The 60,751-nt window shown below is 33.6% G+C and overlaps 1 protein-coding gene and 1 pseudogene across 1 annotated transcript; one reads left to right on the top strand and one right to left on the bottom strand.

Moving 5' to 3' along the window:
• The first annotated feature begins 6,292 nt into the window (after positions 1-6,292).
• LOC149776623 (uncharacterized) lies at positions 6,293-39,751 on the top strand. Its single transcript, XM_089942475.1, has 7 exons — positions 6,293-6,695; positions 8,078-8,168; positions 12,125-12,258; positions 20,635-20,716; positions 31,592-31,716; positions 32,064-32,190; positions 37,659-39,751. Exons 1-7 carry the CDS (start codon positions 6,484-6,486, stop codon positions 37,713-37,715), a joined length of 828 nt encoding a protein of 275 aa, XP_089798601.1. The 5' UTR covers positions 6,293-6,483; the 3' UTR covers positions 37,716-39,751.
• On the bottom strand, positions 29,173-30,867 carry LOC149776624 (uncharacterized; annotated as a pseudogene).
• Positions 39,752-60,751: the final 21,000 nt, after the last annotated feature.

Genomic DNA, 60,751 nt, shown 5'->3' with positions numbered 1-60,751 from the left:
CAACGTGGCACCAGACTGTCGGATGGTTTACTGTTATGTAAATGCAACACCTGTTTCTAAATTTCGGTTGGAGAGATTCAATGTCAAAGTCGCTATTACCAAGAGAATGAAAATAATCATAGGTAGAACAGTGAACACGTGTTATCCAAGCCTGATGATGTAAATGCCTTCATTCAAAGTCTGATGATGCAAAGGCCTATCGACGTTTGGCAAATAATTTGTCAGTAGCACTGAATACAGATAATATTACTACAAATATAAAAACGCTTTAAACGGGCTCAATTAGCTCCAAAAAATTAACTAATATTGGCAGAAAGTATCAAGACACTATGTTGAATTTTACATTTTAACAAAAGTTGCGTATCAGTCGTTATAGACGGTCGCCGCTATTAAAAATTTAGAAACATATAAAATGTCTTCTGAAAAATGCTGAGTAGAGTATATCTGACTGTGCTCTGGCTGTACAGTTTACTCAGACCCAGGTATTACAGCAAATCCATCATTTTAATAAGACACAGTCTGGCATAAATCATCTACTCGTGTTTGTCCATGGCTGACTGTAACAAAATTTCCTTACTTTTCATGAATATGCATATCCGCAATACGTCAACAGCAACACGATTTCACAAAGTCTTACAAACAAAGAAAAGTATCCATTTTTTCCATTGATAAGTGAACCTGTTTTGAAAACTTTGTTTGGCTCGACACGATTGGATACGAAGATTATACAAATCGATGGAATTTAGCCATGTTCAGTGAGTTAAATATATTAATATATTGTTACGAGTCTAGGCTCTTACAAAACGTTAAAAAAATATCCAGTTTTGAATTTCTAATAAATTTCAATGAACGTCTTTGTCCAAGAATTCTGTATGAGCACATATATTTCCAGGGAAATATGAATCACTTGTATTCCATAAAACAAAACTTTCAACTCAAACTGGTCATAAGAAAACACCTTTAAGTGTCAATGGCTTAGAGCCCGAATGACCAAATTCTATCCAGAAAACAGTTATACACTAATTTAAGACGCAAAACAGATTCTAGTATGAGGGTCATATGGTCACCTTTCCAGAACAAAATAGAAGCTTTTTACATGCCTGACATCACGTACTCCCAGTATGGCCTTAACTGAAATTACTGGTTCTTTGTCTGGGAAAGAACGATATAAAAGATTTTTTTTTAAAAGTTGTTTACCAGTACCCTTACTGGTTCTGAATCAAAGTCAGCAACTAGATACAGTGTTTATATAGTATAACAGTTAGGTCAAACAGAACTGAACTGAATTTCTGAAACAAAATGTCAAATCCCATAGACAAAATTACCTTATAATAGCATGTAATGGAATACAAAGAAATTTAAAACAAACAAACAAATAATTAAATTACATATGCATAACAATGTATAAATATCCAACAGAAAGATCTAACGGAATTGACCTGAAGATGAGACTCATTACACGACATGTTTGTTTCCTTGACCTGAACAGCCTCATAACTTGTCATGTTGGTATCCTTGACCTGAAAAGACTCATTATATCTAATGTTGGTATCCTTGACCCGAACAACCCCATTACATGACATGTTGGTATCCTTGACCTGAACAGCCCCATTACATGACATGTCGGTATCCTTGACCTGAACAGCCTCTTAACTTGTCACGTTGGTATCCTTGACCTGAAAAGACTCATTACATCTAATGTTGGTATCCTTGACCTGAAAAGACTCATTACATGTCATGTTGGTATCCTTGACCTGAACAGCCTCATAACATATGATGTTGGTATTCTTGACCTGAAAAGACTCATTACATGACATGTCGGTATCCTTGACCTGGACAGCCTCGTTCCATGACCTGTTTGCTATCATTGACCTAAACAGACAAATTGGTCTAATGCTCCTGACATCAGTAATGTAACTATCTTACTATACTCAACATAAATGATGTAACTATGTCATGTGAGTGTAATAAAACTCCAGATTTAAGTGTAAGTGAGTGTAATCATGGAGAGACTCTAGATCTTGTGCATACTACATTACGTGATTGTGTCCTTAACCTGAACAAACTAACTGGTTTTTCTATCCTCAACATGAGTGATGTAACTATGTCCGGTGAGTGTAATAAACTCTACACCGAAGTGGCAGTGGTTGTAATTAAACTCTACACCGAAATGGTAGTGAGTGTAATAAAACTCTACACAGAAGTGGCAGTGAGTGTAATAAAACTCTACACAGAAGTGGCAGTGAGTGTACTCATATGCAGACTCGGGATCTGGCTTTTTGTTTCTTATTATGTGATGTTATCTCCAATCTGAGGAGACTGACAGGTCTAACTACTCAAGCAGGTAAAGCTGAACAAATGCATTGATTTCTGTATTTCTTGAAATCCCTCGTCTTGAAATAAAAGTGTAATATTAGTCGATGTGCGCAACTTGAAGTCCCAAGACAATAATATTATTCACGTACCCGTCTTGAAATCTCAATGGAATATTAGTAAATGTACTCATCTTGAAATCCCAATGTAATAATATTAGTTGATGTACGCACCTTGAAATCCCAATGTAATAATATTAGTTGATGTACGCACCTTGAAATCCCAATGTAATAATATTAGTTGATGTACGCACCTTGAAATCCCAATGTAATAATATTAGTTGATGTACGCACCTTAGTATTTTCATCTAAACATTCACTGACATTTACTTGTTTAGACATGAAATTTAACTTTATATTTTTGTAAATATGAATATTCATATAAATACATTTAGCTGATATTATGTTGCTTTTATCATATTTTGTGTTATGTTGTGTTTGTATGTGCTTGCATTTTAAAGTCAACGCAATGTTTATTCCTGATATATTTGTCTTTAACATCATAGGAACATTAAACATACCAAGTGATATAACCTAAGTAGTATTTCTTTATCGTTATTTGCGTCTTTGTAAGACATGGTCCGGTACTCTGAAACATTTTCCAACATGAAATTCAGTTTCATTATCAAGTCTACAGAATATGGACAACTCATCATCTCCACTAGGCATGTTTTATTTAAAGTCATCGACTTTTATACTCAGATGTCTTCAGAACACACATATTATAGTTAAGGACTTTGTGTCTTGAACTCAAAGGCCTCCAGAACACATATATTATAGCTAAGAACTTTGTGTCTTGAACTCAAAGGCCTCCAGAAGACATATATTATAGTTAAGGACTTTGTGTCTTGAACTCAAAGCCCACCAGAAGACTGGATATGGATATGTTATAGTTAAAGACTTTGAGTCCTGTACCCAGAGTACTCTAAGAGTTAGGAATTGTTATAATTAAGGATTGTGACTATGGGTCGAACCAGATTAAAGGGTATATATGTATTTCTATATAATGTGGGCACTGGAAAAAAAAGTACCATTGAATCCGCTTGATTCGACTACAGAAAGGAACAGTCTTGTATAGCCTGAATATATAACACGAGATGAACAGAGATACTACAGTAACGCTCTCCTGTATTATCTACATTGACTGAATTATACGAGGAGACTGTTTTGCTGCCTATATAAGTTGTTTTCATTGGAATTTAGGTAAGAGATACAATGCTATTTACACAACTTGTAAATTATAATATCGGGTATTGGTAATCAGCAATCCTAAGTAGAAAGTATTAACGATTTAATATAAAGTAACCGAAAACAAGCTTTGAAACTATATACTTAATATGTCAACATTTTGGATTATGGTGAAACGACTGTGTCGATCCATTCTTGTGATTCTTGTTAATAAAAGTTATGACATGCTGGTAGGTGTTGTTATATCATAATTGTAGTTGCGTCAGTTGCTATATGTGTGGAAGATTTCCAGTGTTCAGAATATAGCCATATGATCAAGCCTAGTTGCGTTTATTTCTGTATAAACAATAAGGAGAACTACTTTATACTAAATTCTTTAGAGTCACGTGCAAAGTAATGTAAACATTGAACTCGAAGGTATAAACACTGCATGCATTTTAAACGAAATAAAAACTGCGGTTTACATTTTCTTTAGAAATTTGAAGAAATTGATTTGAGACAATCAAATAACAAGTCTTTGCAATGTTTCTAAATATAAATAATTCTTTCTTTGAATAGATTTGAAAACAAAAGGTGGGAAACTCAAAATCTGCAAAGAAGAACGTTGGGTTTACATTACTTTCACTGTGGCTCGTTACAAATGAATTTAAAACTATAAGTAAATGGACATAGGGATTGAGAGGAGAGGGGGTTGTTCAAAGACTAACATTATAACAACTGTACTCGCAGTCCAACAATATAAGACGCCAACTCTGATAGGTACGATGAGGGGGAGATATATGCCGTGGGATTATGTAGGAGAATATTTTTGGTTATTTATTTAATGTTTTAACAACTTTTCATCCAATTTGTGTCTGGAATTGTATATAATCCCCTAGTTCCGTTATTATTATTTTTTCCTGTTTCTTTACAGAACAAGACTACTTTCTCTATGAGGCTATACACTGGGGACACATTTGCATATTTATTTTTCAAATTAAGCATTATCCAGTTTAAATCATATTTTGGAATATCACGTCATCATACTCGTACACGTCTCTATCGCCTTGTCACATTCCTGTTTTAGGGTTATCCCTTTAAAAGGAGTCGTTGCATCAACAAGTACGATGACCTTTTGATCATTTTTTTATTATCTCCACCTTACCTTTCAATTGTGTATATTCATTGTATACCCTATATTGCAGATATCATAGCATCAAGAAATTCCTTCAGTTAATGCGTCGTTTCTGTCCTTAACGTTATATCCCGTATTTAGGCCATAGCATAGTGATGTTGGTACAACCGTTGATTTCAGAAAACGGACAAACAAAGACAAAACGAAATTTTACAATGAAACGATACTGGATACGGCGAATGAAAACCTGTGGGGAATATGGCGTACATTAAAAGCATAACCTTCCCAATGCAATCTTACAAAATTCCAGCCCAACATCAGTTTATCACTGGTACGCAATACTTGCGACAACATTTACCCAAGAAAACATTACTTAACTCGTAATATTGATTAATAGTGTATGTAACATAAACTGTTCTAGATGGAAACAAAAATTTTGCGTGTTTATGTTGTGTGTATGTTTATTAGACTATCAACGTATCTGTTCCTTTATTCTTTTCATTTTTTTTAAATATGGGGATATATATTTTGGGTTATTGGTGTTAGCTAATAGAGTTTTACATCCTATTACAGAAATCTTAAATACACATCGACCTCATGAACTTCCATTTAATTAATAATAGCGTTACAATACTAAAATATGTAATGAGAATAAGTCTTAAGCTTTTTAACTGAAATCCAAAACGTTAATGAGTGATTTAGGATATTTTTTTTATTTATGTGAGAAGTCAACTGAATAAGTATGGTCTTGATTAGTAACAAGCGAATTTGAAATTATTTTTAAAAAATGTCAATTTTAAAAAAAAGAAGGATTAAAACACAATTCCTTGCTTTTACTAATCTGACGAATTATAGTTGAAATTTTTTGAGAATATCACATTGAAATTATCTTCGCAAATAATATAATAGCACTTTTAAAACCTGTAATGCGTGAACATGGTAGAAATTTTGAATTTGAGATATACAAATGTCTAAAGTCCTCTACATTTTAAATTTAAATACGTTTCTAAATCTTCTAATAACAAGTCATCTCAAAACGGAAATACTTTCTTATACAACCCAACATTCATACAGCATGTAAGTACTAATTGTCTTTCTCTAAATTAGACTTGATGTTGTTTGTTTGGTCAGAACTCCTCATTGAGCTATCACATAAAGGGATATCAATTGCGACAAGAAGTATGTAATGTTCCGTTCTGTCCTCTTCTGTTGTTCTCTGAACCGGACACACTTTTTGAAGGAATAAAACCATCACGAGTCCGACTCGATTGTTTCCATTGCTACAGAGACTCTGTGACGGGCCCTTAGTTAACAACTCAACTGAAACTCTGTGACGGGCACCTTAGTTAACTTTACTGAAACTCTGTGACGGGTAGCTTAGCTAATAGCTCTGCATCAGTTGTCATCTTGAGACATACACCAGTGTAACACTACAATCTATTTAAAGCGAGCATAAACTCGTCTCAAAGCTACCAGATTTGTAAACGTAAATGTACATCTTCGCTTAGGGTGTTACATGGTTTCTCAATTCAAGTACTGATTAAGCAGGGTAGATATAAATAAATGTCAACCGCTCATTGTGTCACATGAATAGTCTATAGTCAGCATATGACTGCAATAAATGTAATGTACACGTTATCATCGCACTCTTCCCAGTGTTGTAAATTATCATAACTTGAGGGTATCATTGCTTTACATGTGATTCATGTCACAACTACCACGGCTGTGCTCACTCAGTGGGAGGCACATATTAATAGAATTAGCTTCGAAGGTATATCAGTTGATCATTTTTAACAATTCTGGACAAGTATGTTAATGAAAGGTTTGCCAGACATGGAAAGCACAGGTAGAAAGCAAACGAAAATAGAGACTTCATTATTGCAAGTATGTATCGTGCTGGTGACGGTGTTGTCGCGCGCCAATAGCGACACGTGCACCAAGACGTCAGCCTGTTCATGTATCTATAGCGATGGAAGCACAGTTGATCTGAGCCCGTTAGACAGCAGTGGAGGGACGCCAAGGTGAGTAAATCTGAACACCGATATAGAGTTTGACAAAGCTTCAAGCAAAATAGTATTGATTCCATCTCCCCATGTGTCTCTTTATCTGCTTCTTTCTCCTGCTCCAACTTCTCTCAGTTTCCTCTTATTTACGACTTAAGACTGACTCTATGCATTTTAAGATAGAAGCTGTTACAATGGTTGCCATCGAACCAGACATACAGGTATATCAATTCTTCTTAAGTCGAAATCAGACATTCTTTGTGAATGAGAACTGATTTTAGTTCAACTTGAATCTGACAAAGTAGATATCTCAAAATTACCTGTAAGACTGAAAATCAGACATCGAGATAGACATATGCTGGGTGTTAAGTAAATTAACGTTATACCACCAGTACAAAAATACCACTTTCGGGACTGTGAAAATTAATCAATGGTTGTGATATCCTATGTAAAAATATGTCCATAGGATTAACATGGTTACATTCAGCTGGCAAGAAATGTAAATTGTCATGGGATGGAGTTATCTGGTCTCTAAAGCTAACTGTAACATTGTCAGGGATTGATTTATCTGGTATTTAAAGCTAACTGTAACGTTGTCAAGGATCGATTTATAGGGTCTCTAAAGCTAACTGTGACATTGTCAGGGGTGTATTTATCTGGTCTCTAACGCTAACTGTGACATTGTCAGGGGTGATTTTGTCTGGTCTTTAAAGCTAACTATAACATTGTTACAGGACGGATCTATATGGTCTCTAAAACTAACTGTAACATTGTCACGCGATGGATTTATCTGGTCTCTAAAGCTAACTGTAACATTGTCACGCGATGGATGTATCTGGTCTCTAAAGCTAACTGTGACATTGTCAGGGATGGATTTATATGTTGTCTAAAGCTAACTGTGACATTGCCAAGGATGGGTTTATATGGTCTCTAAAGTTAGCTGTAACATTGGCATATGATGGATTGATCTGGTCTCGAAAGCTAACTGTAACCATTTGTAAATATCGCCGGAACTAAGTGTAAAAATGAGTCAATATTAAGTATTCAATACAGCTGGGATGGATATATAAATGCCACCAAATGGTTCAAACTTCATGAGAGTTATTCAGCTAAAACACATACATACACACACGTGTATACTGTATTCTCTCTCTCTCTCTCTCTCTCTCTCTCTCTCGTATGTATGTGGCCGCGCCCATATTTATCAGAACGATTGTTTTGTTTCTTTCTTTCTTCTTTTTGCGGATCATGCGACTATACTGTTCCAGTAAATGTTAAAACCAAGAGACCGCCTTTTTGGGGGATATTCTTTCTAGATAAACATCTGAAGCCACGCGATCATTGCTACTTTAAAGGTAAATCAGTGTACAATGCTCTAGATTGTGTAATTTATTTCTTAGGTTTCTTGACGTACCGGATGAACATGGAAATGATATGTTCTCCTGGAATCCTTGCACCCCATTTTCTGAAGGGAGCTGCAATAACATGGCGGTAAGGTTGTTATGGTTACATGTGATAAGTGTCAGTGTTAACACATTCCTAATTTTTGTTAAAACCCGATTCAAATTTTAATTGAGTATTTTACGATTTTGAATCAATCTGTAATGTGATAAATTAATACAGTCAATTCTCTATAAAAAAAAAGAACATTGAATGACAACAGTATATGTTATATTTTGCAATAGTTTAGTGCAGAAAGGTTTTTGGTAGGGTAAGTAAATAAACTAAATGGGACATACATATATTGTTGGCTTCAAGAATTATTCGACGAAGCAAGTGCTTCGTCAGTTTCAAATGTGTCTGTGAAAACAATTAATCCTGTAGAACGTAATTAGCTAATTACAATAATTACAATAATTAATTACAATAAGTGACGCTTGTTAGGATGATTACATTCAACAGAACGTCGTACATTATCTTTATAAATTGTGTTACAACTCTATGTTTAAAAAAAAGTAACACGTGTAGAAAATTTCAGCAGTTTATTTGCAAAAAATACAAAGTGAAAATACAAAAGAAACTTGTGGTATTGGAAATTAAATTCCAAATAATGGAATTACTCTATCACAAGTTAAAAGTATAAAATGTCCGACTGAATTAAAATAGTCTTGAGGGTGCCGATATGTCAATGGTCTTGACAATGCCGATGTACCGATAGTCTTGGAGGTGCTGATGTGTCATAGTTTTGAAGTACCATAATGATATAATTCAGAATGTATTTGAATTAGTCCTTAATAATCCGCGTGTAGTGTTTTATTATACAAAGTCAATCAACACTTTGTAATTCCATTGAATAATTTAAAAAATATTTCCACTCAAATTATATCTGAATACGATAAAATATGATACAAGAATGAATATCTTTTTACCTAACTTTGATTTGTATATAAACTGTCAGCTGAACAAGGGGAATGCCCTTGAATTTCCTTGATGATGGTCATGTACAGCGGACATTTCCATCAAATTGATGATTTGCTCGTTTTTAAAGTTGTAAACATAGTTAGGCCTCAATCTCAGATTGAGTAAACATCCCAAAAAAGATAGCATATGTCAAGTATGAACAACCCGGAACATGACAAAAGCCAGGTACGCAATATAAATTAAATATGTATAACAAATGATTATAAGAAAGTCGTTGGGGAGGCATAAATTATTATTTTAACCAACAACCTTCTTGACGGTGAAAAGTCTGTATTGTAGTAATCTGACAAGAAGGTGATGTTTGCAAGGTAAAACTGATCCTCATATTCACGAAATACTTACATAAATATCCATCATTAATTGCCCCAAAATTGTTTTCAAAGATAGTTGTTTGCTTAAGTTTTGCAGCAAGCATGGTGTGCAATAGTTGATTCTTATAAAACAACGTAAAGTAATCACATTTCATGTTTTAAAAGATGTTATTAATGTTGACCGAATGAGACTAAATTACTAATCTGCGAATGTTCAGTTTGAACTGAATGCAAAAAGGTACTGAAAGACATGTATGTATGTATGTATGTATGTATGTATGTATGTATGTATGTATGTATGTATGTATGTATGTATGTATGTATGTGTAAGTAGTAAATAGGAATGTATGTATAAGGGCAAATCAGCACAGACGTACGGTGCCGAGTATAAAGGATGTCAGTAAAAGTGATATAGTTTTAAAATATCGGTAAAATCTGTAAAAACAGAAATTTGTTAGAGAAAATAAAACATGTATTCCTAAAACACAAAATAATAAATGGAAAAATATAAAATTCCTTAATAGCGGTATATGAACTAGTGCTCATGCCCCCTTAAACCTTGTCTTGGATTTGATAGAACAAAGCCCACCTCCAAAATATGGCAAATAACTGACAGTAAGACTATATATATGTGGATGGTTTGATCAGAGTAATAACAACAATATGACAAAAGAACTGCAAGATCAGTATCTTGGTTATTCTTCCTTAATTATTACAGCAGATAAATGACAATAAACCAAAAATACAGAACAAAAACTAACGACAAAAAATAGATAAAACCTTCAGTGTGTTGATGTGCAGTTTGACACTAATCAAATCAATCAATCAATCAATCAATCAATCCACGTTACACGAATGTCCTGCGGCAAATACTATAACATAATTTTGAGACTCTGTGGTCTTCAACTAAGTACAAAAAAAGCAAATTCAACATGTTTTGTCAAATTTTAAAAAAATGAATTCCCTCGAATCCAAAGTGAAGAACAAGTAACTCACTGCATTGTCAATTAAATCCCAAATAGTCCTAAAAGTTCTATCACAAGTCCGAACGTAGAGAGTATTCCTAATGAATTCATGTGGTGTTCCGAATAAAATTTTATATTAAATCTGCTGATGTACCAATATATTTGAATGCATATAGTCTTGATGTATTACAATGGTTTAATTCAAAATGTCATTTGAATGAATTCACAATAATCCCAACAATAATGATTAATCCAAACGTCAGAAATCTCTTTGTAATCCCAATGAATAATTAAAATAAATAAATTATCTTAAATTAATACTGAACATAATCAAATCTGATTCAACAAAAAGAGATGTTGAGATAGGGATGTATAATGATGATGCAATCAACCTTATATTCATCCCCACTTGACCTATGTCGCAAAAACATTTCTGAAGAAGAAAAAACATCCATCGTGATGATAGAAGATTACTCCAAACTGTAAACAAGGTCAGGTCTGTTTATTTAAATTGTACTGAATTAACCTGACAAATATCAGGTAGAGCGTGAATTTCCAAGGGGAAAACCAATGTCCTAACTCAAATCCAAGTAAACGTGTTTACATATATTATCTCAAAGTTTAGTTTACAATCATGGACAAAAGTTAGTCATGTACTATATTGCCTAAAATATATATTACAATTAATAATCAAGGACAAATGTTAAACACACAAAATAGATAAACATAACAACATAAAGACTGGCATGGTGAGTTTTTAGTGGACTGACGACCGATTAATGATCATTAATGGATGGATTGAAGGATTATCCAACAACAAGATGACAGTGTGATTTTGTAGATTGATTATTGGTGATTGATGAATGGATGGAAATATTTCCCAGCTTCAAGCGATGGAATTTATTAACGCTTAAGGAACCCACAGTAAGCATTCTGGAATGTTTTTGAGTTAATTTATCCATGTTGGTGCAAAGCTAACAAGGTGTCGTCAAGTCCAGTGGTTCGAAGTCCTTCATTCACACTCATTGGTTCTAGGTCTGTATAATGTCAAGATAAGCTAGAGCGTGCTGCCGTGGTGTTGATCTATGCAAAACACTTTACTCACGTTGCTTTGACACCTCAAGATGTTTTAACATATTGATATACCATTAAATTTGAGTCGGTATTACATTTAATGTGCTGATGTGCTTTTAAGTAGCAATCAACCAGTTGATATCAAGTAATGCATAAACCCAATATAATGTACCAAAAATGGAAAGATGGTTAGCTCAGTCGTTCAGACAGCACCATCAGAGATGTCTCTTATAATTAACACTAGCCTGTACAGGAACTGTGAAACCTGGTAAAATGACCATTATAAGGTCTCAAAATAAACAATAACCTGTATATAACTATGAAATCTGGTAAAAGTACTATCAGAAATGAATCTTACAAATAACTAACCTGCATTGTAACACAGAAACCTGGTCAAAGTACCATCGGAAGGCTATCGTATAAATAAATATACCCTATATATATATATATATATATATATATATATATATATATATATATATATATATATATATATATATATATATATATATATATATATATACCCAAACGCCTTGGAACAGATACTTACAATCAACAGGATAGACTTTCCCACATGATCTTTGCCCTTGGCACCAATCTGTGATCAAATAACATTGCTTCCTTTCTTGTTTGCCTGCATAATTGGTTATTTGATTTATGCGTGTTTATTGCACAGGTTTGTCAGAAAAGGCCATTCATTCCGAGACCCGAATACTATTCAGTGGGCGACCAGAACAGTGCTGTCTTCGCAAGTGATAACACGGGGAAGCTAACTCTAAGCTATACAGCTGTACAAGAGGGAGTAAGCAGGTAATATTTCCCTTTTCAGTTTTAAGCTCACATTAATTATTTGCGAATGTAACTGATGTGGCAAATGGACGGGTCGTGTACGTGTATGCTAGCTTAGCAGCATTAGTAAATTTTCTTTTTACATTCTCCTCTGTGAAGCGAATCTGAGAATTGTTTAAAATAGCAATGCCCTGAACTGTAATACACAACAATTGCGATACCATGATTTGCGATGAAAAGTTACCCCCTCCCGCCCATTAGCTTGACCGCCGTGTGTAATAAATGGAAGGTAGGTCGGTGACCATGCTTTTACGTTGGACTGTGCAGAAATACGTCGTTGTCTCGTCACTCGTCAATCTATTTAACAAATATGTTTTGTACACAGAAATATAAGCATGCCTGAAATGATTGACTTATATTAGTTTCATAATTATTATCAGAAACGTGAATGATGTAAATATGTTGTGAGAAAAATAATTTTGCTTATTTTGATTATCTTTTTGGAGGACGGAGGAGATGATAAACCATAATTCAGTGTGATGTTCATCCAAACACATGTTTTCTTATGTAAATACTTCGCGTAAATTTGTTATCTCCTAATGTTCTCATATAAGTTGTAAATTAGATCTTTCCGTCAATAGAACAAGACTTCTAAAATCCCACATTCATGTATCTGAGCAAACATGTACTGTTTTCCAAATCTGAAGAGTAGCTATCAGCATAAGGTGTCTCGAGTTATCTGCTACTCGATGTTCATATATACATCAGCTGTCATGGTGATTATTGGTGTAAAATGGTTAAGACGTTCTTCTCTTTTATTCTTTCACGTATACAACTATTTCTTACATACGACAAATTACTGAAACAAGTAAACTTTATTAGATCACTCGACACATCGTGAAAACAATTTGATTTTTTAAATTTCATTTTTATTTTAATGAACTTGCAAATGTAGTTATTTTGAAACTGTAACAAATTCGCAATTCAGTTTCAGATGTTGGAAACTCTCTGTAACTGTCTATTTAAGCGACCAGCTGATATGAATATTATATATATATATATATATATATATATATATATATATATATATATATATATATATATATATATATGCCTTATTAGGTACGAGATGGACCCGGCCGATTTAAGGATTCCTTTCTTGACTCTATTGTCTTCAGATGTTCCTTTGTGATTGTATCTATTTTGGAATGTTGTCTTCAGATAGCTGCTCGGTTGCTACTGCATTTATTGGAGACTATTATTTTTGGATAGCTGTATCTTTGTCATTGTAATTACGTACGAATGTTGTCTTCAAACAGATGTTCCTTTGTCACTGTAATTACGTACGAATGTTGTCTTCAGACAGATGTTTCTTTGACATCATATCTATTTAAGATGTGATATCAGATAGCTGTTTCTCTATCAGTATATCTACGTAAAATTGTTTTCTTCAGATAGCTGTTTCTCTATCAGTATATCTACGTAAAATTGTTTTCTTCAGATAGCTGTTCCTTTGTCATTATATTGTACTTACTACTTCCGGTATGAGGTACGAACAGTATCGTGTTGCTTTTTTTCAGCCCTAAGTGCTTAGTGCAGTCAAATTCTCAGACACGTGCATAGTTTGCTGGTTAATATATCTTCATCTGGAATACTGTTAAACTAGTGACATGAACCATTTTTAAGATAACTACCCAGACATATTATTAACCAGAGGGAAATGAACGATTACGTAGCTCACCTCTACTTCCACTAGTCTGCTAAAGCCATTGTGAGAATTATCATGTACAAAGTACATTCAGACTAAAGCGATTGTTGCCCCTGTTCTAACACAAGACTAAAGCAACCATAGCTCCTATTCTAGCTCAAGACTAAATCGATCGTGGCCCCTATTCTAACTAAAGACTAAAGTGGTCTTGGGCCCTATTCTAACTAAAGTCTAAAACGATCGTGGCCCCTGTTGTAACCAAAGACTAATTGCAGTCTAGTACATTTTGAATTTGAGCTTTTAATCAGTTTAAAATTTGAACTTTGAACTGTTAATTGGACCAATCAAACCTACCTACCTACCTACTTGCCTACCTACCTACCTGCCAACCTACCAGCCTACCTACTTACCTACATTGACGGGGCATAAAATATAAAAATGATGACTAATAACATTCTCTTATACCACCAAAGTAGACGTAAAACGCTGATACGATAAACATTAACGCTGTTTGTGTGTTCTCTTTTAAAATCACTGTTCGAAAACGTTCTTGCATTTTCTTAAATGTGCTTGAAAAGTTATTAAGTAGGTTATCTACCCCTAGAAAAGTTATTATCTAGGTTATCTACCCCTAGAAAAGTTATTATCTAGGTTATCTACGCCATGAAGTCAGATTTTACTTGTCAATTAGGATGCACATATTCATCTAGCTTAAGTTGTGCCAGAGACAGAAATCAAATCAATGAAATCTTAAATATGAGGAACAGTGATCTACTTTTGCAGCAGTATTGATCAAGATACATCATCTCAATAAATTTCTTCGCAATTTAGGTGGATAAAAAGCCTAATAACCCAAACAAGCGTTGTAATACAATGAAGGAAAGGCATGCAGATGGTGCAAATATTACAAATCTAAATGGTGTCATAATGGTGCAAATGACAAAATCAGACAAATATAATCAGAAAATATCAACTTGTAAATGTGGAGGGAACAAAATTAAAAGATTATTAAATCATCAAAGGCACCCTTAAAACATAAATAATTTTAGATTGAATAGTGAAAAATATCTTTGATTCAGAAATAACAAAATTTGAAGGAAGATAATTAAATCTTCCTCTAATCCGTCTCCCGACAGGAAGAACAATAAACGGAATGCATATATATATATATATATATATATATATATATATATATATATATATATATATATATATATATATATATATATATATATATATATATACACCCTGCAGGAAATCATGTATGTAATCAGGATACCTTTCTTTTGATTAAGTTTTACACTTCGTATTTAAAACGATAAGAAGAAACATTTAAGGTCCTTGTAAAATTAACGATTTATCATTAAGATTTTTATCAGAACCGTTAACATAATTAAGAAAACCAAAAAAGAAGACATACATCAAACTGTATTTGTTATTCTGAGTAATTATAAACAATACATGATACACATTTCGATTTTATCCGCACAAATTACCTAATGCTTCAATTACAAAGATATGGCCCATCAGGAAATAATCACTGATACACACTAGGTTTATTTTGGTACAAATTACCTAATGCTTCAAATATATAGATAAAAACCATCAGGTTATTTTCCATAATACACCCTGGGGTTTTGTTCACATAAACACCTAACACTTTTAATATTGGCCATCAGTAAATAAGCCATGATTCACGTTGGATTTTGTCCGCATGAAGTACGCAATGATTTAGATAATGGGCATTAAAAGGCGGTTGATACAAAGCTTTACCAGAATGGATGGCAAACAGAAGCCTATTTTAACATTCAGTATAAAGACAACAGATATTTTAATGGAATAATCGATAAACGACACAACAATATAACCTTGCCTAATGTAATCAGTGTTAATAAATGTCCAATAAAAAGACGGGAGAGAAATAAAAGTCAAATTTAATATGATATATATTTTAACTACCGTAGTAGCAGGTACAGCAGTGTTGTGGGGCCCTGCAGTGTTGGGGATCCGACCGAAACAGGAAAAAAAAAATAAAAAGTAAAGTGACAGTAAGGGGGGGGGGGGCGGCGGTAGAAACGTTTGCTATGGGACCCGTGGTGAGGTCGTTACGCCACTGGTAGTAAACCATTGCGAATAACGGAAGTATAAATTAATAGCCACTTAGATATGATAATCGTATTTGATTGAAACAATTATCCTTATTTATTAATAAAGGATTTATGAAAATTACTATAATATCATGCAAAGTAAGAAAAAGGCACGAAATTAAAAACTTTTGTAATACGATTCTGTATTATTTTATTCTAAATTATAATTACTAGAAGAAATATATGCAGTAAAATAATGCAGTAAAATATGCAGTAAAATAAAATTTAAAAAAAAAACGAATACCGATGATGCCTGAAAAAGGTTATATTGTTACATTTTTAAATTACCTTCACCAGCTAAACTATACTTTTTTATTGTGACTTCGAAAGTATTCTAGAACCAATCAATAATCGACTGTAAACAAAACCAAAATACATTATGGATAACAAAAGCAGCACATTGCTGACCATCATAATACTTCATGGAGAGTAACAAAAGCAAACAAGGACCATCAGAATATATCGTGGACAATAAAAACGGAAAAATATGAACCATCACGAATTTTTTTATCTGCATCAGATCAATTTACAAGAACTATAAACAACAATTTAAAGAAACTAATTTACCACTTAAAAAATATTATTCGAACTTAACTGGATTGGAAATAGCGAAGCGAATTTTTAGTATGTTAATGATGTCATGAAATATCTGGAACAAAATTTTCTTTTCGACTAAAATTTGCACTCTTTAACAAACGATACTATAATGTTACGTGTCATTCTTGAAACCTTTAGAATATGTGTGTATGAATAATTTCACCTCGACTGGCTAATGATGCAAGTTTCAAAATAAGTAATGCAGATTTAGAATTGCTGAGTTTATTGCATATTCCTGATGTCCGAATCCGGAATTAAATTGAAAATCTGCGTGACATTTGAGGCAAGAACTAGAGGCGAGATAAGTATTATGTTTGAATCCGGAATTAGAGGAGGAATCTTCATGGCGTTTGAATCTGAAATTAGAGGGGAATTCATATGATGTTTGAATCGATAATTAGAGGGGGGGATCCGCATGATATCAGACAGACATGCAAAAGTAAATAATGAGTACTGTAGCAATAGCAATATTAGACTAATAGTTTTGATAATTCAAGGTCAAGGTCATTCAATATCTATCCAAACAACGAAATATGATATAGCTGGTCCATGTGCCAACTAATTTCTTTCCATCATTTTGAATGGATAAACAAGCAACCAGTCAAGCCATTCGAAGACGATTTCATATCTTGCAGTTAAAACGAAAGTTATATTGATATTTTAAAAGGTGATTTAGAAGTAACAATAACAAAAACTAACTCCAAACGAGTATTACAGAAGAAAGTGATATACTATTCATAAAATAGCTTATATTAAGTAGCTATATTATTGTGAAAAATCATTGTGTATTATTTTAATTTGTAGATGTATGATGAGATAGGAATAAATAATAAAAAAAAAAACGATTCTTAATGTTCTACACTTCAAGTGATGACTAACGCCTTGCTTCGTAGACTCCATGCACTGGTGTTACAGAGATGACCACAATGTGACCAAGAATACAATATAATCAGTGTTAATATTTGAAGTTAGTATTTACACATCACAAAGAATTAAATGTAACATTTTCTTTAGAAACTCAATAACAGTCTAGGGCATATATTGAAATTCAACTCATGATTAAACGTGAAATGACAAATCAAAAATAAAATCTAATCCAAACTACAAAATGATGAGATCGTGATTTTTTTTTGAACTTAGATATTATCTTCACTTCCTGAAAACTGGCGAACTTAACGGCATATATGCATCAGTTGAATTGCATTGTTTTTTATGACAATAAGCAGTTTAAGGGTTTGAAAAATTAACGTTGTTCACGGACGCTTGCGTAGCTCCTTGATATATATATGACAACAAACGAAATTATCTCCCTTACCTTAGTTCACGTGAGACACTGTTGGTTGAGCGAGTATAGGGATGAATATGCGAAGTTTGCGGCGAAAGAAGTCTTGGCAAGTCTGATTAAAAAGCGAGATCTTTGACATAAAGATTTGACTGATGCCGATAAAACTGCATGCTTCGGTAGCTTTTTGAATAGTAAATCCACACACACATGAGTTATATATAATAAGCAAGCAGACGTAGCATTGCATTTTATGTTGGGTAGAGTTATTATTCCTAATCACATTTTATGTTGGGTAGAGTTATTGTTCCTAATCACATTTTATGTTGGGTAGAGTTATTGTTCCTAATCACATTTTATGTTGGGTAGAGTTATTGTTCCAAATCACATTTTATGCAGGATAGAGTTATTATTCCTAATCACATTTTATGTTGGGTAGAGTTATTGTTCCTAATCACATTTTATGTTGGGTAGAGTTATTATTCCTAATCACATTTTATGTTGGGTAGAGTTATTATTACTAATCACATTTTATGTTGGGTAGAGTTATTGTTCCAAATCACATTTTATGTTGGGTAGAATTATTGTTCCAAATCACATTTTATGCTGGGTAGAGTTATTATTCCTAATCACATTTTATGCTGGGTAGAGTTATTATTCCTAATCACATTTTATGCTGAGTAGAGTTATTCTTCCTAATCACATTTTATGCTGGGTAGAGTTATTATTCCTAATCACATTTTATGTTGGGTAGAGTTATTATTCCTAATCACATTTTATGCTGAGTAGAGTTATTATTCCTAATCACATTTTATGTTGGGTAGAGTTATTGTTCCTAATCGCATTTTATGTTGGGTAGAGTTATTGTTCCTAATCACATTTTATGTTGGGTAGAGTTATTGTTCCAAATCACATTTTATGCTGGGTAGAGTTATTATTACTAATCACATTTTATGTTGGGTAGAGTTATTGTTCCAAATCACATTTTATGCTGGGTAGAGTTATTCTTCCTAATCACATTTTATGCTGGGTAGAGTTATTGTTCCTAATCACATTTTATGCTGGGTAGAGTTATTATTCCTAATCACATTTTATGCTGGGTAGAGTTATTATTCCTAATCACATTTTATGTTGGGTAGAGTTATTATTACTAATCACATTTTATGTTGGGTAGAGTTATTGTTCCTAATCACATTTTATGTTGGGTAGAGTTATTGTTCCAAATCACATTTTATGCTGGGTAGAGTTATTATTCCTAATCACATTTTATGTTGGGTAGAGTTATTGTTCCAAATCACATTTTATGCTGGGTAGAGTTATTGTTCCAAATCACATTTTTCACTTATAGACATTGGAACGTTTCAATTTCACTGATCAATGAAAGGGTCAACATCACGTGACCATCAGATCTACTTATTAAAAATAGATGCTGATTTGAATTAGATTGAAGTTTATATCAAGCAGACTCAAGCTGCACTAAAGACTAATACAGTCAACCAAATTCAGGAACCATTATGTCCAATTTTAATCAGCATGACTCTGGCAACCGCAGTGTCCACTACAATATGTATGAATAGGAATATCCTTCCAATTACCTGAAAAATAATTCTCCAAATTAAATTTTCATGACTGCAGACCATGACATCCTTTTTGATATTGAACATTGTACTTTTATATAATAAAAAAAACTAGAAGGGTGTTGAACACGATTTTAATCAATCTCGCTTAAGGTATGCTTCTTGAACTCATTTGAACGTCTGGTGAAAAAATGAAGCAATGATGTTTCACTGGTAAGAGTGCCAACCTAACCCTATGAAGACTACGGGTTTGAAACTTGCTGGTGTGTTTCGGCAAAGCGGTATTCTTCACTTGAATGTGCACCATATATCCTTCCAGGTGCTTATGAACTTTTAAACACAAAGGACAGAAACAAAAGGTCAAAGAGACTACGTCTAAATCAAACCGGTCAATGCAAAGCTTGTAAAGTGAGGTAAGATATAAAAGTGGGCATACGGGGGCATTTGGGGCGGTGTTCCTTGTAAAATGAAAAGAAACTCTCACATGATATATGAAGATTCTAATTACTTTTTTTTCTAAGTTATTACTACATAAAAAGCTATTTTGTTGACTATAAATATGTTGTCTACATAATACAGCAATTGTGTGGACTAGAAATATGTTGCCTACATAACGCAGTTATTCTGTGGACTAGTAATGTGTTGCCTACATAACACAGCTATCCTGTAAACTAGAAATACGTTGCCTAAATAACACGGCTATTCTGTGGACGAGAAATATGTTGCCTACATAACATGGCTATTATGTGGACTAGAAATATGTTGCCTACATAACGCAGTTATTCTGTGGACTAGTAATGTGTTGCCTACATAACACTGCTATCCTGTAAACTAGAAATATGTTGCCTAAATAACACGGCTATTCTGTGGACTAGAAATATGTTGCCTACATAACATGGCTATTATGTGGACTAGAAATGTGTTGCCTACATAACAGAGCTATTCTGTGGACTTTAAATATGCTGCCTACATAACACAATAGAAGGTAGATAAAGGTAAGGAATCCGCGTAATCGTGACATGTAAATTAAGTGTGAAAATGATGCAGTGATGATTTGTATCAATCAGAGACTATTTTCTACTGCAGGACGTCGATCATCACCCTGACATGCGAGCAGCAGACAGAAGGGATCTTACATGTAGCGGGAGAAAAACAATCGACTAAATACGTAAGTAGAAAGCCTTTTATCCTTCGCTCCTATCATAATTCCTTTTCACGTCCTTCCCGTTTTCATTCACTCATTCATTGATTCGCACATTCATCAATCCATCCATCTATTCATTTGTTAGACAAATAATATATAATGTTAAAAGTATCAGGTGATTACACATTTGGTTAGTGTTATATTTGCACGTCCTAACTAAACCATGGCCAATTAGTGTTATATGTGCATGTCCTAACTAAACCATGGCCAGTTAGTGTTATATGTGCACGCCCTAACTAAACCATGGCCAGAAGGTGTTTATTTGCATGCCCTAACTAAACCATGGCCAATTAGTGTTATATTTGCACGCCCTAACTAAACCATGGCCAATTAGTGTTATATTGCACGCCCTAACTAAACCATGGCCAATTAGTGTTATATTTGCACGCCCTAACTAAACCATGGCAAATTAGTGTTATATGTGCATGCCATAACTAAACCATGGCCAATTAGTGTTATATGTGCATGCCCTAACTAAACCATGGCCAGTTTGAATTTGCAGCACATTATAGTTTACTTTTATCCGTTAAATCTTGGTAATTACTAACTACGGTGCAGTCTTAGGGCAAGTGCGTCTTTTAACGCAAAAGAAACCCCACATTTCAGTTTTTCAAATACTGTCTTAGGCAAAGGTGTATGTAACGCGAGAAACCCACATTTCAGTCTTAGAAATACAGTCTTAGGGCAAGGGCGTATGTAACGCCAACAAAAACCCACATTTCAGTTTTTGAAATGCAGTCTTAGGGCTAGAGCGCCTGTAACGCCAAAAAATCCCACATTCAGTACTTGGAATGCAAGTTTGAAGAATTTCGACCAAATATGGAAATTTCGAAAGTTAAAACCTTTCGAGATTTTAAATGAAATTCAAAAAGTTTAACTCTAATACTTTGATATCTTTTTTCTAAGATCCTAAATTCAATATAATTTAAGTCTAGACTTTTGTCTAATTTTCGAAATCGAAGAAAAAGTTATAGATTTAATATTGTTTGACCATCTTAAGCATTTTTTTCAGATTTGGTAATATTAAAAGTTTTTTTACAATTCAAAATGAGCAGTAAATTTGCCTTTTTCTTATATCGCCCCAAGCAGACCGATCGTTTGCTCTGCCCTCCTGTCTATCAAATATCATGCTTCTGTAAATTCCAGGGGATTCCAAACCAATATTATCGGTGGCTATGTTTGGATACTTACTGCAAAAAGCTTGTAACAGTATTTATTTAGTACGTTTTGTCACTCTATAACATTATTTATGTAGTACCTTTTGTCAGTATATAACATTATTTGTGAAGTACGCTTTGTCACTATATAACATTATTTGTGTAGGATCTTTAGTCACTATATAACATTATTTATATAGTACGTTTTGTCATTATATAACATTATTTGTGTAGGATGTTTAGTCATTATATAACATTATTTGTGTAGGATGTTTAGTCAGTATATAATATTATTTATGTAGTACGTTTTTTCATTGTATAACATTATTTATGTAGTACGTTTTGTCACTCTATAATATTATTAATGTAGTACGTTTTGTCATTATATAACATTATTTATGTAGGATGTTCAGTCACAATGTAACATTATTTATGTATGATGTTCTGTCACTATATAACATTAACTAATTCATACATTTATAATTCTCGCATTTCTCATGATATAATTTCCTGAAATTTGAAATATATTTGTTTAGTTATAGAAATAATAATTAACTACTCGGAGGTTATAGTGTAAAATATGCATAGAGAAAAGGGTTTTTCTAACCCCACGTGACAGATTCAGTTATGTCATAGTTTGGATAATTCAAAACATCTCGGGTCTTCTCCTTAGTCTCCTCGTCAGTGGAAAAGCCCGTGATATTGTAATTCGTTTTGTGGGCGTTAAAAGTCTCAGCCCAAAATTCCGAACGAGAACCGATTCATCCACCACGGAAATTACTTGACAGGTTGGGAAATAAATAAGAAGTTCATTTTTCTACGGCAGTGTGAAATATATCTTATCTAAAACTTTCTGTTGGTTGAAAATCAGGTTATTCGAGTTTGGATCATTAGCTACAACAATGATTAGGCCAATGCTGACATTCTATTGTGTGTGTGTGTGTGTGTGTGTGTGTGTGTTTGTGTGTATGTGTGTGCTTGTCTGTTTGTATGTGTGTGCGTGTAGGTGTATGTATTTGTGTGCGCGTGTTTGTATGTGTGTGTGTGTGTGTGTGTATAAAGGGGCACAGTAATTAAGAAAGTTAAATATTTATTAAGCATTATGCATACATGTACACAGTGGGGGATTAAGGAGGGATGTGGGCTTGTGGGTGGATGGGTGCAGTCGAGCCACTATTAAGAAGCTCGTAACTATGTACGTTCATGTTAAGAAATAAAGTGCAAAAGTACTCGACCCTACTCCACCACAAATGAAAATAATGTTTCGTTTTAACCAAAATAAAACATGTTGCTTAAAAGGTATGTCTTTTTTGTATGAGATAGATTTTCCACGTATTACTTTGCTTTTTGATTAATGCAAAAGATAATGTAACTGGACTGAGTCCGATTCACAAGATCGAATATGGCTTAAGTTCTTTTTCTTTCACTTTTTTCAACATAGTCGTAAATGTTTGTGCTTATAAAACATAAATCAGATCTTTATATCTGTATCTTGATTTTGTAATGTTAACACAATATGCAGGTAAAAAGTCCCGTTTATATAGTGACTATTTCGCAATATTATCTGGGAATACAGTATGTGTAGCATTATCACATACTTAAAAAGGACTTTATTATATTAGGCCTACTGATTAAAAAAGAGCTTCACTGTCATTAGGCATACTGATGAAAAAAGAGCTTTACTGTATTAGGCCTACTGATTAAAAAAGAGCTTTACTGTATAAGGCCTACTAGCTCTTGAGCATACATATAAATGTAGTTACAAGTTCCATGATGGTAGTACAAACGTACAATACCGTAAATATTCCCTTATAAACCGGATCCAACTGCAAACTGTTCAGGCCCAGATCCACAGTCGCATAATGCGCAAGCATATCTGGATCTTTGCAGCTAGTTAGGAGTAGTCAGTATAACCAACAACGTAAGCCCTGATCTGCCAGAACAAAGAGCGACTGTAGATCAAAGTCTCTGTTGTTTACAGTTGGACATGACGCATAGGCGAGCATACGCGGTACATATTAGGATGAAAATGGAAATACATTATCATATATGGAATATAAGCAAACGTATCTTAAATTTTATGACTGTTATTAGTATTGGCTGCAAATTAAGTGTATAAATAAAGCACAGTTTGTTATATGAAAAAGACTCAACTGCATACGGGATTTGGTAGATGAATATGCATACAATTGGCGATTATAAGTGCTGAAATATATTATTATTTCTGAATACGAATGCTTTTTAGATATAAATGTCCAAACACGAATGCCTTTTACATATAAATGTCCAAATACGAATGCCTTTTACATATAAATGTCCAATTACGAATGCCTTTTACATATAAATGTCTCATTACAAATGTCGTTTAGATATAAATGTCCGAACACGAATGCCAATTACATATAAATGTCCGATTACAAATGCCTTTTACATATAAATGTCCAATTACAAATGCCTTTTACATATAAATGTCCGATTACAAATGCCTTTTACACATAAATGTTCGATTACGAATGCCTTTTACATATAAATGTCCAATTACGAATGCCTTTTACATATAAATTTCCGATTACGAATGCCTTTTACATATAAATGTCCGATTACGAATGCCTTTTACATATAAATGTCCAATTACGAATGCCTTTTACATATAAATGTCTCATTACAAATGTCGTTTAGATATAAATGTCCGAACACGAATGCCAATTACATATAAATGTCCGATTACGAATGTCTTTTACATATAAATGTCCAATTACGAATGCCTTTTACATATAAATGTCCGATTACGAATGCCTTTTACATATAAATGTCCAAATACGAATGCCTTTTACATATAAATGTCCAAATACGAATGCCTTTTACATGTAAATGTCCGATTACGAATGCCTTTTACATATAAATGTCCAATTACGAATGCCTTTTACATATAAATGTCCGATTACAAATGTCGTTTAGAAATAAATGTCCGAACACGAATGCCAATTACACATAAATGTCCGATTACAAATGCCTTTTGCATATAAATGTCCAATTACAAATGCCTTTTACATATAAATGTCTGATTACGAATGCCTTTTACATATAAATGTCCGATTACGAATGCCTTTTACATATAAATGTCCGATTACAAATGCATTTTACATATAAATGTCCAATTACGAATGCCTTTAACATATAAATGTCCGATTACGAATGCCTTTTACATATAAATGTCCAAATACGAATACCTTTTACATATAAATGTCCGATTACGAATACCTTTTACATATAAATGTCCGATTACGAATGTCTTTTACATATAAATGTCCGATTACAAATGCCTTTTACATATAAATGTCCGATTACGAATGTCTTTTACATATAAATGTCCGATTACAAATGTCGTTTAGATATACATATCTGATTACAAATGCCTTTTAACTATAAATGTTTGAGTATAAATTCTTTTTAGATATAAATGCCAGAACATTTAAGGACTTATGCTTTCCAACATTTTTAAAGTGTTTTACATTTAATTACAGCTTTCTCGCATGGCGTTCAACATTAAGAGGGTTGTGTTAGGATTGGTCGCCCTGGTGTCAGGATAATGTGATTGGGTGGAACATTATGCTACATGTCTGTGGCATGATGCCCCAGTGATAGACATCACTATAAACTGCCATGCCACAATGCCGATATCGTAGCCATGTGACTGAAAAGTGTTAAAGCTATTTTAGAAATTCGAATCACAAACACACGTACGTACGCACACGGACACATGCACATATATACACTTAACCTTACAAGAGCGTATGAATTATCTATTCGGCATGTCTAAAGGGAAGTAAACATCAAGTGAAATTGATCTACCAAAATATTGTAAAGTTTACATTTTCTTTTTACGATTTTACCAACTACAAGTTCATATCGATATTACGAAAGTGTTGAGGGTGGGATGTAAGTGCATTTTATAAAAGTACTGCTATCCCGGTGGGTCTGGAAACAAAAACTTGCAATTTCTTTGTACAATTTAGCTGTATGTGAATTAATTAATCTTGACTTCTAGTTCTGTTCAAAATTTCCAGTAACTCTTAGTTTTAGGACACAAATTAATATACTGTTGTCTGCTACAACTTGATTCACCCGTACGTGATAATACTTCAGTGATGATAATAATAAGTCTCAAACAAGGGAAGCCGGGATGGTGTAAATTTATTGATGGTATGTCTCTATGCTTTATAATATCGATAGTCATAATAAAGTTGCATCACAGAAACCCTAACTCTTAAAGCGGTATATATCCTATTCGATACATTTGGGTCAACAATTACGTGTCTTGCAAGATTTCCACATGCAAAATCAGTTTCTGTACACCGTTCAACACCAAGCACACGTTTTCAAAATCGCATGTGCACTCTTTCGTTACAGTTTGCTTTCACAAAGCCAAAACCCTCTTCATCAATAATTCAACATTGGCAAAACGAATTTGTTGAAAAGTTGAAGTATGTGGCATACGGGCATATATTTAATTTCCTTTTTTGTTAGTTTCTTTCTTCATTCTATGATTTGGATAATTGCATTTTGGACTTGACCTTATCCAAAATCAATTTCGTTCTCTACCTTAACTGAACCATTGGTTTTGGTTTTGTAAACATGTTTATCGCAAACTGAGTCCAAAACATTGGAAATTCCCCCTGAAATAGCGGGTCTGCCTGTGTTTACTGCATTTTATATTATAATTTTAGTAACAGACCGTCTAACTATAACTAAGATTTTATCTTGTAAACATATGGAATCTTCCATTATGAAATTTTCCATTAGGTAATATATATTTTAGAAAACATTTATAGTGACCTGAGAACTATATAACCGTAAGATCCGAGCAGCATCAGTTCCATTATATTTGTGTCCAGTATTTTATTTAGGCTGGAATTTATTTTTCAAATCATTTAATTCATGCGTTTCTTCTCTGGTAATAAAAAGTGTTCAAAAATAACATTCTTGGAAATAAAGACTGAAAATTATATTGCAGTTCAAATAAGGATATATTCTTGGATGCGACACAGGCTACATCAGGCACATCAACACTTTCAGCGTTGGATTTATTTTAGAATACCATTAAAGCTTATTCGGAACTTTAAACATTAAGACTTGTGTTGGAAATTATATGATTATTTGAAATTTATTGCGCAATGACGTAAGTTCTTGTGACATTTGTTTACACTTCGTATTCTAGAAAAAATAATTATATGTTGAATGATACAAAATTTGATTTCGATCTTTTCTATTGCTTATGTTAAGACTACAGAGTTGTAATAATATTAACGAACTTCAACCCATTCCTGTGAAACACACTGATCTCCCTAATCTTAACGATCCCTCAGCCCCCACTTCTGTGAAACATTCTGATTTCCTGATCTAAAAACGAACCTCATCCTTAAATCATGTGAAACGTACTAATCTACTGATCTAATAACGAACTTCAGCCCCAAATCTTGTGAAACATTCTGATCTAATAACGAACCCTCACCCCCACTCCTGCGAAACATACTCATCTCCTAATCCAATAACGAATCTTAACCCCCTTCCACTCCGCGAAACGTACTCATCTAATTATCTAAAAAGGAACTTCAGTCCCTTCCCCCTCCAATCATGTGGCATTTAAATATCTGTACACATTGTCTCTGACTGCTTTCCTTTATTTGGAGGGGATTATCTTCCTAACGATTCTCACAGTTGTTTTTGATTACTTTCTTCATTTGAATTTAAATGTCAGGATTTTAGAAATTCTGTAAAACCGTCTTGCGCAGTGTTTTGGGAGTTAATATATTTTGGAAAAGCATCTGACTCTTAAGCTACACAGTTTGTATTCATAAATATAAATATGGATATATATGTAATGCAGACTCTCTCTCTCTCTCTCTCTCATAAACACACACACACACACACACACACACACACACTAACAGATATGAAGAGTATTAATGTGCCCTAACAAGTATCAAGGAAACTCGAATGTGACATTGTAGATACTACAAAAAAATATAAGACTCGATATTAGATGCATGCTTATCTGCAGTATTCTCAAAGCTGTTAAAGTGTAAACGGATGGTTCACTTTGTGTCAAAGTCATGAGTTTTATTATATAATTTTGCTTTATATTTTTCTCATTTTTGCAGCATTAAATATTACTTTTGCAATTTTTAAAATTTTGAGTCTGAGACGAACAGCGTGACTTATTAATTAAATATTTTGAAATTAACAGGAAAATATTAAATAGATTTAAAAAATCTTATCATTTCCATGAAAACAGCTCTTTTTCAAATCCTAATATTTGGTATATATTTCCTAATCCATGGAATAAACGATATCCAAACATTCAATAACTAGACAATCATAAAGGAAGTGTTCAAATTCTTGATTTCGGAAAGTACGTGTATCATCACTTAATTTTGTTTTCAAATTTATTTTTGGCGACAATAATTTTCTGCATGAATGTAAAGCAAACGGCAATTATTTTCTGTTTGTGGTGCAATTTTCTTTTTTAAATTAGAGTTTTTCTCAAAGTTTGATCACTAATATGGCATCTTAATTGTCTGGACCATGTCCTAATTGCCTAGACCGTATCTCATTTTCCAGAAGGTTTATTTAATTAAACAATTTACCAAATCTTTATATGCAGATTTTAAATATTTTTAAAGTACATTGTTCTAAATTTAATTCATTAAAGTGGTTTCTTTATCAATTTAAACATTTTTTTTATTTTTATTTTCCAGTAAGCATATATTTTTGAAATAATTGAGAAATATTCAGTGAAATTATTTGTTTTGGCATTTTTAGGAAGTGCTTAAAAATTTACTAATGATATTATATTATCAAAAAGATGTTTGACACAGGTAATTCCATTTGACCGCCATTTTTGATATGAATGAAAGCTATTAATAGGAACAAAAATTAGAATATCCCGTGACATGTGTTCTTCCATTGACAAGAACTCCTTTATCAGTGTTGTTAAAGCATAGATAACCCCTTGCCAAAATGTATTATTAATACATTTAATTTTGTCTACCCTAATTTTAATATAATGATCCCTTCAACGTTTCCTAAAATTTGTTTTGCAACCATATTATGTAAATGTACTTTTTCATTAATATCCTTTCAGGTGTCCGTTACATTGTATTTTGTTGGTACTCATGGGTCTTATATAAGCACAGAAGCCAACATTGCACTTTGAAGTATAAATATAGTATTTACCGAGGCCTTTAAGTTGCCTCTAATCTTCTAGTTGTGTTCCCTTTGTAGCACGATGTACAGCGAACTCTGCCAAAGGGCGAGAAACTAATTACTACTAATGGAATATGCACATTAACTTCTGAGCTCTTGTTGTATCATGCAGAGCCGGATTCGGGGGTGGGGTGGTTCATTACCCATGATTCTTTGGTACTATCTGTTAAAATTACTCATGATTCTTTGGTATTATCCGTCACAATTAGCCATGATTCTTTTTTACTATCTGCACAATTACACAAGATTCTTTGGTACTATGTGTTACAATTACCCATGATTCTTTGGTACTATCTGTTATAATTACCCATGATTCTTAGGTACTATCTCTTTCATTTACCCATGGTTTTTTGGTGCTGTCTGTCACAATTACCCATGATTTTGTGGTGCTATCTGTTACAATTACCCGTGATTCTTTGGTGCTATCTGCTACAATTATCCATGACTCTTTGGTTCTGTCTGTTACAATTAACCATGATTCTTTGGTGCTATCTGCTACAATTACCCATGACTCTTTGGTGCTTTCTGTTACAATTACCCATGACTCTTTGGTACTGTCTTTCATAATTACCCATGATTATTTGGTACTATCCGTCGCGATTACCCATGATTCTTCGATACTATCTGTCACAATTAGCCATGATTCTTTGGTACTATCTATACAATTACCCATGGTTCTTTGGTACTATCTGTTAAAGTTACCCATGATTGTTTCGTACTAACTGTTATAATTAGCCATGATTCTGAGATGCTCTTTGTTACAATTACCCACGGCTCTTTGGTGCTCTCAGTTACAATTACCCATGACTCTTTGGTGTTATCTGTTTCAATTACCCATGAATCTTTGGTACTATCCGTCACAATTAGCCATGATTCTTTGGTACTATCTGCACAATTACACAAGATTCTTCGGTATTATATGTTACAATTACCCATGATTCTTTGGTACTTTCTGTTATAATTACCCATGATTCTTTGGTACTATCTGTTACATTTACCCATGAATTTTTGGTGTTGTCTGTCACAATTACCCATGATTCTGTGGTGCTATCTGTTATAATTACCCGTGATTCTTTGGCGTTATATGTTACAATTACCTATGATTATTCGATAATATCTGTCACAATTAGCCATGATTTTTTTGGTACTATCAGTCACGATTACCCATGATTCTTCGATGCTATCTGTCACAATTAGCCATGATTCTTTGGTACTATCTGTTACAATTACCTGTGATTCTTTGGTACTATCTGTTAAAATTACTCATAGCTCTTTGGTGCTCTCTGTTACAATTACCCATGATTCTTTGGTACTATCTTTCACAATTACCCATGATTCTTTGGTACTATCTTTCACAATTACCCATGATTCTTTGGTACTATCCGTCACGATTACTCATGATTCTTCGATGCTATCTGTCACAATTAGCCATGATTCTTTGGTACTATCTATTACAATTGCCTGTGATTCTTTGGTACTATCTGTTAAAATTACTCATGGCTCTTTGGTGCTCTCTGTTACAATTACCCATGACTCTTTGGTACTGTTACAATTACCCATGACTCTTTGGTACTATCTGTCACAGTTAGCCATGATTCTTTGCTACTATCTGTTACAATTACCCATGATTCTTTGCTACTATCTGTTACAATTACCCATGATTCTTTGGTGCTATTTGTTACAATTACCCATGATTCTTTGATACTATCTGTTACAATTATCCAAGTGTTTTGGTACTATCTGTTACAATTACCAATGACTCTTCGGTACTGTATGTTACAATTACACATGACTCTTGGTACTATCTTTTAAAATTACTAATGGCAATTTGGTACTATCTTTTAAAATTACTCATAATTCTTTGGTAATATATTTTGCTATTAACCATTAATCTTTGGTACTATCTTTTAAAATGTATCATGACACTTTGGTACGATCTTTTTAAATTACTCATAATTCTTTTATCTTTTACTCTGTGTGTGTGTGTGTGTGTGTGTGATTTGGATTTTTAAGGAAGCTTTAACAATTTTTCAGTCATATAACTACGATGTCTGCAGTGTGACAATTTATAGTGATGTCTAGCACTGGGTCATCATGCCGCAGAAATGTAGCATCATGCCCCACTCAGTCACATTATCCTGACACCATGCCGACCAGTCCTAACACTAACCTCTTAATGCTGAGCGCCAAGCGAGGCGGCTGTTAGTACCATTCTTGTAAGTCTTTGGTATGACTCGGTCGGGAATCGAACCCACGACCGCCCGCATCCGAGGTGGACGCTCTAACCACTAGGCCACCTGAGCGGTCTATGTTTTACTATTAACCATGACACTTTGGTATTATATCTAACAGTTACTCATAATTATTTTGTAATTTTATCTACAATTACTCGTGATTACTTTCAATTTATAAATAGTATATGGAACTCAAGAGTAAGTACGCATGCCCAAAAGTGGGACCCACAGTAACACCTACACCTCAACATGGCGGAGGGGACGAAAAGAAAGGAGGTCTCTCTATTGGTTCTGTACTGTGTATAGTGTAAGTAAGTAATCTTTGTTAACCGTTCTGTTTTCTTATAACCGATTCCTCCGTAAATTCATGTCTTCTAATCAGAATTTTTGTTTACCCCGTGACAGATTCATTTCACCTTGTATGAAAATATCTGTCTCTTGTCATTTTAAAACGAAAAAAAAAACTTAATGACCGCTCGATAAATTTCAACACATTAAACAAAGATCAATGACTAAGAATGAAACTCTGTTCTTCTTCCCGAACCGTTTTATGTCTTGATTAGAAGTCAGCGTTTATTTCAGCATAAACACTTAATCAAGTTCGCCAGAATCCATGAAAAGGCCGTCAGAAATTTCCTCCTTCTGTCATTTCAGGTTTTTCTGTCTTCTCGCCGTTTATTTTGCTGGTGGAATTGTGTTTCAGATTTTTGTCAGAAAAGAATCCGGGCGCCGAATTATTCCGAATATTTCTTTTTGGAGCAAACTACCTGGCTTTACTAAAGTGAGTATTCATTAGCGTCTTGTTGAGTAATCTTAAATATAAAAATTAAAGAAAGAAAGTGATAAATAAATAAATAAAAATACTTGAAGACTAAAAATGATAATACAAAGATAAAAACATCTTTTCTTAAATTATTTTATTTATCAATAGCCAGTTCTATATCGTATCAGTACTATTGTTATGATTATATACTCTCAGAATAAGTATCATAAAACAGTGAGAAGCAACAAGCTTTGTAAAACTCAACAAATAATTTATTTCCCATGAATTCAAAGTGAACATCAAGAAAGAACTTATTGTATTCCGAACGAAATCCCAAAATAATGCTTGAATTACAGACACAAGTCATAATAATAAAAGTTCTGACTAAACTTAAGTAGAAATCCAACAACGCTGAATGTTTTAATGTGCCTGTGGATTGGTCGTTAGTTGTTGATGTGTCGTCAGTCTTTTGTCGAAACAGTAATACAATCCAAGAAGTAATCCATTTTTGAAATTTCAGTATAAATTAAAGTCTCTATTTCGAAGAATGTTATCAGTGCACTTTTGTATTTCCAGAGGAGAAATAATTTGAATGAATCCAAATCAAATAATGGACACAACAATAACTTGATTCTGCTAGGATGTTAAAGCACAAATGTATAATCTTTCAAGTGACAAGATTATATAGTCCTCTACTTGACTTATGGTCACAATTTAGCATTTTCTAAAATAAAACTTATTGCTTAATGGAAAATAACCGTCTTTAACTTCTTAATGTTTCCAAAATAAAATGTTAGTTTTTATTAGAATGTATGTTACCAAATTTATAATATATAACTTGGCCTATATCAAGTACGCCAGGTAAATTGTAGGGGAATTTCAATAACCTATACCCAGATCCAAATAAACATGTGTACATCTATTAATAATGACCCTGATATTAAAATCCAAGACAGAGAGAGACTATTGCACTATGTAGTAATTGCTTACAGATTTTTTTAAAAATCAATAATTCAGATGAAGCAGAAAATAAACTTGATTTTGGACAATGTTAAGTCCAACATTCAGGTTCAATAGTAGAAAAGGTAAAGCGTGCGATAAATATTATTATTTGCTGATTCAAAATACACCATTGGAAGAACGTACTTGAAAAGGTTTGACCTTGAAAGTTTGAAGTACTTATTGTCATCATTTTTCATAAAACGCGCTTGATATAGGTCATCACTAGTCCAAGTCCTGTTGCAACATAAATCAAAGCTGCTTTTATTCCTCATCAGTAGTCATAGTTATTTACTCATCAGTAGTCAAAGTTTCGTTATTTGTATTCATTATCATTAGTCAAACTTTTGTTATCTTATAAGTAGACGAAATCTCGTTACATTTATACACCATCGTAGTCAGTCTTATTAATTATATCCTTCATCACTAGTCAAAGTCTTGTTACATCATCACTAGTCAAAGTCTTCTTGTTACATCATCAGTAGTCAAAGTATTGTTACATCATCAGTAGTCAAAGTCTTTTTACATCATCAGTAGTCAAAGTCTTTTTACATCATCAGTAGTTAAAGTTGTATTACTTCATTTCTCATCAGTAGTCGAAGTCTTGTTACATCATCACTAGTCAAAGTCTTGTTACATCATTAAATGTCAGTCTTGTTACATCATCAGTAGTCGTAGCCTTAATGCATCATCAGTATTCATTGTCTTGTTACATTATCAGTAGTCAGTCTTTTTTTTTTAATATCCGTTGTCAAAATCCTCATTACATCACCAGTAGTAAAAGTATTGCTATACCATCTGTAGTCAAACTTTGTTTCATCATCAGTAGTCAAAGTCTTGTTATGTCATCAGTAGATGAAATCTCGTTACTTTTATATACCATCAGTAGTCAGTCTTCTTAATTATATCCTTCATCATTAGTCAGTCTTGTTACTTCATCAGTAGTCATAGTCTTGTTACATTATCAGTAGTAAAAGTCTTCTTACATTATCAGTAGTCAAAGCCTTGTTACATTATCAGTAGTAAAAGTCTTGTTACATTATCAGTAGTCAAAGTCTTGTTACATTATCAGTAGTAAAAGTCTTCTTACATTATCAGTAGTCAAAGTCTTGTTACATTATCAGTAGTAAAAGTCTTCTTACATTATCAGTAGTCAAAGTATTGTTACATCATCAGTAGTCAAAGTCTTGTTACTTCATCAGTAGTAAAAGTCTTCTTACATTATCAGTAGACAGAGCCTTGTTAAACGGTCAGTAGTCATTGAAATGTCAAAGTCATATTAAATCATCAAATGTCAAAGTCATATTACATCATCAAATGTCAAAGTCTTGTTACATTATCAGTAATCAAAGTCTTTTACATTATCAGTAGTGTTATACATATCTATAGTGTGTGTATTATTTTCATAATAATAGTTTTTTTGTAAGGTTCATTAAGTTAATGACATTTTTAATGTTAATATTCTATGATCGCAGCTTGCACATTAAAGATGAATCATGTATTAAGTGCAATGATTCATTCATAAAGTTCCAAGAATGAGTGGTACTATTAATACAAGTAAACATCACGTGATCAACACAGACCCGGGTTCCAGTGAGAGGCCAGTCTGACCTGATTATTGATTAACTGGCTTAACCCATTTGACCCTGTTTACTGTACGAGTGATCTCGAAATGCCAAGATGATTCATTCCGTTATCGAATTGTATTTTCTATTGCGTTTTAGTAATCCATATAAGAGAATAATTACGTGCAAATGGATGTAGCTATTAGGAAACACCACTCTTGGAAGTTATTCCTTGAGAGGAATTCATTCATTTAATATAATCATTCGCTGGAATTACAGTGCTCAGATTAATTGGAACAGTAGTGAAATTCTTGTTACTTGTATTCATCATCAGTGGTCAAAGTAGTGTTACTTGTATACATAATTATACGTCATCAATTATTTTATCAGAAGTTATTGATAAACGTTTAAACAGAGCTGAGGGTTGTGCAATACAGTTTAATAAAATCTCGCGACTTCTTTTATGTCTACAGCTTGTATAAAACTTACTTAGGAAATCTGTAGAATTTTCGGAAGTAGTTTCTTTTTTGACCACCGCCGTGTAGCATATGCTTCAGTCCTGTCAGTGTTCTTAAAAGTTTTAGATCGCCACAATCTCAATAAGGTGTTATTACTTAATGATAATCTATTTTTGACAGATTATAAAATAATAACAAGAAAAATAAAGGATTAAAATACAAAGAATATAATATAAAAAATTAAGACGAAAACAAATACATTATCAAAGCAACATATATCGACGAGAGTATCCATGTCAGACCGCATGCTATATATGTCATCTCTACCAAATCCCAATTTAAAGTTTCCAAATAAAACCGACCTGGTGCTCAACATTACGTAAGAGAATTAGCAAGCTCACACACACACACACACACACACACACACACATATATATATATATATATATATATATATATATATATATATATATATATATATATATATATATATATATATATATATATATATATACAGACACACACGATATATAAAACAAACAAATATATAAATGTACGAGAATAAGAAGCATATTTTAATTTAGTTTCTTCAATGTTCATTTCATTTTACAAAAATCGATGAAAAGCCTAAATCTTACTCAGATAATTATAAGTACATATATGTCCACAATACTGGTTTCCACGTTATAATATTAATGGGAATAGTTAGATTTCAACCAAATGTGGGTCCTTTTGTTGTTGAAACCTCGAATGGGTACGATTTTCTGTTTCATAAGTGATTAACGGAGGTACAGTCTTTGATGGCCCCTCCTTATTTCTTTGGTTTCCGCAGCATAATATTACGAAGGATAGTTGGATTTCAGCCCGATGTTACATGCAGCTAATACTGAAGAGACGTTGAACGAATTTGCCAGTTTGCAACATTTAAAAGAGCAGTTGAAGTAGTTATGGCCCGTAATATAACGTTTCCGCAATAAAATTTTACAAAGGACACTATTATTTCTTCCGAATTTAACATGCAGTTTTCTGTGGAAGAGATCTTGGACGGGTTTGATTTCCAACGTTTCACAGCAATGTTCACATGAGTTACGAGTCCCGACTACCAGTGTCTATATTTTGGTTTCCGCAACATAACTTTGTTAGGGATTGCTTTTATCTAAACCACACTTGGCGTATGGCTTGATGTGAGTTGACATAAATGTTATTTTTAGCATTCTCATACATACTTTGAAAGCGCCATGGTCCACAACGTTCTTTTCCTCAAAATGTGTTTCTGGAGCACGACTTTACTTAGAAATGTTGTCAATAATCTAGATTTAGCTTGCAGTTTTATTGAGTATTTTCCTTGAATGCGTGTCTTCGTAAGCTCATTTTATTGAAGCATAATTGTACCTAATATTGTCTGATTTCAACATAATTGTCTGTACAGCTTTACATTCATGAAATGACAGCTTTACATTCATGATATCTCGGCTTTATATTCACAATATCTCAGACAGCTTTACATTCATGATATCTTAGCTTTACCTTCATCATCTGTCAGACAGCTTCAAATTTGATATCTCAGACAGCTTTATATATATATATATATATATATATATATATATATATATATATATATATATATATATATATATATATATATATATATATTTAATGTCTCAGATAGCTTTATATTCATGATACCTTAGACAGCTTTATGTTTATGATATCTCAGTTTTATATTCATGATATGGCCTACAGCTTTATATTCATTATACATCTGGATGCTTTATAGTTCTGATATCTCCGTTTATATTCACGATATCTCAGGCAGCTTTATATTCATGATACCTCTGGCAGCTTTATATTCATGATATATCAGCTGTATATTCATGATATCACAGACAGCTTTATATTCATAATGTGTCAGATAGCTTTATATTCATGATATCTCACATTTACATTCATTATATCTCAGACAGCTTTATATTCATGATATCTCTAACAGCTTTATATTCATGATATCTAGGACTGAAAGTTACGATAATATTAGTTTTATGAAATAGTAACCGGTTATTTTAAACTTTGGACTTTTGAAGAAGGTTTTCCCTGAAGTCAGTCGCGTTTGATGAGCAGCTTTGAGTTGTTGTACTCTTGCATCAGTTCAATGGCCAATATTTTACTTTCTTTCCGAAAATTATAAATGTCATGCTGATCACGTTGTAACAGCTGTGGCCTTTTGCGAAGCACCGATTGCTAACAAGTTCTAATAGTGGCATCTTGCGAAGCACCGATTGCTAAACAAGTTCTAACAGAGTGGCCTTTTGCGAAGCACCGGTTGCTAAACAAGTTCTAACAGAGTGGCCTTTTGCGAAGCACCAATTGCTAAACAAGTTGTAACAGAGTGGCCTTTTGCGAAGCACAGATTACTTAAAGCTCGGTTTGTACTTTTCATGATTTTGTCATCTTTATATCTTTTCAGGATGGCGTACTGTTTGTCGTTCGGAGGGGTAGGGGATCTAGTTATACAAAAATATAACGGGATTGTACAAACGAAGAGGAATAAACCACTATTTTCCAGTTCTTACTTGCTGTCATTCGGCTTTTTTGGGACTTTCAAGAGATTTAGACCTGTCAGTTTTAAAACAATTTTTCCTTTCGTGCAACATTTGCTTTGCTCCTGAGTTCAGTGCATATTTTCTAAGAACTAAAATATATAAGTGTGCTGTTACATTGACGTATATAATTTGTGTCACAATCTGTCATATTTTGTTCCATGGTAAATTTAATTTCATGTTTGTCAGTCATACCACTATTATATATTTGACAGCTTGTTGATATTGTTTTTTTTTTAAATATTGTTTTATATATGCTAACTACTATGCATGTATAACTGTCAATCAAATACAATATGTTCTTAGTCACTATTTAAGTTCTTGAAGCACCATGTTCTAGGTGTTGGTACTTCTTTCTGGCAATCAGTCCAAAATGTGCATATTATTTTTTCAGCAGGACATTAGTCGTAATGCTAACATATGCAATCATATTCCCGTTATGCCATATAATATCGACCAGTTCTCTTCAGGTTGTGACATTTTTGACTTCACAATCAGTATGAAGAAGACAGAGGTGATGCACCAACCTGCACCAGGAAAGTCTTACGAAGAGCCGACCATCACCGTAAATGGCCAACCCTCGTGGATATGGAAAATTTCGCCTATCTCGGCAGTGCATTCTAACGTGCAGTCCACATCGATGATGAAACAACCGCCGGAATTGCTAAAGCGAGTTTGTCCTGTGACAGACTACGCACAAATGTGTGGGAACGCAGGAGCAAAACTGAAGGTCTGCAAAGTCATTGTGTTGGCGACCCTGCTGTATGAATGCGAAACCTGGACGGTGTACTGACGACATACCAAGATTCTAAACCATTAACGGATGGGGTGCCCGAGGAAACTAACGAGGCTAAAATGGCAGTACAGTGCCCCAGACACTGAGGTTCTCACAGGACAGACATTCCAAGCATCCTTTCTCAGGATGTCAGAAAAATGGCTGTCAGAGACGATCTTCTACTGTGAGCTGAAGGAGTGAAGGCGATCTAAGGTGGTCCGAAGAAACGTTTTAAGGATTCCCTCAAGTCTTCCTCGAAGCATTTCAACTTTGGTCATGAATCTTAGGATGATCTCACGCAGAATCGCTCCACCTGTCAGAGTCTCAGCTATACTGGATCTACAAACTTTGAACTGAAGAGAATTGCAGGGGCAATGCAAAAGCGCGAGCAACGTAAATCTCAGAATTACAGCACGTTCTCTGATGATCGAGCATCCCCAAGCGAGCAGCATCTCCTGTCCAGTGTGCCACAGACAGTTCAGAACACAAATTGGCCTGGTGAGGTGCTCACTTACTCACAGAAACCAAACCTGTTAGTGATGTCATGGTCATCCTCGAACTCGAAGAACGAGCAGCAACAATAAACAAACATATTTGATCAATGGCAGATGATCCTATACATTTGACTAGACTGTGCGGGAAAGGTTTTGAGCTTAATCTTACTGTAAATTGAAATCACACCATACTGATATATGATATTGCATGCATGAGAATATTTATTGAGCTCTTTATTAACTTTCTGAATTTCTATATTTTACTAAATGATCATTCTTGAAAGCTTAGGTGAATGCTGTATACAAAAAACTGCTACACTTTTCAGGTGCACAGCAAAGACTTAACTCATATTTCTTCACTAGATCAGGAGATCTGGCTAATTAATTTCAAACAAAATGTGACTTAACGGAAACAGCTGAACGAATGTTTATAAATATCCCGATGGTCACGTGGGAACTTGTGACAGCTATGAATGAGCTATAGTCAACTATTCAAATGTGTGTGTGCGCGTGCGCGCCCGCGCGCGTGTGTGTGTGTGTGTGTGTCAGTTTTCGTTTTTATTAAAATAGTTTCGCTTATGTGTATGTTCAGCACTGGTTTGCGTGTTATTATACTGCCATGATCGTCACAGAAACGAAACAATGTGTTTTTTATTATTTACTTCACGCAAGAGGCAGGCAAAACCTTCTGTGTAATAGTAATAGCAGGATACTAAGTAAGGAATCAGTCGTTTTGTGACAGTTAAATATATGGACAACAAAAAGTGTTGTTTATTCAATATACGGGTGGTTAGGTATTCCCTGAAGCCATATATCATGGAATGTAGTATTGAAAGCCACAATTACAGTCCATCAATTAATTAACAACTGAAATTTGGTAATTGTACAATTGATAATCGATACTTTTAGAAAAGTAACATTTATAGTATACGAAACTTTGACTCAGAACGTCGCATCTAACAGCTACAATTGTAACTCTGCAACGAACAGCGAAACTTTAATAATTGATTGATTAATACAAATTGTCATGATTCCAGTACCAATATCTCTATCCCCAATGATCTGAAATTATCATCAATTTACTCTGTGTGTGTGTGTGTGTGTGTGTGTGTGTGTGTGTGTATTTGGGGAAAGGCGGCAAGACCGCCAGCCAAACTATGCATTAAATTCATATGCTGCTGCTGCAGCTCTCTCTCTCTCTCTCTCTCAATAATGTAAGGATCAGTAACTTGCATGTTCAGTTGACTTTAGCTGCTAGTAAAAACCTGATATGGAGGCTGGGAGCACCCACTCTCATGGTTCCTAATTCAAATTATGTACATTGGGATTATTTTTTTCACTAGACATGCATATTGTTTTGAACAGCAACAACGAGAAGACTATGTAAGTAATACCGTTTATTGGATGATGACGTATCACATGCAACCGCTAGTTTAAAAACAAAAGGGAGCTACAGAAAATCAAACGTGGTACTTGTTAGGACTCGGTGATCATAAAAAAGTAACAGAAAGGCAACTTTGTAAAGCTTAACAGAAAATATAATTATGACTATTATACAATAATACATTAAAGAAGAACGTACAGTATTATTAACTAAATTCAAAATAATTACAAAACGTACACGAAAAGTCCTAAAGATTCAAATGCTCCGAATGAATTCCAGATCCTGGAATGTACTTGTCTGCCAACAGTCCTGATGCATCACAATGGTATTGTCTAAAACTCCTTTGAATAAATTAACAATATTCCCATAATTAATTTTAGTCCAATGAGCACTATGTAGATATAATGAATAATCCAAACAAATGTCTCCTCTTAAATTATATATAAACACAAGATTAAAAGCATCTGCAAACTGATATTAACACAAGCAAATATGAAGTACAAATCCTTATAAACATCACCAAGAGTCTATTGCGACTATACGTCGCAATATACACAACGTGACATACCTTACTACTCAATCTAATATTTCACAATACTTAATCACGTACACTAGCATCTGACTCCAACTATCAAACCATAAATAACTCCAAACTTGTAAATATGTTTATTATTAGAAACTTTATAACACATATGTATAGATCCTATACAATATACGTGCCAAAAAACTGAAGCATACAAAATAGATACAGTCCTGCACCAACAATTACAAAAATATGAATATGTGTGATTTATTTTTGCATATCCAGTTTTGCTTCAGAGCTGTGAAATTGTGTGGATTTATTAGGACAGAATTTATTAGTACAAGTAATAAGATTGAAATTTTCTCTAAATTGTATTATAAGTAATTTTTGATTAAATTATATTGAAAGTAATTTTCTATTAAAAGATATTGAGATTAAATCCATTTATTTCGGTATTACAATTATATACTATTTAATAAAGATTGCGCCCTTATAAGCAAAGGCAAAACTCTTTATACATTTTCCTTGTATCATAAGTCAGCAAAAACTACACTCGCTAAGTTGTGTAAGTTACTGCATTGCGGAAGCCTACAATTCCTGACTAAGCTATAAGCTCCAAGCGCTTACGTGGTAGAATTGTCTGTCTAATGACGTACTTGGACCCAGACGATAGTCGGTGAGAAACTATGAAGCCTCACTTTGAGATTCTGGCGTACACAAAAACTAGACGCATGTCCATATTTGGACGTGTCCTGAGAAACTGATATAAAAGCGTCAATCCACGGACATTCCAGTTCTTTCGTCAGAGGCCTAAAGAGACTTCTGTCTATACAGTTTCCCGTACTTCCGCTTGCCAAATTCCCAGATGTAGCCATATCTTCCTTGTCAAAGTGACACCTCTTTTTCAAGAGAGTTTGAACTTTCTTCTCTCTCTCTCTCTCTCTCTCTCTCTCTCTCTCTCTCTCTCTCTCTCTATATATATATATATATATATATATATATATATATATATATATATATATATCGGGTCATGGAAACAGATTGACCAAGAGTTTATGAGACAATCAGCCTCGTAAAAGCTGATGGATAAATCTTTTCTCATAAAAGATTTTAGAAAGCAGCAAATATAGAACCGGTACAACAAAATTATTGCACGTAGTTACTTCATGTTAAACTTTCTACTAATATGTTTGTACACAATAAATGGACAGTTGAGCTTACAATATTATGGTTGTACAGTGTATATGGAATATTGGGTTGATATCCACTTTATGTAAATAGATATCTGCTCATCATTGGGACAGGTTCAAATTGCTAAACGGAGTAAATTATATTCTACAAAAAAGGATACTAATTAATGCTTACCAATTGTGAAATAATTATAAAAGCTGGATTTATAAAGTGAGAAATATATAAATTATCCCAGACATTGGAGAAGCCTCGTATTCTCTCGAAGTCTCTAATTCGTTCCAGATATCGTCATTTTTATCGGTTTCCAGCCAAAGACTATAAAACATACACTTTATTTGACCGAAATTCAATAGTTGCTTCAAAAATCGTCATATATGTTTAAAGATTTAAAATACTTCTTCGAAACAGCTTCCTTTCTTAGAACATATACTAATACAAGCCACAGTAAAGCTTGAAATAAATTAAGGGCACAATCAGGGACATTCAATACTGAGACTTGTAGACATGTAGCAAACAAAAGACATGAAAGGAAATGTGAACTTAGTGTTAATAATAGGTCGAAGATGAATATCATTTTGTCTTAATCTGGCCTCTGTACCCCTCACTTAGAAAAATGAATATAATTTTGTCTTAATCTGTCCTCTGTACCCCTCACTTAGAAACATTAATATAATTTTGTCTTAATCTGTCCTCGGTAGTTCTCACTTACAAAAATGAATCTATTTTTGTCTTAATCTGTCCTCTGTACCCATCACTTAGAAAAAATAAATATAATTTTGTCTTAATCTGTCTTATGTTCCCAATACTTAGAAAAATGATTATAATTTTGACTTAATCTGTCCCCGTACCCCTCACTTAGACAAATCAATATAATTTTGTCTTAATTTGTCCTCTGTACCCCTCACTTAGACAAATCAATATAAGATTGTGTTAATCCGTCCTCTATACTCCTCACTTAGACAAATCAATATCATTTTATCTTAATCTGTCCTCTGAACCATTCACTTAGACAAATCAATATCATCTTGTGTTAATCCGTCCTCAGTGCCCCTCACTTAGACAAATCAATACCATTTTGTCCTAATCCGTCCTCTGTAACCCTCACTTAGAAAAGATTATACTTATCCCTATGATTGTCATAAACCAAACATCTATGAACTACTTAAATTACTCAAAAATGAAGCCAGCATCTGTTAAATACCTTGGCAAATATGTGTATTTGTGTTCACAGTTTTTATCGTCATTATTAATATATTTATCCATAGATCCATAGATTTATACAATAGTGTACTCTCTCTCTCTCTCTCTCTCTCTCTCTCTCCAGGGCTACATAACAAGACACTTTGAGGAGGAACTTGCGCAATATGCTTCCTAGAAAGCAATAGCACTAATAAACTTTGTTTATATGACGTGTATATATGTATAAGGTATGGCTAACTACCTCTGACACGTTCTTTCGTTTTCATTATAAAGTTTAGCTTATGTTTATGTTTAGCACTGCGTGCTTGCCATAATCTTGTTGGAATCGCTACAAAAATGACAGCTGATGTCTGTCTTAAGTTGTATTCACAAAAAGGCACGCAAACAATTCGTAAAATTGTAATAGCTTGATAAAAAATAAATCAACTGTCTTTCGTCGAGTATATATCTCGACCATAACAAAATAATGTTAAAACTCTATTGTATATTCAATATACATCTATCTGCATTAAGGTGTCATTGGCATTACACGAAGCCATCTGATATGAACAACGTATTAAGCTGTCCCTATTAAGAGCTCCTGCAATGAATCAAAAACGGAAGCTAGATTACTTGGGCAATTAATAATTGATGATTTCAGAAAGACTTCATTTTGATTGCACGAAGCCATCGGACTTGGAGCGTGGAATCTTACATCCCAGCAATTAAATGTCAATGCAAACCCCATTCTCTCTCTCTCTCTCTCTCTCTCTCTCTCTCTCTCAATTGCATTTCAGTAGACTTTTTGCTGTTAATGGCATCAAATCGATAGCTTTGATATTTTATTTTTAGTGATGTTGAGGCAGTGCACACCAGCTTGCTTAGGCCTCCTACTTCATTCCTTTCATTTTGCTATGTGTTCCATTATTTTCTCTGGCATTCAAACGGATTTATTTTCACGGTTTAATTTTAAACCATTTCCCAGTCTTGGTTAATTAAAGCTGATGAAATTTTCTCCATCATTATGGGCATTTTAGGGAACGCTCATACGTACTCGCCCTTGCTCTCTATCTCCATGTTGTGACTTGAACCTTGGTTTTATTATTTGTTTTAAATATCCGTGTAAAAAAACACATGCATGAATAGTATGATCCTATTTTTGGCGAAGATGTTCTTAGCTGCTCGTATATTAATATATTTACACGGATATTGATGTCTGTATGTCTATAGATATGTATGTCTATAGTTATGTATGTATATAGTTATGTATGTCTATAGATATGTATGTCTATAGTTATGTATGTCTATAGATATGTATGTCTATAGTTATGTATGTCTATAGTTATGTATGTCTATAGATATGTATGTCCATAGTTATGTATGTCTATATATATGTATGTCTATAGTTATGTATGTCTATAGTTATGTATGTCTATTGTTATGTATGTCTATAGTTATGTACGTCTATTGTTATCTTTTTATATAATCTTTTTATATAAGCATTGTTTACTTCAGAAGTTTTCTTTCTAGATCTCCTAGTTGTGTTTAGTTGAGAGGATTTAATTTATTTATTTAAATTATTCATCGGAATTTCAAAGCGCTTTTTGACTTTAAATATTTAAATTGAAACTAGAATTAATGCAAATGGCTTATGATAAGCTCTACAACTCCTTGTGATCCATCGTGTGAAAACGAATTCTGCGGCTATCATTTACAAAATGTACGAAGAGTGAGTTTAGGACCAAAACCATGTTTGAAGTGTGGTGTTGGAGTTAGAGGAAACACACAGTTCAGTGTACATGTGGTGCTAACAAAATAGAGAGAGCTCAAACGATTTTATGATAAAAAATAACACTGATAATAATGATAAAGTTATAAGAAATGCTGAAGACTATCTGACTAGATATTCTAAATAATCATTTACACAAGTCATTATTTAAATAAATGATATTATTATATAAATAGAACAAAAAGAATTTGTGAAACATCATATCATCAAGAATTACGAGACATTGCGTGATGGTATATCAGGCACAGTCGACTAAAAAAACCTGTCGGTTTTGTCACTAATACTGGTTATCTCGTATTCAGTATCGGTAGGAATAAAATATATCTTTGTCATGAATTCGTGTACAAATGTTTGGGGGGTAATCAAGACTGTCTTGAGCTCGATCATATTAATGTTAAAACTTTAATAACTCCATAGATAATTTACGAGCCATTACTCAGAGCCAAAACAGTAAATTTGGAAATACTTTCCGTAGTAGTTAGGTCGCTAGTGCAGTCGTATCTACAAATGTAGAGACACGTGATGAAATAATATTTTAATCAGATAATGCAGCTGGCAAATATTTTGATATTTATATGCCTTCGGTTCACCACCAAATAATCTTTTTCAAAAAAATATACACAAAAGATAACTTTTCATTATTGTTGAAGGAATATAACTATGTCAAGCTAAGATATCTCCGGTAGAGTAATTAAGTAGTTATCTGGCTTGTTGTTATTGATATTATATTCCTATTTATTTAATTTTTTTGTGTCATTATGCTCATTGCTAGAATAATTATTGATAAAACAATTATTTATTCATTCTGAGACTTCTAGTAATTAATGGTGAAAGTACCGGAATTATATATATATATATATATATATATATATATATATATATATAGAGAGAGAGAGAGAGAGAGAGAGAGAGAGAGAGAGAGAGAGAGAGAGAGACTAGTGCACTTTGTCAGTCATGAAACGTGAGGTGTTTTTTATGCTGGGTAAAATAATCACGATACAACAGTTATTTTATCATTCTTATATCTTTACCCTCGTTGTCGAAACGAGGGATTTCATATATATATATATATATATATATATATATATATACACACAATCGATGATATACTAGTTATTTTATCATTCTGGGGTTTCTGTTATTGATAGTGTTCACTGTCAAACATGTTGAGACTTCTTTGTTGAAGGGAAATAACTCTATCAAGCTAAAACTCTTTTTGGCAGAGTAATTAAGTAGTTATCTCGCTTATTACTGCCTAGTAGTTATACTGCTAATTAAGATTTTATTTAATGTGTTGTCTAAACTATTTATACAAATATATAATAATATAACTATCTGCGTGATAATTAACACTATACAGTTTAAGAAAATATTTCAATTACTTCCGTTCACTCTAGAATGAACTTCCAGACTGACTGGGCTAGGGAGATTTTGTGCCTTTTATAGTCTACGCAAAATATCATTAACGGACGGGTGATTTCCAGAATAACTCAATCATGTGAATTTCTAGAAAATTCTGGAATGACGGGAGATTTCCAGAATATTTCAATCACGTGATTTTCTAGAACATTATAGAATGATGGGGATTTCCAGACTGGCTTGGGGGATTTCCAAAAAGAACTCGTTACTACGTATTTCTGTTAGAGGATTTTTAAACGTATTTTCTAGAATGATTGGGGATTGCCAAACAAAACTCGTTACTACGTATTTCTCTTTGGGTATTTTCAGACAGGATTTCCAGAATATTCTAGAATGAGTGGGATTTCCAGACCAACTCAAGCACTTGATTTTCTAGAAAATACTAGAATAACTAGTATATTCTGAAGTGAACAGAGGTAAGTGAAATAATTAGTAATAATCTAGAGGTCGTGTTTGCGCTATATTACAGAATTGTATCAGATCGTCTTCTTTGAGGAATACTATATATATATATATATATATATATATATATATATATATATATATATATATATATATATATATATATATATATATATAATGAATTACGAAAATATAAATGATATTATTTCTGGAATTAAAAAATTATAAAGACGGCATAAAGATTCAGTTGATCCAGAAAAAGAAAAAATATTTGTGATTTTGAATTATTACAGGCATGTAAATTTGAAGATAGATATACACTACCAGCGGAATATAGATTTAAAAAGCAGATCCAACAATGTCTGGTCCAATCTTTGGCTACTGTGAAGGTTACAGAAGATAAAAAAAATTCGTATACCTCTCAAGCGTGATTGAGACAATTAGATCAGAATTTCTCAGGAATAAGAGCCGAAAAAAGTCTTTAACACACGTGTGAGGCAGTTGAAAATTTTAAGGCAGATAACAATGACAATATATTAAAGAAAATAGTAAAGGGGATTTTGGGAAGTGTAAGTCGTAAGGAAAGTTAAAATTAATATTTATTCAGATTATAATATTTATCCTTGACTTTGTCAAGCGATTCAGATTTATTTTTGTATTCTACCTGATTATTATTATTATGTAATTTTTTATTTTTTCTGTTTTTGATGAGAGTTTCATTATTTTAGTACTATTTATCCCATCAAAATTATACAAATCTGACTGATTTTTAATATTTTAGTAGAATATGCCACATCAAAATTATGAAATCTAACTGATTTTCACTATTTTAGTACTATTTACCCCATCAAATTAACGACAAAAATCAGAAGAAAAAACATTTAATTCTACTACAAATATATCCTTGTTTATGAAATTATTATTATGCAATAATTTTCTGTGAGATTATTTTGAATTATCCCATCTTATTGAAATTGTTTGATAATTTGAATATACCCATGAAATCGTTCTGATTTTTCGTAGAGACTAATATTCAGATTGTTCATTTCTTAAATCAAGTAACCGTCCGGATTGGTCAGTAAGTTTGAAACGCATCCTTGATATTAACGGATTGTGACATCGCAAATAGACCGGATTAATCGGTTCTTGTACGATGAAATATTCAGAAGGTACTTGAGGTGTAAATGTATACAAAATATATCCTTGCTGAGCCTGACTTGATTTTTCAAGTTTTCTTTGATAGTGCCATCATTTGCATCACATACAAGATTGACTGCGATTGTTGAAGATCTATTAACAATTCCTGGTGAAATATGTCTGCCGCCACCTTATTGATCATCATTATGGTTGAGAATTTTTGATAACAGGGATATTTTTCTCCATGATTCAACGATTTGTGTAAAATGTTCATTGATAATATCATCGACCCGTATTTTTAGTTCATCCGTATTAAATCGTAAAATTTAGTAATTCTGCTTCAGCTATTTTATAATGATTAGCAAATAGTTGCTTATAATATAATATTTTCCCCACGTTTCCTAACAGAATACAACCAGCATTTATTTTTTCAATAATAATTCGCATTTTTTTGCTGCCACGTTGACATATTATTTGTTTGTCAGATCAAATGGAGATACTTTATAATATATTGTTGTTATCTTGTTCGATCCCATGTTTAACGTGCCTGTCATTGTGCCGCCGGACTTTGCTGCTTGTTGTGCAGTATAACTGGTTATCATACCATCGACGTAATTGTTGTTTGTAAGATGCTAAGTTGTTGTTGGAAACGCAGTAGATGTTACCTTCATTACGCCCGTGTCAAGATAACTTGTCAATGTGTCGCCGGATTTTATCACAAACGTTTGTCTTATAAATTGTACGTTTGCAACCAAGCTATCGGTGGACAATGGATTATTATCGAGTTGTGTGATGTATATTACTTTGCCTTCCAAGTGTAACTAACCTATCATTCCTCCTATGGCAAGTTTCAGATACGCCGTCAATGATCCTTTCAGCTAATCTTACGTTACTGCAACTGATTCTTCACTCGGAGGAAGTTATGTTTGTAGTCCTGTTATCTTGCCACCGTCGATAAATGAAATAGTACCTGGTACAAAATCACCAGATTTTTTTGTTTTTGAATTTGCTACCGTATTTAGTTGAGTATAATTTACCGCCTGCGTGATATCAACGTCGTTTAGCGCATATGATGTGCTGAAATGTATTATCTTATTATTGATCATGTTGATTTTGCCGGCCATTATGCCGTCAGCAAGTGAACGTTTTTCAGATACAGCTATGGTTAGTTGATTTTAACTAACGGTTTGTATGTTATTGACGTTGATAGCAGGATATGTTATTTGGAGATCTAACACACATTGTCCTAACATGGTAATTGTTGCGGGTCATTATGTCACCGGACTTCTTGACACAAATGTTAGATAAAATATGTTATTGCTCCAGTTGTTTCAGCAGATGAATCACTTACTATCAAATGTTGTGTAGTAGTTCATGTTATTGTAATTGCTGCTGACAAAAGTTTGTGCACATGTTATATGATGAGCATAATAAACTTTGACACGGAACAAGTAATAAAAAAGACACAACTACGAGTACCGGGTCGTCGTTACCTGATAGTTGGACGTACTGGATCTGGCAAAACAAACGTCCTCATGAACTTGTTGCTCAACGACATATTCAACTATGATCCAGTTTATACTTACACGATCAATCCTACGCAGGACAAATGAGAGTTGCTGAATGAGTACAACGGAAAACTCAAGAATGAACTTAGTGCTGGCGAAGAGATATGTGTTATAAGGACACCTGAAGAGCTTGTTCCTGTTACAGAACTGAACTCGGACGAACATAAGATTATTGTATTTGATGACACTCCGTTGAGCAATGCTGAAACGGACAAAATCAAATCTTACTTTTCATTGTCAAGAAATCGAATATGTAATGCAATTTATCTTGTCCAGGGTTTTTATAACGAAGAGCGTTTTATCAAAAGAAATAAGGGTTGTTTTTAACGGACTGGAAAATATGAACGTGCAAAACATAGCACGAGAACAATGCGGTGATGTTTGGAGAAACAAATTTGTTGAGCTGTATCATAAGGTAGCTCATGGAAATCACAGTTTTATCTTATTCAATAAACTTACCAGAGAAATGAAGCATATGTTTCGATGCGGAATTGACAGGTTCTTGGACTGTAAAGAAGTATACAATTAATGTGTGTTAAAAACAAATATTGGACAAGGCGCGGATAAATCTTCTTAAGAAATATGTATCTACAAGAGCTGCGTTTAAGAAAAAAGTTGAGCAAGGTGTTGGAGAACAACAAAACGCAAAAGAAACTAGTAGACTATTTAAGGCTATCACCGAATCTGTACTTGGCAAGCAACTAGGTGTTGATAAAGTATCACCGGAAGAACTAGAAAAACTAAAAGTAAAAGGTTTGTGAGGACTACTCATAAAAGGAAAAATGAAACTTTTGAGGATATTGTTGAGCGAATTGGCTATCCTGATGCACGGGAAAGAAAAGATGTATTACTTAATAAGCAAATGACAGATCAACGAGAAAAACAAAACATCCTCGAGGAAGTAAACAAAAATAAAATAATAGAAAATAATTTTTAACAATCCATTGGCAGAAAAATGCATGTTACATAATATTCTACCTTCGAGTTTAAGAAAAGACATGTTAAGTTTGAAAAAAAACACGAAGAATAAGATTGTGGACTAAAAATAAAAAATAATAAAGAAAATTTGAATAGTTTGATGCAAAAAGCAGATGAAGCTAGAAATAATTTGGATTCCGCAAATTGATGATGCTCAAAGAAATTATAACATATTCGGACAAGGCGTTATTGCTAAGATATATCTAGAAGTTTCTGATAGTGTTTCAAGATCTGAAGAAGATTTTACAGCTGAAAAAAAATTCAGACAATGCAAAAGAAATAGAAGATGAAAGTTAAATAAAATGAAAAAAGTCGAGCAGAAGAGTATAGAATTTTTATAAACAATTTGAAATGGATTCTGAATATAATTACTGTTGACGAAACATCAGGAAATCATTAAAGATTTTTAACTCAACCACTGATATGATTGATCGACTGATGTTGCTAATCTCATTGAATGAACCTGGAAACACACATAAATTGACAACGAAATAGTTTAAATACTTGATCATTTAAGGGTTAATTGGTCTTTAAAATGGACGAGTATTATGTGTCACACAGTGATTTAGCTGCGAATTACAACAAATAAATGTCGATGTCGCTGCTACTCTACTCATCTCAGACAACATCAAGCAGCGCAAACGTTTCCGTGTTTATAATCCTGTTATTGAACTTCGTCCTGGTACGCCAAAGCAGTATCAGATCCGATTAGTATCTGCTACTGTCTGGCACTCTATGGTAAATGTTAAAACTAGCGTCAACGATAATTTACGTTCCGGTTGAAAACCAAAGGCTTCATGGAGTTGCAATCTGTTAAGATACCACAAGGCGCCTACAACGTTACAGATATCGATAAAACAATAAAATATGTTATAACTATCTGATTAGTAGTGGTATATCATCTGATAATTTCGACATTATTTCGAACTATAACAAGCTACGAGCGAGCATAACACGAAAAAACAAATTATTTATCGATCTTAGTAGCAAGTACAGAATCGAATCATTGCTCGAATTCAATAAACAACATTATTATATACTCAATTTTTCCTCGTTAACTTTACATTGTCAGAATCGTTCAGTATTACCCGATACTGAACTCGCGCGACAATACACATATAGCATTCACGTGCATAAAGGAACTACTTTCTATTGTAAACAAACAATGGACGCAGACACCAGCACTTTTGGTTTGAACACAAATTACGTACGCTCGCGTAAGAGGCTCTTTACGTTGTGATTGTTTAAATTTGTTTCTGAATGAGCTAAAATAGATGTTTCGTGGACTGCCACATACCAGCTGTTTTGGCACATTCCGCGTTGATACAATGTTATGGATTTAGGCTAGCTACAATATATAACAGACGGAAGATAAGGTCCTTACAAATAACATACAAGTGACAAGTCATATACTCTCTTCTTTATCTGGTTATAAGAATCGCAAAATAAAATATACTTACAGTTTTACATCCTGAAGTTCCTCAAAATGTATTTTCTTAATTCTGCAAATCCGAATTACATGAGCCATGTCATAGGTTTTCAATCTGGATTACACATTTCGAAAGTGTGCTGTAATGTCGATGATAAGTGAAGTTGTATCCTCCTTACTGCACTCAAAATGAAATAAGCGTTAAATTCCATAGCGTCTTTTTGATAATTGCAATTGAAAGGCTTCATTTTTCCCCACATTATGATTTCCAACATTCAATGACAGAAACAGAAACACATTTGCAGATGTAAACACGCTTCTCCCGCGCCGCTTCAATCTGATGTATTTCATGTATAATTTACAAAGAAGAATCCAGTCCAAAATCACAAACTTTCGTCGAATCGAAACAAAATACCAATATATATTCACATGGAAAAGTTGTTGCAATGCGCATTCATTAACAATATGACTGCAAATTTCAATTTTAACTAGACACGCCATTTTCTTTCGAAAGTTATGTCAAGCGCGCGACTAAGTTCAAATTTATCTGGGCGGAGTTATGTGCGCATTAATAATGATGTCATTGTGTAATGACAAATCTGCGCTTGTGTATTTAGCTTGGAATACGGCATTCATTCATTTACGTTGTTTCTTGTAGTGTATTTTGTTTATATAATTAAACCTAGGTAGAATTAAAAAAATGAGCATATAATAAAAAGGTTACTGCATTTGTATGGGAAAATATGAACTCGTTTTGTCGGAAGGATATACTGCACACCCAAGGTCGTGCAGTATTCCATCCCAAAACTCGTTCATATTTTCACATACAAATGCAGTAACCTATAATTATTATATGCACTTTTTTTTCTTCAGTTAGCGTTACATTGTCAGAATAGTTCAGTATTTTAACATATTGTTCTCGCGCGAAACTTCATATTGAACTCAGTGTGCCAAATAGTGTATTAGGAATTACTTTAAAACAAATCATGCACACTCTCTTAGTAGACGCTTTACGTTTTTAGTTGATTAAATTTGTTTCTGAATCAACTAAGCGAGATGTTTCGTGGACTGCCAAGTGCCAGCTGCTTTGGCACATTCCGTGTTAACTATTTTGATGCAATGTTTCGAATTTAGGTTAGCTATAGACGCTAGACAGGACCCTTACAAAGAACATGCAAGTGACAGGGCATAAACCTTCTGATGGTAATGATAATGGCAAAACATATACTTACAGTTTTACATCCTGAATGTCCTCAAAATGTACTTTCTTTGTTCTGCAAATCCGACTTACGTGAGCAATGTCATTATTTCTCAAGCCTGATTACACATTTCACAGTTGTACTGTATTTTCGACTATATTCCAAATGCAATTAAACCATCCTTACTGCACTCAAAATGAAAATAAACATTAAATTCCATAGCGTCTTTTTGATAATTGCAATTGAAAGACATAATATTGTTCCCACATTATGATCTCAAATCTTAAATGACAGAACAGAAACACGCTTGCAGATGTCAACACTCTGCTCCCTCGCTGCTTCAATCACATTTATTTCATGTAGAATTGGCACAGATAAATCCAGGCCATAATAATTTCGTAGACTCGACACAAAAAATCTGTTCATTCGAGATCAAATGAAAAAGTTGTTGCGATGCGCATTCATTCACAATATGACCCCAAATTTCAATTTTAAATAGACCAAAACGTCATTTTCTTTCGACTAAGGGGGCGCTCACCAATTAATATGTACTTTAGAGAGAGTGACGTATGTAAGGTGAAGTAGTTTGCATTTAAAACATGCACAATGGAGAGAATGTTGGCATACCTATATGCTACAGTAATGTAATGTGGATGATATTTCTTTGGATATTGTACTTTTGGAAATTTTACATGATTTAAGCACATTGCTAACTAAAATGACTGCTACCTTGTGTTCAAAAATCAGCCTGAATTAGTCTAAAGTACACTATACATAGCAGCTATTAAAATAGGGAAAACGAATTTTGCCAGACTAGACAATACCAGCTTCTGAAAGTGCAATGAATGAATTACCAAATATGTAAAATGTAAAAAAACGTTATCGGCTCTTTTTTTTACAATTTACCTCTGAAGTTCAGGAAGTGAAAATGACCAAGTAGAGCTAGCACATTTTTGAAAGGTTCACATTTGAAGTAAGGCCAAGCTGTATACTCTATAACCCATAGTACACCCATCAATCATACATCAAAATAAAGGGAATTAAAGGTTCTTTTTATTATACCTAAGATATACAAGGTCTTTTTTAAATAGCCAGTATAACCAGTGAGAAAAGCCGGGGAAATTCTTTTTCTTTAAAATCTTAACCCTATGGAAAATGCGAAACTGTATATCGCCACCTAAGTTCAAATTTATCTAGGCGGAGTTATGGGTGCATTAATAATGTTGTTGTATAATGATGAATCTACGGCTGTGTATTTAGCATGGAATACGGCATACATTCAGTTGCTTTCTTTCTTTTAGTGTATTTTTATTTATATAATTAAGCCTTCGGTAGAATAAGAAAATGAGCATAAAATAAAAATGTTACTGCATTTGTATGGGAAAATATGAACTCGTTTTGTCGGATGGATATACTGCACCCCCACTCGTTCATATTTTCCCATACAAATGCATTAACCTATAAATATGGATCAGATCCACCAAGCAGATTAACATCTGCGACAGTATCATATGGATGCGTCAACATCACAGATGTAAATACAATCTTGTAAACTGTTTTATTGCATCTGGGTCATACACAGCATGAGATAGCCAAGGATAAACGATGTATTCGTTTAGCCCTGATGCTCCACCGGGTTCGTTAATGCAAGTAAATCCGAGACAGATAATATAATATCCTATTAGTGTCGAAAGTCAACTATCATCTACCACGATGACACTTACTGATCAATCAGGTCGTCAGATTGATCTCAACAACGAAATTGTGATTTAATCTTCATCTGCGTGTGGGTTAACTGATCGGGGTCAGCTAGCTGACAAAAAGCCAATTTTATCAGGCATTTTGAATAACAAGATGAAGCAACAAAATATTTATCACAGAAAATCGAAGGTGTTTTTTTCGGGAATATCTTCTTAAAGATAATCGAAAACATACATTGTATAGCTCACAAAATAGCGCCAATCGCGCTTAATGCGTCAAAGGCTTTTGCAAGAGGAGCCGCATCTTCAGTGGGAACAGCTGATGGACAAACGATCGCTGATATAATTAAATGTCCGTTGCCAAGTGGTCCTGATATAAAACATGTTATTTCTGAAAAACCACCATCATCAGAAACAAATCGATGATATTGACCAATTTTTGGTCTCTGGCCAGAGAAAATTTTATTGGAAAGGTAATAACATGAGCCAGACCAAAACAAGATATTGCTGCGTTTTAGGTGTTTGAAAAATAATCACGATTTTGTCTGACGATTACAACAAGAATGTATATTAACAATTATGTTGACTGTACCAATGAAATAACGTAGACGAATCTGCAACGGAGTTTGAGTATATTGAATATCTTGACGAAAACTCTATTGAGCCTGCCAAGGCCGGTATCATAATATTTAATACGAGAGACGAAGATGTGCTTTTCCTGCCAAATCAATCCGTACTTGAAGTACGAGGTAGTATTTGAACAGCTGCAGATAGTGATATTAGTGTTGGTGCAAATATTACATTGGTAAACAACGGCTTGAGCTTGTTCAAAAGCACCAGATATCCACTCGCCAAACAAACAGTACAAGATATTTCTAAGCACTTGCCGATAGCAAGCATTATTCGTAACGTGTATCGTGCAGTGGTGATTACTCGAGGTCTGTTGCAACAACTTTGCAGTGGATCCAAGATACATCATTAGGAAATACTGCTGATCTGGATTGGATTCAAACTGGTGAAACAACAATTGCTGGTGCTAATGATGATGGATATCGATTCAATATAAACAACTTGCTATTGAAACTGCATAATCAGTATGGAAATGTAAAATATGGTCCGATAGCTCTTTATAATGCAATTGGAATTGATCCACCAGGCGCTGCAGCTGATACAGCTGCGTTGTTAGCAAAAACTCAGAGTATTGTTCCTGTGATCAATCTTCGAGAATATAACGATGATTTTGTTTTTAAAAAAAGAAATTATACAGCTCAGTCACATCAAATCTAAATGATGCTTCCGTTAAGCACAATATTTGGATTTTGAAGGGATTATAACAATGTTTGGTGTATAAAACATACTCTTGTATTTGACAGAGCTGATAATAACGACTGTCTGATAAAAGATGTTGATATTGCTGATTGACACTGTGGTTTCACAATGGCGTTATGGATTCCACAAGTTGTCATATCCATCTCGAAACTAACAGAACTCGAAGCAATGTTAGCCGCGTACAGCAGAACAATATATTTTGAGCAGCATAAAGTTTATCAAATTGCAGTACCAAATTCGACCGATAACACATGGTGGATAATAACAGCGCCTAGCAAACAGTTGCCGAGACATATTTATCGTGTTTTAGTGACATAAATGTAATAATGAAATCCAAAACAACTCGAATTTTGATAACGCTGACGTAAAATGTCATAAAAAAAACTCTAAACATTATCCCGAACGAGCGATCGAATGTAGCTTCGGAAATTATCCTAATAGATACGTATCTTGAGCTTATATGTATCTGATGTAGGCGATGCAAAAGTATTTGTCGAAGAGTTTCAAGCTCGTTACCAGATATTTCATGTTGATGTTATTAAGCACAGCGAACGAGCTATTTGATCAACCACTAACATAAAAGTAACATTGACGTTGGGAGTGGTTCCTGTTGCTCCACATAACATATACTACGCTTATGCTCTTGTAACATCCGACAGAAACATAACACTTGACGAGGTAGAATGACTGTAGAGGTGTAGTGTTAAAAATATTTTATATGTCAAAATCCATAATGAAATATATTTTGCGTCATATGAACATGTTACAGGGACAAATACAAAACCTAGCACGAGCTATAGCCAAACTAAATGAAATTTCATTAAAAATATTTAAGATATCAAAACTCAACGCGTTCCAGAAACATTAACAAATCAACTTCTGACGCAACGACAAATAAACAAAATATGTTAAAGTAAACCTTTTATGCTTGATCTGTCAGTGTCACAAATAACAAGATTTGCCAGGTCAAAAGCGATACTTGATGTATAAATAGGAAGAGAGATAGCATAAACATTATTGCCAAAAATACTGCCTGTGTTAGGAACGTTAGGTTATAGCCGCAGCGTTAGGTGCAGTATCAAGAGCGACAAAAAAGTTGTATCCGAAGACAGATTCACCGGTGACGGAATCAAACGGTTGCCTCTATAAGATCCAAATTTATCTGATCAATGATATTAAACAATTCCAACAACACGAGCACCAAAAACGCGTATGACAAAAAAGAACCACAAGAACAAACCGCAACGCGGTCTTGGGCGGATTTATAGGCCCGCTGCTAGCAGGGATAGCAGGAAGTTTATTTTCAACTCTGTTAGGGATAGGACACAGAATGCAGGTATACCCAATGCGAAGACGGACTCGTGGAAGTTGTGATCGAAAACTGATTCTACCGGGAACCCGACGATGAAATCGTCTGCGTTAAACAAAAATTGAAATTGCTGAGATACTTAAAGATGTCAGCGGATTTATCGGAGTATTTTTAAACGATTTGTTAGCTGATAGATCACCAAAACATAATCAAATATGTGTTATTAATATCCAAGATTTCCATTAACGCATTAAGTAGGGCTTTACAACAACAACTACTTTGACTCGTTTGGTCTTCCTCTGAGTGATGTTATCAAACAACACATCCTGAAACTATTAAAAAAATATAAACTATAACTCTAATCAGCTTCGGCCAGTTGGAACTTCGGATTGTTGTCATTATTGCGTTATGTTTATCTTGCAAAGGTCCAAGTCTGACCTCGAACCAGTTACCTTTTCAAAGTTTATTCTACAATTTGACCCGTTTTCTAGTGTCAGCAATGAGGGTAAAGCGGTACTTGGATCGTAAAAGTTAACTTTGGTAATCGTGTTAGAAATTCATTAACAAAAAATACATTTGGAAAAGGTTTTACCCCAAACTGGATTGAGGAAGTATTAGTTGTTGATAAGGTTTTCGTGATAATACCTGTAACACATAAGTAAGATCTTGCAAATGAAGATATCATAGGAAGTTTCTATGAACAGATAATTCAGTTGACAACACAAGATATATTTGTCATAGAACGAGTGATAAAAAACGTGGTAAACGAAGTTAGGTCAAATGGCGCGGTTACGGTGATCGTTTTAGCAGCTGGATACCAACCAGTGAACTCAAAGATTTTTGACTAGATCACTAACGATCCGATTTGATTGCCATTTATCTTTTCATATTTTAACAGAACAGACTTGCATTTGACAGGTTTGCACAAAGATGTCAGGTGTCGTCTTTGATCTGTTGTTAAATCCATCATCAAGTTTAAAATCTATACAAAGATGAAATCAAATTTTAAAATTTGTACGACCATTAACTTGTTGTTGTCCAATCCGCATAAACGGCTTAAGTATCTCCCAAAAACATCTTATGCTCTGTGACTGTAAAATCAAATGTTTTTATCTTTTTGGAAAGATGATATTCGACATTATATCGCAACATAAACTTGTTCATGCTGAGGTATAATACCTTGTTCATCGGCAAGTCGATCGTCATGTCCAGGAAACAGATGTATTTCAAGATCAAATTGTGATTGTTCTACATGCTGATGCGATGTTTTCAGTCCATTACAATCTTCAATTTTATCTAGATTAGCTCTAATATTAGACAATCGTTGAAACATATCATGTTTTATCAGCGACATTATACGTAAAACATTTATCTAATATGAGTAATAAAAATGCCAGACCAAATAAGGAGTATTGTCAGAGCTAAAATCTAAATATGAACCTGTTGTTTGACGCGGTTAAAGTTTTTATGAGCAATACAAAGCTCAAACATATTAATCTTATAGATGGATATGATCCTTGCTCATCTTTTGAGGTACTGTTAACATATTTCGAGGTATTGGAACTTGAAAAAGATATTAAAAAAAAGATCATTGTCATATATGACAGGGACACTGTCATGAAATGGGCTCCTTGTTGCTTGACCAGAGAAAATCTTAGAGATATCACAAATATTGATCTGAGATCAGAAATTTTGTGTTAAATAGTTGTATAACATGGAACGGTTTCTTACTCGAGCTAATGTTGTAAAGATATATCGACGTGAAGATGCTATAAGAAACATGTTTCGTGGTGATGTTAATGAAATGGCCCATTTCAGAAGTAGAACAATAAAAAGATAATCGCATTTTGTTCAGTCACGTTGAACACGCTAAAATATGGTACGTTTTGGATTGAGTACGACATTGAGGCTGTAAACAAATATGTTAAGTGGTCTTTGACCAACAGCGATGTTGCTGCTATGCTAAACAGCATGTGATTCTTAACGAAAGACAAGTCTATCAAAAATTGTTGCTGAGTATGCGGATTTTGTGGTGCCATCAGAGGCATATTTTATTGATGCTGATTTAATGGTAAAATGTTTTGATGATGCGTATATTGGTGAAAATAATATTTCTTCTAGTGTGACAGCTAGATGATATACTGATCTATCAGGGTGCTTAAGATTAAATTTTCCTTTACCTTTCCCGTTATTTTCTTAAGAAGTAACAATGTCAAGATTTTCCAGACGATTATGTACTCGACTACCATTGATGTGATCAATGTAAAGACCTTCTAGAATAGGTCCATGAAAAACTTCAAATACAAATCTATGTGAGAAATGTGTAATTTTATCAGCGTAGGTACCTCGTACTGTTACCCGAAAATATCATGTGTTATTGATACGACCAACAATCTTTTTTGTTTTTATGTTCCCGATAATAAGTCTTCTGCTAGCCCCATAAAGATCATATATTGGATGTGGTTCAAAATCCTCTTGTAGTGACAAATGTGTAATGTTGTTATCGGTTACCTGATCAAAATGACATGATAAACTTTCATTCCCGCTGAAATATCATCGCAGAACAATGTCGAGATAAATTAGTATATTCAGTATCATCTTCTGCTTTTACTTTCATTTTATATCCTTCTGATATTAATGCTCCGATCGTATTTTCCGTTTTGAGATCCATAACAACTCCAAGTTCATTACCGTCGAACAAACTGTATTTTGGAAGACACCAGAATATTTTCTGACACCTTGCAAGATCGTTTACAATGATAGGTCGCTGGTATAATTTTACCATGCTATACTATACATTTGTCAAATCTCTAATTGGCAATTTCGTATCGTACTATTAGATAAATATAAAACATTATATTATAAGATGTTGAAACTTGCATATATCGCAAAACGAAGTTTATTAGTGACAAAATATCAGCCAAAGAAAATTGCAACAACACTTACCGGATTTGATAGTAACTGGAAAATTGATAATCCACTTTTACTAACAAATTTCTCATCTACAAATCTGTTTCATCTACTTCAACCAACCGAAAAATCTGAGCTTGCAACGCATAAGGGTCTGAAGATTATTGTTCAGTTTCGTGTTCGTTTTTCAAAGATGAGTATTTCATTGGATCGGCAATTTGATCAGACGCAATCATCTCAACAAC

Source organism: Sinohyriopsis cumingii, chromosome 18, assembly GCF_028554795.1.
Source record: "Sinohyriopsis cumingii isolate HCF-2022 chromosome 18, ASM2855479v2, whole genome shotgun sequence".
NCBI lineage: Eukaryota > Metazoa > Mollusca > Bivalvia > Unionida > Unionidae > Sinohyriopsis > Sinohyriopsis cumingii.
The sequence above is the reverse complement of the archived record's forward strand: the minus strand, read 5'-3'. Positions and strand labels throughout refer to the sequence as shown.

What these genes read in the sequence shown, in the direction of transcription:
- LOC149776623 (XM_089942475.1), top strand. Translation starts at nt 6,484, where the DNA reads ATGTTAATGAAAGGTTTGCCAGACATGGAAAGCACAGGTAGAAAGCAA. An exon ending in GTACAAGAGGGAGTAAGCAG is followed by an intron (nt 12,259 to 20,634) that starts GTAATATTTCCC and finishes TTTCTACTGCAG; the next exon opens with GACGTCGATCATCACCCTGA. An exon ending in GGTTCTGTACTGTGTATAGT is followed by an intron (nt 31,717 to 32,063) that starts GTAAGTAAGTAA and finishes CTGTCATTTCAG; the next exon opens with GTTTTTCTGTCTTCTCGCCG.